The 71,030-nt window shown below is 50.7% G+C and overlaps 1 protein-coding gene across 2 annotated transcripts; it reads left to right on the top strand.

Moving 5' to 3' along the window:
• Nucleotides 1–38,984: 38,984 nt before the first annotated feature.
• CRHR1 (corticotropin releasing hormone receptor 1) lies at nucleotides 38,985–65,550 on the top strand (the record flags this gene model as incomplete). Of its 2 annotated transcripts, none has more annotated exons than XM_082297173.1 (13): nucleotides 38,985–39,026; nucleotides 47,166–47,250; nucleotides 56,185–56,304; nucleotides 57,465–57,550; nucleotides 58,533–58,639; nucleotides 58,987–59,107; nucleotides 59,582–59,735; nucleotides 59,973–60,033; nucleotides 61,399–61,471; nucleotides 62,539–62,624; nucleotides 64,389–64,524; nucleotides 64,715–64,756; nucleotides 65,410–65,550. In XM_082297173.1, the coding sequence occupies 13 exons, from the start codon at nucleotides 38,985–38,987 to the stop codon at nucleotides 65,548–65,550; spliced, it is 1,254 nt and encodes a 417-aa protein (XP_082153299.1). The 2 variants fall into 2 exon arrangements, with proteins under 2 accessions (XP_082153299.1, XP_082153298.1); XM_082297172.1 differs by having other exon boundaries at nucleotides 57,465–57,598.
• Between the last annotated feature and the right edge of the window lie 5,480 nt (nucleotides 65,551–71,030).

Below are 71,030 nucleotides of genomic sequence, written 5' to 3'. Positions count from 1 at the left end.
GCACCTTCCACTTCCTATACTGATCCAGCACTGGGGCTCTGGGAGCAGGAGTCAGTGCTGGCTCAGGAGCAGAGGGCTCCTGCTCACCAGGCCAGTGCTGCACCCCTTTGGAGGATGTGAAAAATGAAGAGACAAATGAGCCAGACTGGGAAGCATGGAGAGTTTGAAGGTAAACAGGCAGGGAAGCATCAGAGGAAAAGGATGTCGGTGTGAAGGCTCTGCTCAGTGCACCTCTCTCCAGCTCCCCTGGGAAACGTCCCCAGCCTTGACTCACTTGGTGTGAGGTTCACATACAAACCTCCCAGGAGGGGAGGGTTTTCCCTTTCCCTTGCTCTTGCTTATGGCTACCCATGGTTTAGAGTAGATAAAAGGAAGAAATTCTTCCCAGTGAGGGTGGTGAGACACTGGAACACATTTCTCAGAGAAATTGTGCCTGTCCCATCCCTGGAAGTGTCCAAAGCCAGGTTGGATGAGGAGCAGCCTGGGACAGTGGGAGGTGTCCCTGCCCATGGCAGGGGTGGCACTGGGTGGGCTTTAAGGTCCCTTCACACTCAAACCAGCCCGGGATTCTGTGATTTTATCCTGCCTGCCTAGACAGGGATTGAATCAACTTCAAAATTCCAAAAAAAGTCTCTCCTTTAAGAGCAGCCAGAGCAGTCGCTTTGCAAATTCCCTTTTGGAGACAATGAACCCACTGCCTGGCTGTGGAAATCGTGCCCCCTTTGAGAACTGTTTGCAGTGGTTAAGAAAAACAAACACCTCAGAGCAGTGGCTAATTTATTAAGCACCATTATTCCACCAGCTTCACCAATCGATTGCAATTGTGGGATAAAATCTAAGGGGAAAACATGAAGTTCCAGTGCACTGCACTAGGTGGTGGTGCCTGCAAAGGAAAAAGCCCGGAGTGGTTCTCTCCAGGATCCTGGGCACGGGGCACCCCAAAGTTAGGGGGAGATTTGGAAGAGAGGCAAGTTCTCCCACGGGGACAGGATTTGCCCCGTTCTAGTCCTGTATCACTCCAGACAAATCTATCAGCAGCATTCAGAAACCAACTCTGTATGTAAGGAGAAGGCAAAAGGGACCTTGTAAGAAAATAATCCTCACCCAAAGCAATGAACAACCAAAAAAGAATCATCCCTGAGTGAAAGTGTGCACCTTCCAGAAGTAAAATACTCAGGGCTCCAGGGAACATCCCAGCAGCCCGAGCTCCATTGTGTAAACGAGGAAGATGCAGTGGGGGTTAAAAGGGACTTTTTCCCCAAATTGCCTCCTTGGCAATGAAATGAGCAACTCCCATGTCCCATGAGTTGTAGACGATGACAAAGCTGCAGGCAGAAATACTCATTTGGCTTTAGTTGGTGGCATTCTCTGGGCAGTGCTGGTTTTCTCCAAAGCCAATTACAGAGGCTTGGGCACATCCATCCATCCATCCATCCCCTGGTGCAGCCGTGGGGTGTCGGTGCTGCCACAGCCCAGCGTGACCCCTCTGAACTCCTCATGACTCACAAAGGCACAGCGTGGCTGGACTGCAGCAGCAAAGCCAGAGCTTTTGGAGTTGGGAGTTAATGAAAGGAGAAATTCTCTTGTAACCTTTGAGCTTGTCTGCCCTGGAGTGCCAAAGATTGCTGCCCTTGGCCTAAACCCCTGTCTGAGAGCTGTGGGGAGGGGGAAGAAACAGGAGTTATTTCAGTAATAACCAATTCCCAAGGAATATCCCTTCCTATGTCAACATCAATAATTCACCTGGAAAACAGTATGTCAGCTCTGCCACGTGTTTCCCTACAAAGGGATGTCACCCCGACCCCACCACTCCCCAAAGTTACCATCTTTTTTCCTCATAAAGGCCAAAACCCAGTCTGTGTCATCAGCTGTAGACCTGGAACCTCTGGTGAGGGCAGAAATTAAGGAAAAACAGGCAAACATAGAGATTTTCTTTGCAAGCTGCTCATTTAACTCTGTTTCATTTGCCCAGCTGTGCTTCCCCATAGGGATAGGGCAGAGATGGGAGTGGGGTTCACACCCCATCAGGATTTGGATGCACATCCTCACCCTCGAGGCCAGGCTGGACAAGCTGGGATAGTGGCAGGTGTCCCTGCCCATGGCAAGGGGTGGGACTGATGCCATTTGATGTCCCGTCCAACTCAGACCATTCTGTGATGCTGGGATTTAACCAGCTGGTTTCTCTCCTCTTTACACAAAGGACCCACAACCAATTGCTGGGATGCAGCAATTTGGAAGAAATGGAGGAAAGGGCTCGTGTTTGCTTTTGGGCAGAGCAGCAAATGGATCTACCGGGAATGCCCTTACAGGAAACCATGGGCAATTTCCATTGTCACATCAGAGCAGAAGGGTCTGATGGTGTGGAAGTCTCAAATCCCTGCTCCAGCTTTTCAGCATCAACTGAAAATACATTTATGGAATTTTGAAATTCCTGGCATTTGCCTCAGAAATATCACACCGGTTTCTTTAATAATGTCTAAAGATCTGGGTAAATAATAAAAAAAAAAAAGTGATACATTCAGTGCTCTTCAACATCTGAGTATATTAAAAATCCTTTCAGTACATCCTACAAATTGTATCAAAAATACCAGCATCAATGTAACAGTGTAAGATGTAAATGGAACAAGGACACCAAGGATTTTCGTTCTGTGGGAGTGAGTCTACACCATTTTTTTAAACATTTTCCCCGTGCTGTGGTAGCCAAGCCTGTGTGTTACTATAAACCATTTCTAACAGATTTGCACTTGCAATTGGGGGCAACTCCGGGTAATTTTGCATCTACTGAGGACATGAAACAGGATTTGGTATTTGCAAAAAATCAAGTGGGAAAAGTATAGGGAGCAAAGTCATATCTTTTATTACTCCAGCTAGCATAGTTGGAATAAAAAATAACATTTGGGAACAGCAACACAACTGTCACTTGAGAAAAGACATTGCTTTCCTGTTCAGTTTTATATGATTGAGACTGTAAGTTCATTAAGTTCCCATCTTTCCTCCCTCTGCAAGAGTCTGTTTTTCATATTCAACTCCTACTCAAGGCTACGTCGTTGTGACTCCTCATCTGCTGGAAATTAAACAAGAGAATTGCTCAAAAAAGGAATTATTTTTCATGCCAAAAAAAGTTCTGCTGTGTCAAAATCAACCTGCTCAAGTTTCTTCCCATCGTGAGGGTTTCTAAACCAATCCACAGCATTTTCAGACTGGAGCTATGGAAAAAATAGAACTGTCCTCAAGGGAAATGCTTTGGTGTTCCATCCTGGGAACATGGGGGGAAGAAGCCTGTTAGTCTTGGTGTTTCCCACCATAGTCAAAGGAAGTGTGGTGTTAAAAACCTCCTTTCCCACCAATTTTGATAGAAATTTTCAAGATCCAGGTGGGAACCATTCATGTGCTGCTTGAAGAAACCAAGGCCCAGGAGTTCCAGAGTCTAGGATTAATCCTGCTTGGTCTCATTTCCACGGGGTTCGCAACAGGTCCAACCCTTCAATTCCACCAGTCTCAGGCAGCGTGAACTCGGTACTGGTGGGGCTGCACCTCAGATCCTGGGTCCAGTTTTGGGCACCTCACATCAAGAAAGACCTTGGGAGATGGAGCATGTCCAGGGAAGGGAACGGAGCTGGGAAGGGGCTGGAGCCCCAGGAGCGGCTGAGGGAACTGGAAAGGGGCTCAGCCTGGAGCAAAGGAGGCTCTGGGGGAACCTTGCTGCTCTGCACAACTCCCTGACAGGAGGGGGCAGTGGGGTGGGTCAGGCTCTGCTCCCAGAGAACAACAGAACAAGAGGAAAAAGCCTCAAGCTTTTTGCCAGGGAGGTTCAGATGGGGTATTATGGAAAACTCCTTCGTGGGGAGGGTTCAAGCCCTGGAAAAGGAGTGGAGTCCCCACCCTGGAGTGCTCAAAAAGCAAGCAGACAGGGCACGTTGAGATGTCGTTTATTCAATCAGAGATTGGAGCTGATGATCCTGAAGGTCTTTTCCAACCTTAACAATTCCATTCTATTCTATACTTGTGTCCCACTGCTGGAGCCATGCTGGGAGGAGTGAAAGGCTGTGCCCCAGGTGGGAGCCGTGCTGGTGAGGTCTTGAGTCTTTAAAATGTGGGGAGTCCACTGCAGTTCCTTCCCAGGCGATCAAAGCCTCATTCCCTGCTCCGGTGGATGGGGTGGCTTGGCATTCATTTTTCTCCTTTAATTCCTGTAGGGAGGATCCTTTATGGCCGCACAGCCAGAGCTGTTTGTTTGTGCAGCTGTAAAGAGCCAGTAACATTTATAGCCCTGAAGAAAGAGGGAAGGGTGTGGGGGCTGTGTCATTTTCCAGCTCTGTTGGTGCATTATCCCTCTGACTGCACTTCACCTGTGCCACAACGTTTATGGTCTCTCCATGCCCAGCTGCATCTTCTGTGGCACCAGGCACGAGCTCTGCTCCAATGACAGCTCCACAGGGATGTGATCCCCAGTGATACCAAGCCAATCTCACCGAGCTCCTGCGGGGCAGCACACGGAGCTCTGCCCCTCTTCAGTGCTCCCGAGCCTGGCAAGCAGTATAAAGTTAGCTTGTTGTCAACAGCAATCAGGGCTGCCCGTTAAAGAACCCCCTGGCCAGGAAATCAGCTCTGGGATTAGGGATTTGTTGAGACACAGGAAATGAATCCCAGCACTGTGTGAGCAGAGGAACCAGGGAACTGGGAGGGATGATGGGGAAGTCCGAATTGTCACCAAGACACAGCTTTTCTCACCATCAGAAGATCTGCTTTTCTTCTCTGCAGCAAAGCCCTCAAGCCATTTTTCTCCGAATTTCCTTTTTTTCCACCGTTTCAGGTGCAGGCCAAAAGTCCAGAATTTTTCAAAATGAAGAACCTGCATAGAAGTGCAGAAATTCAAGTGCTGCCAAGTGCTGTGTTCTCTCATTACTTTTCAATGGTTTTAACTTCTGCTTTATACAAATCCCCAGATTGGAAGCAATTGTGAACCAAAATGGTAATTATTATTTTGCTCACATCAAAGCAACTAGTAGATATTCTCAGATTTTCTTTTTTCTAAGTTTTATTATAAACATTATCTTTACCACAAGTAGCTGTAAATCCGCAGAGGTGGCATTTAGGGAAAAGACCTTCATTAACAAATTTCCAGCTCGCTGTTACTCCAGATTTGGAAGCAACATCACATCATGTCTCCAACTGCCCATTCCACCCTGCTCAAAGAAAACACAGAGCCCTGTCTGCCCCATTTCCTGCATTAATCCAGCAGCTTTTCCAATCTGCTGTGGTTCAGCCTGAGTTCCCCTGGCATTACCTTTAACACCAGTTGATCACACAAGGGCTCAGACCTCAATAAGGAGAAGAACTGGCCAGCCCAAGACATGAATCCCTTATTTTATTTCTGCACACAGCCATCTCCAGCATTCCCCCCGCTCCTTTTCCAGTAGCGGAGCTGCAGTTTGAACGGCGAAGGGCACAGGGATTTATTACAGGCAGAACAAAAACTGAGTAGCAAAGGGAAGATTAACAGCAGCCGAGTCCTGCTGCCAGGGACCTTCTAATTCACTGGCTTCTCTCACCTTTGTGCCTTCAGTGGGATGCACTGGAGCAGCCCCACAGAAAGCAGCCCTAGAATGAGTGAACAGACAGGTCTGCTGCAGACAAGGATTGCAAAATTCATGTAGTGGCGGTGGGAAGGTGCCAAAACTGCCTCCGTGCACCCTTTGGGGCACTGCTGGCCGGGCACAGGACAGAGATGCCGAACAGGTTCATTTACTGGTGGTCCCTGATTTGTCCATGAGATTTTCCTTGAAGATCAGGCAGACTGCAGAGCAAATCCCACATCCTTCCTGCAGATCCCTTGGGAACACATCCTTGGCATGGATTCTGATAAGGGCCAAGGACCCCAAGGAGGTGCTTTGGCCATCAGACCACTCCAGAATGGGTCTGCAGCACTGGGATAGGGAATTAGGAGTGGGATGGATCAGTGGGGCTGCCCCAGTTGGGGAAGGCTTCCAGCCAAGTTGGAAAGACACTTGCCATATAGAGTCTCCTGGGATTTTCCTAGAGTGAAACCAACATAAATTGGCTTGAGCAACCATGCTGCTCCCACTCCTGGCTTTATCCTTATCCTTATTTTTCATTCAGCAGTTAAACACTTTTGCCAGTGGCATGTCCTTGTTGCAGCATTTGTTTGGCCGTCTGTACCTCCTCAGCCTTTCTGAGAAAAACAAGCCAAAGCAAAGCAGCCTTTCCCCCATCTCCAGGCAATTTTCTATTCTGATTCAGCAGTTTGTTTGGGTTTAATCACAATTATGTTTCTTGGGTCTTTAATTAACCCAGTGCTTTTGTCTCTCTGCCAGGCCAATTGCAGCACAAGGACCCTGCAGAACCAAGAGTTTTCCTGAGGAAAAGCCCTGGCAGGTAGGAAAGGGGAGGTCTGGGCTGTGCCAGCCACACTGAGCTGCTAGCAGAGGAATTTCTGCCCTGGCCTCTTCCCCTCACAATTCCAGCCTCCCATGGCTGTTCCGGGAGTTCCAGGTGTCCTGTGCTGGACCTCCACAGCCATGGACAAGTTACACCTCCCTCCCACCTTTCTCCAGAACAGCAGAAGGATCAACGGGATGGAGGAGGTAGAGGAGCAAAGGCCTCAAAACAACAATACAGACCTTGGGCCCATTCACACTCGGGATGGTTTCACAGAGCTGTGCTCAGCAAGTTCCCAACAGATCCATGGATGGGGTTTTCATCCTTTTCTGGATACAGAAAGGGATAGCAGAGAAAGCACTATGGATGCAGAAGAAAACAGGGACAAGGAAAGTGCTGGCAGCACCTTCTTGGGAGGGACATTCAGATGTGGGCATGAGGGTCCCCGTGGCCCCCAGCAGCAGCCAAAGCTCTGCTCACCCAAACTGCTGCATTTCCTGCTACTCCTGGCTCACACATCCCGGAACACACCTTGGGGTCCTCTGGCACAGGGAACAAGTTGAAATCACTCACTGAATAAAGCCTTGGGAGAGTGTGACAAGTGCTGACAAACCTTGAAATGCTTCAGCCTGGTGTGGCCTGCAGGGCCCCTTCCAGCTACAGCTGTTCAGTTCTCCACCTGAATTCAATAAAAGCAGAAGGAAAAAGCTTCAATTTCCACTTCAATCTTCCTCTTGACAAAATCAGTCCCTTCAGGGGCACATTCTGTTTCTTTAAATCCTTATTTGGAGCTGAAAAGCTGAACCTGTGAGGCACTTCTAGCCAGTGGTGAAAATTAGAAGAAACACCCTTAGAAAGCAGGGGGAAGCTGCCCTCTGTGTACCTGGCAAGTTCAGAAATGTCACACACCACAAAAATGGCCAGGTTTCACAGCTTCCTGCCTGCTTCACAGCAATGCTCATGTCTAACATTTATGTATTTTGCCTCACTTTCTTTCACAAGGACAATGATTTTCAATTGTCCCTAACCCAGATTTTGGACTGGCCAAGGGAGTGAAAAATTGCATATTCTTTCTTTTTGTTTTTATTTCTCTTTACCTTTTTTTTTTTTTTTTTTGGTCTTTAATACCTTTATTTCCAGTACTCAATGCATGTGTTGAGCTTCTAGAGACAACTTTCCCAAGGAATTCCCTAAGGTGCAACACTTCATGGAGCGTGTGGTGGATCCATCCTTTTGTGCATCTCTAAAAGACGCAGTTGCCAAGAAATGGACTTTATCAAATCAAAGAAATAAATAACTAAAGGCATTAGCCTGGTAAAGATGCAGAGAGTCCATGGAAATTTATCACAGCAAGCAGGAGTTCTCCGAGCTGGAGAGCCTTGATGGGCAGGGATGTGGGTGTTTTCAAAAGCCTTGGTCAAGCACGAGAATGTGAGAATCTGGCAGTGCCCAAACTCAGATGAACCTTTTCTCTTCAACATTAGGAAGCATCAAGTTTCCAATTCCTTGTCTCTCTAGCCATTAAAAAAAAAAAAGCTTCATATTAATGACACTTGGAGTGTGATTAATTTCTCCAATTTTCTTCTGGCTAGTAGTTTAGTAAATTAAAGACTTTTTAAATATATCTCTGCCTGTTTCTGCTTCTAGATAACATTTCTTGGTTTAAAGAGTGTATTCAAGAGCAGAAATTATCAGCTAGCCAGAAGGGATTGGATTTTTAATTGAAGCTGAAGCAAAATTGTAGCAGGAACTTTTTTGCCTGGTTGTATGGGCATGACCTGCTGGGCTTGATTCCCCATTGCTCAAAAAAGGCAGTGGGAGGAAAAAGCTATTTCCTACCTCTGCGACAAATCGTGACCATTAATACACTGACATTTATGGGCAGGCAGATAAGAGAACAATTCACAATGTAGAAAAGTCTTTTAATTAGGTTTAATATTCAAATTAGGACTTAACATAGCTTTTTCTAGCTGTACTTAGAATAAATGCTGTGAAAATAGTGGATCTTTCTTTTTCAGGGATCTAATAAAAAATGATGAGGGAAGAATAAACAACCTTTGGACAGGCCCAGTGCTAAATCCTTGCACAGTCCACAACAAAACTAAACTAAGAAAAAATAAAAACCAAAAAACAAAAAACCCCAACCTGTTTACTTTGGGCTGATTAAAGACTTTTTCTCAAGCTGATATGAAACGTTTTCTCCTCATTTTCAGGCTCACCTTTTGTTTTAATTTAGGCAGAGAAAGGATAAATTGATTTCTGAGTCAATATTCCGTTCCAAAAATAACAAAATACAACTGCTCCAACTGCTTCCACGCAAGCCCAGGGAGAGGCTGCCGATCCTGTGCACTCCCACCTCCTTTTCCTGCCTCCTGGTCAGCAAAACTCATTTCACTTCCAGGGCCACAGCTTCGACTGCAGGTGAATTTTCTCGTTCCTGGGGGCCGTGTTTGCCAACAGCACCTTCCCGGCGAGCCGGACGTCACTGCCTGTGGCTGACAGCGGCCTTTGTGCGAGCTCCGAGCAGGCACAGAAGGAGGAAACGCATCTCGCACCCGTCCCGCCCTCCCTGCCTTTCCCATACCTTTATTGCCGCATTTTTCTCTCTCCTCCTGAACGCTCTTTGGCGACATTAGTAGCACTCAAATAGCTGTAAACGCCTTTTACTTGGTTTCTTTTATCTCCTCTCAGTATTCCAATGAACTTGTTATGTTCACAGGTTGTGTGGCAAGGAAGGCTCAGCCTCCTCTGCCTCCTACTTTTTCACAAAACCCATGTTTGGGTCAAACAATGGCTTTCAAGAAGACACAATAACTTCAGCAACCTGTTTTCTGTCAGGAAAAAAGTGGAAACCTTTAGAAGATGCCGGGGAAAAAATCTTTCTTCCTCACCCCCAACAAAAACCCCCATTTTCCAAGTGAAAATGACATTTTCTTTGGAACAGTCTCCTTTTATCAGAAACCACTGAGGAAAAGATGAAGAAGTGCCAGGAGAATTGTCTGAGCTGAGGTCCAAAAAACACTTGTTCAAGCCAAAGTAAAGTCTCATTAAACTCTGGATCAACAGGGAAGTTTGAAGACATCATTTGAGGCAAAATACAAACAAAAATAAAGATTACAACAGCAATGTCACAGATGTCACTCAAGTGATGTCACTGGTTCTGCCCCAGCCCTGCTCCTGCCCCAGCACCTGACTCCTTGTGCTGCGTTTTCATCCATCCATGTGATTTTCCTGCTCTGGAGCTCTTGCTGGTCCTGTTTCCACCCCTGGCTCTTCCTTGCTTTGAAAAAAAGATCTGTCTGCTCTGGGTTCCCAAGAAAACCCACTGGGATGAGGCCATCCCTCCCTGCAGGAAGCTGTGTGCCCTAATCCACATTTCCAGCTCCACCATGTCCTTCGGTAAGAGTGATGCCCTCGTCCCGCTGTCTCAGCTGGACCCGACACCTGACATTTTGATGACTAAATTTCATTGAGTTTAATTCCGTTTCACTGCCAGGGAGTCATGTACTTTTTAATGCATGAATAATTCCATACAAAATACTTCAAAATTAGACACTTTGCAAATCCCAGGCCCTCCATGATTAGGGATAGCAGGCTTCACTGTTCATTAAATATTAATCTGCCCAGCTCATGCATATCCATTCTGATACTGCTTCTCATTATAGCAACACACTCTACTTTTTCCAGAGTCCCTGTCTGGAATTGCTATTCCCAAAGAACAGCCCTGAAAGACATTAAGTCTGCCAAGAAACTGCTTATGATCTTTCGTTGTCATACAAAATGCATTCTAATGTCCCTTCCTAACCCAACCCTCTCGATCTGCCTTGACTATAACATAGCTTGTTTTACAGAAAACAAATCACACTGTGCTCTTAGTTGAGGGACTGTGCGCTAGCTGAAGAGGAGCCCGGAGGTCTGGCCGCACCCTCTGGTCCAAGGTGGCTCACGCACAAAAAGGAACACAGAGGGGGTGAGCTTCTCACCTGAGGGAGCTGTCCCTGAGCTGGATGTAAAGGCACACAGGCAGAGGCAAAGAAGAAGGGCGGGGACTCCTCTTATAGGTCCACACAGAGCTTCACTCACATGAAGGGATAGGGATGAACCGTCAAAAATGTGAGGTGTCCAGGGATTTTATAGGGGGGATAGGAAAGGCGGGGATAAGGGGTACAGCCAATGGGCTAGGACAAAGGAGGCGGGGTTGGGACTGAAGGAGCCAATGGGATTAACACAGAGGCGGGACTTAGGGAAGGGACCAATGGGGTGTCGAGTACCATAGACGGTTCTAGAACTTATACATACTAACTGAGGGAAATTAATATTTACAACTTTATCCATAAAATAGGGAGGGAAAAACATTAACCAATGATGAAAGAACATGTAGATCACAGAACCGGGGGCTTATGGGCTCTCACCCTAACTGCCGAGTGAATTATTAAACTTTGGTGCCTGACCACCGTAAATTGGTCTCGGTCTTATCCTCAGGGGTCAGGGTGGCTGCAGCCACTTGCAGTGTCACACTTAGTAATAATGACAATAAAGAAAATAATGACCCTGGGGGAGAGGAGAAAGAAGTGCAGCAGCAGTTTTGTCAGCTAATATGAGTATATGGGAAATGGTTGGGACTAAAAGACATGAGGGTGGCAGTCAGCTGCTCCACAAAAAGCTTTTCTAAGAGCATCTCCAGGATGGAGGGAGCAGCCCCACATGTGTCTCCTGCTGGTCTCTGGTTTGATGACAGCAATCGGGAAAACTCCAGGTAAAAAGGAGCCCTGGAGACCCTCAGGTTCCTTGGCAATATGCGCAGCACCAGCCCGTGTCTCACAGCAGGGCACTGCAGAAATGCTGGGGGGCTTCATCCATTTGCAGCTTGAAAACCAAAAAAAGAGTAAAAAAAGATATAATTTAGCTTTAACTTCAAACACCAAAGTTCTCTGAAAGTTTCTTGGACACTGAGAATTGTTTGTTTTCCCCAGGCTTCCCAAACAATCCCATGGCTGTGGTTCATAAGCTCTCTCCTAATTTTAGAATTATAGAGTCCCAGAATGGTTTGGGTGGGAAGGGACCTTAAATTCCAAGCACTCTCCAGCCTGGCCTTGGACACTTCCAGTGATTCAGGGGCAGCCCCAGCTGCTCTGGGCACCCTGTGCCAGGGCCTCCCCACCCTCCCAGTGAACAATTCCTTCCCAATATCTCATCTATTTCCCACAACTGTGCAAGGCAGGAAAGTGTCAGGAATTGTGCTTCTGGCTTTTCTGAGCCCCCTGAGTGTTTGCAGAGCAAAGCAAAGGGCTCATAAAGGACCTAAGGGTGACCATGTGCTGAGATTTCCTGGGTGGGATCCTTGCAGCTGTCACAGTACTGGGAATGCTGGAAGGAAAGCAAGATGCCATCCCAGCTTCCATGGCTGTCTCTGCGAGAGACTTTGCACTGGAACAACCAACAAATTGCAATGCATTGTCTTGGACAGTGTGGATGTGATGTCCTGGCTTCACCCCCACGCTCAGTCCTGGTCTAGCCCAAGTGAGAGGTTTAGAGAGAGGAACCAGGAAAAATGGTGCTGCCAGCAGAAGATGCCTATTCCTTGCAAATAAAACCAGGCAGATGGCCTGCTGAATTTCAATCCTTAATTAAAAGTGCTTTACTCTGTAAGCTAATTATAGACTAATTCCTGCTGTGGGAGGGGCTCCTTTGGCACGGAGAGGGTGGTAATGAACATCTCAGTTCGCCTCCGCATCAGCAGGCTCAGCCCTTCCCTCTGCTGCCTGAGGGATAAAGAGGGATAAAGATACCCCTGGCTGTTAGCTCCAAGTGGACCTTGTGAAGGGAAATGAAAGAAAGGAGCAGGAGGTCTCAGACAGCCCTGCTGTGACTGAATAGGATCAGCGTCTGTCACCGCATGGATAACCCAGGGAGCTCCCGCGGGAAGCTGGACCCCAAACTGGGTTGTGACTAAAAAATAGTGAGAGCTCTGCCAAAGCAGGTGCATTTCTTCCAAGCGACAAAAACCTGGTTTGGAGTAATGTCTGATATGGCTGGAAGAGGTTTCTGTTAACACTGGGATTCCTTTCTTCAGGATTTGCATTTTACGTAATCCAGCCTCCCTGTGTTGCATGAGCCTGGAAGTGCCACCTCCCTGCATGTTCCCGTGCTTTTTCCATGAGACTTCTGTGTCCACTGCATGGGGGAGGAAAGTTCAAAACACAGATGGTAAATTGTAGGGTAAAGGACCATTTGTGCAAGACTTAAAAGTGTAACACCATGTCCTTGCAGCCACTGGGATCCTGGGATGGCCTTGCTGTCTCAGCAGCTCTCACCCCACACCCTCATCTGCTTCAAGGGGTCTTTTGTCTCCCAAACTCATGACCTGACTAGGACAAACATGAAATGGCCTCGAGCCACAAGAGGGCAAGTTTAGATTCAGCATTAGGAAAAATGTCTTCACTGAAAGGGTTGTCAAGCCCTGGAACGGGCTGCCCAAGGCAATGGTGGAGTCACTGTCTCACCCTCCCTGGAGGGATTTAAAAGCCATATGGATGTGGTACCTGGGGACATGGGTCAGTGGTGGCCTTGGCAATGCCTGGGGAAGTGGTTGGACTCAATGATCTTAGAGGTTTTTTCCAACCTAAACAGTTCTCTCAGTCTTTGATTCATCATCCATCACCTTGATGTTTTTGCTAAGTGGCAAAAGACACTGCAAGATTTTGTCCTTTTTTCTCTGTGGTGGTGCGTGTGGCTGCAGCCACCCTGACCCCCAAAGGTACAACAGAAACCACCATGTGGTGTCAGGCACCGAGGTTTAACAACACACTGCGCGGTTGGGGTGAGACCCCATCATCCCCCCATTTAGTGATTTGTGTATTTCAAGATGCTTGGTTAATGTTTTCTCCTTCCTGTTTTATGTATGAAGTTGTAAATATTCATTTCGCTTCGTTAACTATGCATTAGTTCTAGAAAGTTCTGTACTCCTCAACATCTCATTGGGCACTTCCCTTGTTCCCTCTGATGTATTGTTCCCATTGGTTCCCTCAGCTTCAACCCCTCCTCCTTTGCCCCATCCTGTTGGCTGTGACCCTCATCCCCACCTCTCTTACCCTCAGTATAAAATCCCTGGACCCTCAGATATTTTTGGCTCTTCGTCCCTTGTCCCTTCACATCAATAAACGTTCACATGGACTCTATACGAGGAGTCCCCTCTCTTCTTCTTCGCCTCTGCCTGCGCCCCTGACAGAGAGCCCCGGAGCAGCTCCCTTGGGCGAGGAGCTCACTCTAACCCTTTTGGGTGGAAGCCAGCAGACACCAGAGGGTGCAGCCAGACCTCCGGGCTTCTTTTAGTTCCCTGGCCAATGCGCCCTCATTCCTCATCTGTCTCCTGTGGCTCTTCCTAAACGGAAAGGCAGTGAGGTTCTCCTGTCCCACTGCCATCCTTTGCTGAACACTAATTCTCTCAGTCTCTCTGATTTCCCAGCTCCTCACATTTATTGTCCCACCTCCAGCCCTGCCTTGCAATTAGAGGAGAAAAATCTGAGGTTTCTGCTGCTCAACCCCTTGTGTGACTTGGGCTGGCCTGGCCTTACTAGGCCAGAAGTCAGCCTTATCCGCAGACGTTGGCAGGGCCACGTCTTTCCAAAGAGCACAGGGAGTGGAATGTTGCTGATCTCTATCTGCCTGGCATTTCTTTCTCTTTCTCCATCAAAATCAATGTGAAGGATCTTTTTCAGCCCCTCTCTGGGTTAAGGGACGTGGGGTTGGGGGGGGAAGGGATGGAAAAATACTCAGCAGATGAGAAACTTTTCACACAATTTTTCCTGCCTGCAGTTTCTATATATAGGTTTAATTAGAGCATTAAAGGCACCTCAGGATTATGCTGTGAGATTTGTTTCCTTAGCCCTGTAACTAAATGCCCTGCGGTTTCTCTGCTGTGACTTCGTTAAATCTCCCAGCAAAAATCTACCTATGGAAATTGCAGAATTGCCATCCTGGGTGGGAGCACCACGTGAGATCGGGGAAGTCGGAAGCTCTGCTTTACATGCTCTCTAATTAGCTCCAGCCAAGGTTACAGAGGAAGTGGTTTGGCACCTGTGAATTGAGTTCTTGGGAGAGAGCCCTGGAAATGAGCTTCTTTGCCTGATACTGGAAAGTTTTGTCTTTTACTTCCCACAACCCTTGGTGGTGGAGGGAGATCAGCTCTTTCTCTCCCACCTGGAAAAGGACTGAGCCATTTCTAATGGGGATGTTGTATTAACCAAACTCCTTCTGGCTGCCAGGGGAGCTTGGTTTGTTCCTTTGAATCACTAAATCACTGAATTATAGAATGAGCTGTTTTGGAAGGGACCTTAAAGACCACCCAGTCCCACCCCCTGCCATGGGCAGGGACACCTTCACTACCTCAGGGGGCTCCAAGCCCTGTCCAGCCTGGACACTGCCAGGAATCCAGGGGCAGCCACAGCTTCTCTGGGAACCTGTGCCAGGGCCTCCCCACCGTCCCAGGGAACAATTCCTGCCCAATACCCCGTTTAAACCTCTCTTCTGGCAGTCGAAGCCTTTTCCCTCCGTCCTGTCCCTCCATCCCCTGTCCCCAGTCTCTCTCCATGTTTCCTGCAGCTCCCTCAGGCCCTGCGAGGCCACAGTGAGCTCACCCCTGGTCTCCTCCCCAGGCTGAACAGTCCCAGCTCTCCCAGCCTCTCCTCCCAGCAGAGCTGCTCCATCCCTTGGATCATCCTGGAGCCTCCTCTGGGCTCTCTCCAGCAGCTCCAGGTCCTGAGCTTGGATCTCCAAGCTGGAGGCAGCAGAGCAGGGGGGTCTCAGCAGAGCAGGGATGCAGTGGAGATGCAGGACCCAGAAGGGCTCCTATACAGTTACACCACACATTCAGCCCCACACTGCGTTTCCCCACACACTCCATGGGATTCCAAATCACATGGAGTAAGCCATTTCTTTCTCTCAGTTCCCTTCTGTACCTGCCATCTTGTACTTTTTACTCACTTGAGCAGAGGTGAAATGGTATTTCATGGTTTTGCAATGAACACAAAAGAATAATTTCCATTTTGACAACGCAGAGAACTCTGAGTCAATCAAAACCTGTTAAAATACTCTGACATTTCCAAAGTTACTATTTTTTTCAGTCCCTCAGAATTTCCCCTTATTGTGCTTGTAGAAATAAGGCATATTGAGCTTGCTGTGAAGGAAAGAGAAATGCTAAAGTAAATCCTCAGTTAGAGGTTTGGATCCCACAGGAATGTCCATGAGCACCTTATGGACAGGAAAGACCCCACTAAGAGATGATCTCCTGGTCCTGCCACATCCACCTTGACACACCTTCAGTCCCCACAACACAGCAGCCAACACTGCAATATTTTGGGGTAGTAAAAATTAAATTTCAGGCTCCGTCTTCTCCCCACACTATCACTTTCTTTTGTAGCAGACATTGGATCAAGCCCACACACAAGCTCTTAACCAGGGCATGCAAAACACCTCTGATATTCATTCATCCTGCTCATGAATTTATCCAGGTCCTGCCCAAGGAGAAATCCCTTGACAAGAAATCTGTCTCATGTTGTGCTGCCAAGCCCCAGCACCCTGCTCATCCCTCCTCCTTGCCTTGCTCCTTGTGTCACATCCCACCCCTGTCATTCTGGTGGAGATCTCTCCTGGGATGAAGAGAAGCATCCAAGATCTGAACCATCTCCAAAACTCTTTGTAGTATCTGTCAACCAGACTTAGAGGCATCAAGCAGCTTTTCTGTGCCCAAAGATTAGAAAAAAACAATCAGTCTGTGAATGAAGCCTGAACTGAAACTCAGGCATCTGAAATAGTTTTATAAAGATATTCAACCCATTTCAGATGGTTAATTAAAGTACAGGAAATACACTCTGCTCGTTGTGAGAATGACCTCTGGAGCAGATCCATCTGAGGAATTACCTCCACAGAGCACTTCAGTGGCTCACAGAAACAGCTCTCTCACCAAGCAGCTTTCAGACAGACACTGGTATTTTTTGTTTTAGTAGCACAGCTGTTAATCTTTATTCATTTATTTATTTTCCTTACAAAGCAAAACAATTAATTTTTAACCAGCCCATTATTAGCTTACAGCACCTAATTCTCAGATCGAAAACTTGCTTCCAGAGTTATATGAGGGAGTTATTATGAAACACACAATAATGAGAAAATCAGATAGTCTGTGAGTTAGTCAGGCTGGAAACAAATGACCCCCCTCCTGAACTGAAGAATTGGTAGAGAAAATACAGTGAAGGTATGAGAATACAAATTAAACAAAAAGTTAAAAGGCAGCTGAAAGCTTTCCCTGTTGAGGGGGAGGGGGGGTTTGCAGAGCAGTTTCCACTGTCTGTCATAGTGACAGCTGCAAGAATCAACAGGAGAAAAGAGAAAATAACATGTCAAGGTATTTTTGGAGAGTGGTGAAGCTTACAGGGAAATTCCTTTGATGGCAAAGAACAAATACTTGTTGCCCTTGCTTTATTTCTTCTGCCCACTCCAAGACACAAAGGGCTCTTGCTCAGATCTCAGTGAACTAGAGCTCACATGAACCCTGTGATCTTTCACCCGGGTTTAGATCAGTGCTGGAAGCTACAATGAGCATAAAAATAATTAGTTGTTCTTGTTGTTGTTAATTTGGGGGAAGTTAATGGAAAATACCAGTTTTAGAACTGAAGGGAAAAGGTAGTCATGATTGGGCTTTGTCACAAAGCTTGCTGAGATTCCCAGCCTGGGATATTGAATGCCAAAAATCCAGGTGCTGGTCCATCCTGAACTAAATGTCCAGCCTGAGACTCTGCTCCAAACCAAGACATGGAGGGGAGCTGGGCCAACCTGGTCCGACCTGAGCTTGCTGTTCTGACAACCCAAAATTAATTCTTCCCTTACAGTGGAATAATGCAAAATTCAGTGGCCAAATTGGACTTTATGTGCATTTGAGTCCACAGGAAGAGTGTGAAACTGGAGCCCCACATGAGCTGGAAGGAAAGGGAGATCTCTGTTTTGTTCATGTGACCCTTGGAGGGGGTAAGTTGAGTTGGTCTCACACTGGAAGACCATGGAGATCCCTCTGTTCATAACCCACCACTGCCCAGCTGCTCCCATGGGATTCACAGCCAGACCCAACAGCAGACCCATCAATGTACTGCAATAAAACCAGTAAGTGCTCTCAGGAGTAGGACCTGCATCCCAGTGTGTTTTGCTGCATTTGCTCATGTCACAAATTCAGGCACCTGGGAGCCGGGAGGGCTGAGTCATCCTCGTCTCGGCTGCCACGGATAGCCGGGGGACTTTGTCCCCTCATTTCTCCTATGAACTCCTGGTGATGTTTTTCCTCTGGAATCCCACTTGAGAGGGTGTGATCATGGCAGGTTCAGCATCTGTGGATGGCACGAGGTGTGTCAGTTCATGGAATCATCTAATGGTTTGGGTTGGATGGGGTCCTAGAAACCATCCTGTTCCAACCCCTGCCATGGGGCTGGTGTCTGAGCCTCAGCTGCAGGAAGGCAGCGAATGGAACAGGAGGAGTGGGACAGCTCACCAGCCATGGGGCTTCTCGTGGTTGCCTAGTTGGAGGTGTCTCTCTCCATATTGGATGCAACAGGAGCTCCTCAGCCTTTGGCTGTCTCTTTAGAAGGGTGTGGTATTCCCACTGGTCCTATATCCTGTTTTGCAGCCCCAGGGATCTCGTGGACAGCTTGTAGCACCTCCAACAGCAACAGCCACGTGTGTTCAGGCAACTGAACTCAATGTGTCAATTTTAGACAGCCTCTATGAACCCATGAGGTACCAAGGAAGAATTCCTGACCCAAAACTATCAGAGGATTTGCTGAAATACTTCCATTTTCTGCCAGTGAATTCTCCATCAGCACCCTCCCAAGGCCAGGCTGGATGGGGCTTGGAGCAGCCTGGTCCAGTGGAAGGTGTCCCTGCCCATGGCAGGCTGTGGCACTGGATGATCTTTAGGGCCCCTTCCAACCCAAACCATTGTGTGAGTTTATGATTCAGTCCCAGAACACGCTGTGGGGAATCACCCTGCTGCCCTGGCTCCAGACTTGTGCCCTCACTTTCCAGTGATCCCCTGGCCCCAGGTGAAGCCATGGGAAGGAGGTGATGGCACTGTTCCCTTTTTGGTTTGTGCTCCGTGACTCCAGAGCTGCCAAACTGTGTGGCTGTCATGCGAGGAACATCAGTGGCTGGTGGGTGGCTGTCTGGAAGCAGAGTGGAAGCTGTTTGTGGAATATGTAATGAGGATTATGTATGTGTGCAGCTCACCCGGAGATTGGCTGAGTTTGGCACCTCACGAAGATGCAACCTCCTCGTCTTATTTTCGTTTTCTTAAACCCCTTCCCCCACCACACTGGGAAATCAGGATTCATCCTTCCCCCTCTCCACCCTCTCCATCAAATTGAGGTGACTGATTCAAGTCACAATATTTTAGAAATTCTAATCGGCTCCAGGTGTCTTTTCAAGTTGCTTCTTGATTTTCTAAGATGGGATTAGTAAAGATTTCAAACTAAATTTCAAGTGCAAATTATAGCCCACCCACCCAGCTTCAATCCATACTGGATTTCCAGCACCATCCCCAGCTGGGTTTAGATGGGACCATGGAGAGCCATGGAAAGAAACCACCCGGATTTGGGTTTAGTGCCTGTTCCCAGTGCTGCCATGTGATCCCTCCGAGCAGCTGCACGAACACAGCCACGGCACGGAGGCCTTGGAGGCTCAGGGCTCCCAGCGTGTCGCACCGACCGCCCGCTCCTCTGCTCGGCTAGCCCCTGCGGTGTGCGGCACGAGTGGGGAGCAGCCGGAGGCTCTCGCCTTTAAAGCTGCTCCTCAGGAGCTCAGCTCTGCCCAGGGGAACAAAAGCCCCAGACACAGTAGCTGTCAGCAGTCCGGATAAGGGAGAGGATAAAAAGTAGCGAGGAGGCTTGCCACGAGCGGTAACCCAGCTTTATCGGAGGCTATCCACAGAGAACAAGCCCAGAGCAGCTTTGGCAGCACCTTATAAGGGGAGGCATTACAATGGCGATGGCTTAACAGAGGACCAATAGGGCTCTTTAGGGGAGGGATATGGACAGGGATAGACACTCACATAAACCAATAGCCTCGAGGGGTGGAGGGGAAAGGGGTCACATGCCCCAATGGGGCATCGAGGTTTAGGGGATTTCCAGAGGGGCAGGATCAGAAGGGGCAGGATCTCAGGGGATTGACGGGGACCATATTAGGATAAACAGGGAGGGCTTAGGTGATAGACACTGAACTTTCGGGAATAACGGGAGGGGTTTGGGTGATTGATGGAGACTGGAACAAGGGGAGGAGAACAACCATGTAGGGAACACCGGGGGAGCGGCTTGGATCCGGGACAAACCAACTGGGAATGGAAGTAGGGAAGGTAGGGATGAACCATTGGGGTACAAAGAATATACGAAGACCATATAAAAACACAATAAAAACACCGCATCACCACACCAGGGTTTCTAAGGAGCATTTTGCTTCCCATGGCATTGGCTGCAGGGAGCTGAAAGGATGGAGAAAGGCATTTTCCATCAAAGCTGGAAATCAGTCTAAACTTGCAGAGGTGGATTGGGACAGCTGTGTCATCCTGCTCCTGAACTTCACAGTGCAGGTTTTTCTGGGGCAAAATTCCATTTTATTTTGGAGCTGGTTTATTGCTGGGTCTGTGTGTGTGTTTGTTGGGAAAGGACAAGGTACCTGCCCTGCTCCTCTCCTCAGAGCCTGGGGAATGCTCAGCACCCACTCCATGGACCTTAACCCATGCTCAGTGCAAGTGCTCCCGCAGCTCCCATCCCACTCCACAAATCCTTCATCCCTCCTTCTGAGCACTGGGATTCTGTGTAAAGGCTTGCAACAGAGGAGTTGGCTCAGATGGAGCGGTGGGGAGGGTGAGGAGGGGAGAACACAGGGAAGAGACATTAGAAGGGGGAGGAGGGGAGAGACCACAGTGCAAGACCTGTGTTTATACTGTCTCCTAGAAGATTCTGTTTTGATGACCATGAAGACCCTCTCCATAGAAGGAAAAGAGAATGGTTTTTTCCAAGTAAATCAGCTGAATATCCACTACAGCACAGGAGCCCCAGCTCCCACTGGCACAGCTCTGCTGGCCCTCACCAAAGCACTTCCACTGGGGGACACTGAGACGTCCAGGAGCATCAGAAGTGTGGCTGTACTCACAACCTCAACCCTTGAATGTGCCTGCAGTCAGCAGTGGGGGCAGCAGGAAACCTCCGACGTATCTGCAGAAACTCAGACTCTGATTTCAAAGACCTTTTCTGATTAAATGTGTTTCAGGGATGAGGCATCTCACTATCCGGGGCACAGGAATTTCTTTGGCAACCTTAGGTATGAGGAAGGCTCGGTCCTTCCAACACTCCTTTCCTTGCTGGGGAGGGACAGAGATCGGCTAGTGGGTGTCTGAAATGTGCAATGTCCCCCAACAGAAATGAGGGAATAGTGGGATAGTTAGTCCATGACTTCTGTTTTCCTTCTTCCTTTTCATTTAGCTTTTCCTGGAGGCTTCAGTTTCTCGCACTGTGTGCTATAAATGATTGTTTGGGGCTTTAATGTGCTTTGTGTAACTGTATCATTTCCAGAACAAGAGTCAGAGGTTGCCTTTGCTTTTTCTTTCAAAGTATTTTAAGAAATAGCTTCCTGTCTCACAAAACACCGGTCATTTTTCTTCCCTGAGAACACTAACTGGGTTATTTCCAGACTCGTCCTTTCATAAGGTTTCATTCTGCTGTACATCTCCGAGAAACAGATGCTGGCAGTCTTGAAAAGATCTCCAATAATATTTATATTTTATATTAGTGAAGGAGCAGAAAAATAGGCTTGTATGGCATGAGAGAAATAAACTACTTTTTGGTCCATTAGTAACTAAGGAGGTTGTTAGGCAACTCCAGATGGGAACAAAACTGTATGTATATCATTTCAAATTGATAACTTTACATAATTTTTATTCCTGAGTCTTCAAAAAGATGGTCAGAGAGTTGTCCAGCACACTGAGATTAAATACTGATGAGTGGGAAGTCCTTCCTTTGGGGAACTGCAGAAGTTGACGGAGCTTTGTGCAGAGAAGACAAGCAGCATGTCCCAGACCACATTCACTAAACAGTTGCCAGTCAAGGGCAACACAATGGGAAAGTTGATCTTGGGATTTAGCAAACTGGGAACTGAAGGCTGGGAATGTTGTGCCATTCCTTGACTGAGGCTGTCTCTGGTCAAGACGATTTTCAGACTCAATTTATAGTTGGTAGATTTTGATTTCTGAAAGACCTTTGGCTTAGCACCAGTTTAAAGATCAGCACTGAGCCAAAAATGGCCTTATCTGCCCAGCTGGACTGAGAAAAGATATCACCTGTCCTGGCAAAACCAGGCTTGCCAGTGCTGATGAAGCAGATGAATAAGAACTGCCAGAGGAGCCATCTTTGGGAAGGATGTTTCTGGTGGAGAGCTGCAAAACCACAACCAGATCATGGAATCATGGAATCCCAGAATGGGTTGGGAGGGGCCTAAAAGACCATCTTATTCCAACCCCCTGCCGTGGACACCTTCCACTAGAAAATGCCTCTCTGCTGATTCATCACCACTGTTGAAGCAGATGGAAAATCACATGCAACCAAGTCATGTGCAAAGCTCAGTAATTTAGGGAATAGCACAGAAGAGAAGACAGGCCAGTGATTACAAGTCTCCCATACAACAGGCCTGTTCTAATCTATCTCTTTATGCCTCCTTCTTGCCGTCATCTCTCCTAAACCAGTTAAGGATAAGCCAGGCTTGCCTGTGGGGGGAATTTGACAGCTCAGAAAATGAACCTACATGAGCACCGAACACCAGCCTTGCCGAAAGGGCTGGAGGCAACAGAACCGGAAATGCCCAGCTAATGAATATGTGCTGCCCCGGCCCTGCCCACATGGACATCTCAGGTGCTGTCCACATTCGTGGTCTTGAAAAGAAGCTGAAAATTCAGAGGGGACTGAAAGCAGAGACCAGGTGTGATTGGAGAGCTACAGAAAATGCCACACTGTGGGAGACTTACAGAGCTCAATCTGGTTTGCTGCTCAAAAAGGGAAAAAAATTAAAAATATAAAGAAGGTAGCTTGAGAGGTGATTTGATCACAGGCAATAAGTGTGTCCCTGCAGAGAAAATACAAGGTACTCGAGTGCTCTTGAGCACAGAGACAGAAGCAGTGGTGAAGATCTGAACCAGGGCAGCTTTGCTTTAGAAATGAGCCACAAGGTTTTTCTGCAATGAGCATGACTAATCCATGCAACACGGACTCGCCATCCTTCTGCTGTTTCCAGAGCAAAGCTGAGGGCTGTTCCAGCAAACAGCCTGTGTCCAGCAGCAGTGATCAGGCTCAAGAACTCAGTGGTGTGGAAACTGAGTAGTGACTCTGCAGTCCTACCTACGGGTTCCAGTGGGACTGCATCCTCCAGGTGAGCAGCACTCACATGAACCTGCGCACAACAGTCCAGGAACGGGGAACTAGATCTAGATGTTGCACCTACTCCAAAAACTCGAACCAAAGCCCAGCTCCTGCCTTTAGCTCCCTCCTCCCAGAAACAGGGGGTGATTCCCGGATTTACACTCCCGTAACACAGACTCCAGGTTAACTCCTGCTGCTGGTGCCATCCCGGGGGGACCCCAGCAGCCGGGAGTGACTCAGCCTGAGTGGGAGAAGGCACGGAGCAAGTGGCACTGGGGATGACTCACAGGGGGAGTGTCTGCAGGGCCGAAGGCAGCAAAGGAATTCACCTTCCCTAGCACTGGGTGATGTAACTCAGGCAAAACGTTACCTTTTCCATCCTTAATGAAAAGTAAAAGCAGCCGGGTCTGAAGTGCCTGGACGTTGAAGCCCTCCCCGGACAGAGCATTCTGAAATGCTGATCTAGCTCATTCCAGCGACTGCAGCTGTGGGTTTGGCTGCTCCCCAGGGTGTTTCCCATCACCTTTCTGAAGTAGCATCTCCAATGAGGGAGAAATTCCTGCAGTCTCTGCCCAGGCAGGCTGCCAGACAGCAGCAGGTTCCTGCTGTTCCGAGGAAAACCTCACTCTCCTCCAGCATCCCTTCCCCAGCACTGCCTGCTGCACACCCGGGACCTCCCAGCAGTGTCTCCCGATCCTGAGGACTCTTATCACGGTTAAAAAAAGCTGCATTCTGCTTCTGATGAAAGCCAGTTTGTCAGATACATGCTGAAAACAGCATAAAACTCCACAAAGGAGCTGATACCTCCCTTCCGGAGTTCCGTGCATTTAAATGAAGTCTTGCCGACTAATTAAAAACCCTTCATCCATCTCATAAACATCCTGGAATCACTTTTCTCACTGACTGAATTATTTAAGAGTCATTCTCTCAGAATTCAAAATTATTGTTTTGTTGTTGTGTTACTGCAAGTTCAGTGTGGTGAAAACCCTTTGGCCTCTGAGGAACCTCCTTTGAATGATAAACAAACACAGAAATGTTGTTGCTCTGCATTCAGACAACTTCCTTCAGTGGAACCTGCACCTGGTCCTGGAAAACAGTGAGGCAGAGCCTTTAGGGACACCTTTCCTGTGTTTGTGCTGGTAGAAGTGCATGAAATAAAATGAGAGAACAGAGAAACTCAAAGGTTCAGTTGGATCCTAGAATGGTTTGATTTGGAAGGTACCTTAAAGATCATCCAGTTCCAGCCCCCTTCCAAGGGCAAGGACACCTTCCACTAGCCCAGGGTGCTCAGAACCCCATCCAGCCTGGCCAGCTTGACTAAGCAGACCCAGAAATCATACAGCACACCCAAGAGCCTCATAAGGGACTGAGGGTGATGAACAGGGTGAGGAGGAGGCAGGAGATGCTTAATTAGGCATTGCCACCATGCAAGATAACTGTGGCATCACAAGTGTCTGGGCCACCAGAGACAGATTTGAGCACTTGCAGGGTGTATCTGCACAACTGAACATGGAAACCCTCTGCTAAACTGCTCCATCAGGTTGGTCTCCAAGTTGGTCTCCTCTGCTTCTTCAGCTATCCTTCAGCAATTAGAAGGTAGCAGTTGGACACAGTAGGGTATTGACAGCAGTCAGGGCTGGCTGAAGCCCCCAGAAAGATGAGTTTGGAGGTCTGGAGTCCAGCCACAGCTGCTGCTGTGTGATGGTGTCGTTGGTGCCATGCAAGTGACGCGGGGGATGTCCCCCTGAGAGCTCTTCAGCAGATTCACCCATGGGGAAAGAAACTTCTGTAGCTATGGCTTCAGCTGCATCTGTACTTATAGGTAAACTTCTTGCTAGCCCAGTCTTTCAAAATCTGTTTCAAATTCCTCCCCTTTTCTTTTTTGTGATGATTTTGGTAGGGATTGGCCCACCAGCACACAGAGTGAGGCTTTCAGTTCAGGAAAAGATCCACACCCACAGCAAGAAATGGGCTTAAACTTAGAATCATGGACTATCCTGGGTGGAAAGGGCTCCTCAAGGATCAGCCAGTCCGAGCTTGGCCCTGCCCAGACACCCAACAACCCCACCCTGGGCATCCCTGGCAGCGCTGTCCCAGCGCTCCTGCAGCTCTGGCAGCCTCGGGGCCGGGACCATTCCCTGGGGAGCCTGGGCAGTGCCCAGCACCCTCTGGGGGAGGAACCTTTCCTGATCTCCATCCCAAACCCCCCTGGAACAGCTCCAGCCATTCCCTGGGTGCTGTCCCTGTCCCAGGGAGCAGAGATCGGAGCTGCCCCTGAGCTCTGCCCTCAGCCTCCTCTGCTCCAGCTGGACAGGCCAAGTGCCCTCAGCTGCTCCTTGTGTGTCCCCTCCAGACTCTTCACCCCTTCATGTCCCTCTTTTGGATATTCTCTAATAACTTTTTATCTTTTTTGTATTGTGGTGCCTAGAACTGCCTCCAGCGCTCAAGGTGGGGCCAGCGCAGCCCAGAGCAGAGCAGGACAATTGCCTGGCCTGGCCTGGCCTGATGCCTCCCAGGACACGGATTTCCCTCCTGGCTCCAGGGCACTGCTGACTCAATGACCTTGCCATTGACCAGGAGGGCCAGGTCCCTTTCCCACAGCTGCTCTCCAGCCTGTCTTTCCCCAGGCTGGACAGGGCAACCCTGGATGTACCACACACTTCAGAAAGCAAAGAACTTCCCACCCTTTCAGCTTTTTGGGCCATGAATGACATACCTAGAGTTCACATTTCCTGGATTAGGCAAATCAGTGCCAATGGCAAGGAATGATGCTTCCAAATGGCTTTAATAATGTGGAGAAGTGATTGAACAAGGCATTTCACATGAGCACTATCACTTCGCCTGTCTCACATTCACTCTGGAATTGCTAAGCATGGTACAACAAATGCAATTTAATTTCAATTACAATCTCTCTGATAAAGCTTATGGCTTCTTCCCCCACCCCCTTGGAACACCCTCATGCAGTGCTACTCTCGCACACACAGCACAGGGCACAGAAAACAAAAAATCCAATATAGTTCTATATTTCTGGGGCACTAACCTAGGAATTGTGCTGGATCATCCCCCTCCATGCACTTGTAGCATATTGAGTAGGAACATTTTTAAATGAACATTGCTCATAATATTAGGACTTAATAGCTTACCATGGGAAGGAGTCACAGTTCTGACTTTGTTGTGACACTTTGGAGGAATCAGAAGGCAGAACATTCCTTTATTTGACTGGTTTCAGCTTGGAAACATGCATAAAATTGTGCTGATTGTACTGAGGCTGTAGAATCGTTGCCAAGTCTCTGTCTAGAACACATAAAATAGGTATTTACCCACTCTACAAGAGGCATCTGCAAGGCTTTGGATGTCCAACGTCATCTGGGAGAGTCAAGGAAAGAAAGAAGTGTTGGCATCTGCCCACACCCATGGCAGATGACCAGGGAGCTGAGAGCAGGAGGAGGGTACAGCATGAGCAAGGGCAGGTAGAGGGGAGAACTGAGGGGGACAACAATTTGTTTATCTCTGTCTCCCAAACGACCCTCGCATCCTTTCAGAGGGACAGCACTGGAAAGGAAGCATGTGGGAGCTGCCTGGACACGCAGGTTTGGGCATCAGGAGTTGCTTGGCTGAAAATTGCTGTCAGCGGGCAGGGCAAGAGCGATGGCACTTGTGAGCCTCCTCCTGGGACCGCCTCCTGCCCTCCGGCAGCGAGTGCTCTTGGCCGCTCAGTTAGGGCCAGAAATGCCCTTTGTGATGCAGCAAAGGTCCCGCAGGCAGCTCCCGTGGAGCAGAGCGGTTGTCACAGCTGGTCCCAGCTTCAGGGCTCTGCTCTGTGGTGGACCTGGCGCTCCGCTCTGCCTGTTCCTCCAGCACCGCTCAGTATCTCATCTGATCCTTTGGATTCGCTCTTTGCCTCTGGCAATTCCCTCTACAGTGGGGCTGTGCCGGCAGCCCGGCTGAGGCAAACGGGTCTCCACTCTCTCTGCCAGGGAAAAGTCCCTCCATCCCAGCCCACCCTGGGGAACAGCCCTGTGAGTGGGAGCTCGGCCCCATCACCATCAGGGCAGTGTTTGGCATCCAGTGGTGTGGCTGGTTTGCAGTGAGACACCCAAAGCTGCTGTGTGCAGTCTCTGGAAAAGTCAGCTGTGGATTTTGGTGGAGCATTAGGCACCTGTCCCATCCTCACCTGCTCTGCAATGCAGGGGTGCAGGAGGGGACACACTCAGCTGTGTCCTGCTCTGCTTTGAGGAGGTGGCTCAGACTCTGCATTTCAGATACTCCCTGTCCTGAGCAGAACTGCCTTGAGCCACTGAACTAAAGTCATTGACCCTGAACTTGAGGAAGAACTTTGCTGTGCGGGTGACCAGAGGCTGGAACAAGTCACCCAGGGAGGGTGTGGAGTCTCCCTCACCAGAGACATTCTAGAACCCTCTGTGCCAATCCTGTACCACATGCTCTGGGATGAATTTGCTTGAGCTGGACCAGATGACGCACTGTGGTCTCTTCCAACCTGATCCATTCTGGGATTCTGTTATTCCTTGGGCCCCCTGGTGCGTTGCCCATGTCTTCATTTCATCCAAATCCAGCCAGTCTGGGTGGGTGAAGGATGCCCCCTCCTTGGTCTGTTGGTCCAAATGACCTGCTGGTTGCATCTTCCCTGTGAACACCCTTTGGTTGTGCAGACCCCCACAATCAGAAAACCTCCGCAAATCACCGTGGAACAAAAGCTGCTGGTTCCCAGTTCACATGGGAGAGCCTCTTTTCTCCTGCTGGTACCTACTCCAGAATCCCCCAGGGAAAAGTTGCTATTGACACAGCAGAAATGGGGAAATAAGTTCCTACACACTGAGTGAGATGCACAGAGAGAGAATTACTTCTTTAGGACCACCTTTTTTGCTGGTAGGATCTGACTGAGATTTATTGGCCTCCAGGTAATACTGGAGAGTCCAGTGATGTGCTGTAGCTCCCCAGCATCCCCCAGACCAGGGTTTGATCCCTGCCTGGTTTTCTTCATCTCCAATGCTCATGAAGCATCAAAGCTGGAAACCCAACACTTCCACCCACCCCCAAATTCAGAGCCAATGATAATCCAAAGTATTTGTTGACACAGCCAGGCTATCTCCTGCTATGGACCAGTGCCAGTGCCACTGGCTGGCTTTTTGCCCCCTCTCTGAGGTGTCCTGGTTCACAGCTGAGCACAGGAACCTCCCTCCAGCTTTCACTCATTCACGCTCTCTCTGTGCCGCTGCTTTTAAGTGGGGACTTAACACATTGCAGCGGGAACCTTGTCACAACATATTAGCAGAGTATCTCTGGATAATTCTCTTCCGTCAGCTCAACTAGATCTCCTTTTCCAGGAAGGTTTTAGGAAATTTTTATATGTGTTATCCAGCAAATAACTCTGACTTTCACTGCAGAGTTTTTTCACAGCCCAGCCAGTCCTTCACTCTCTGGTTTTGGTCCATTCCTTGAGCTGATTTTTTTCCCTGTATCTGATAACTTTCTTCCCTCCTCTATCTTCAACTCACTGAGGGTTTGATTTATCTGATCTAACACACATGTCTTGTTTGGGGTGGGAAGAAGAAGCTTAAGGTGACCAGTCCCAGTGTCGAGACCTCCATAGTGAAAAATTACAACCTTTTCCCACCAAGCAATATAAAAGTTAAAACAAAATCAACTGAAAGGAAAAGGTGAAATACGTAGTTTCACTTTACAAAATATATCAGTGCCTTTAGAAACCTCTCCTACACTCAGTATCAAGATGCCTTTAGGCCTTTTCCACCGTGAACCCATTCCATTTCCCACCGAATGGTGTTTTCCAGCCTCCAAATCATTTTGTGTTAAATATTCCCAGTTCCAGGCTGGTTAAACAGCAGCAGATATCCATAAATCAGTCTGTCTCATCCCTACAGCCTGGTGATTACATGGAAGATGGATGGGCTGGGTAATACCCACAGAGCAGCCATTAGGCTGGCTGGGGCTGCTCCAGGTCCTTTGGCTGGAATAACGAGGTTAATCACACAAACTCCTTTCCCCATGATTACTTTGGTGGCTTAGGCTCCCCCCTCACCTTCATCACAGCAGCACAAGCACAGCAGAGACTCCCCTGGGCCAGAGATCTCCCCTGGGGGAGAGCCAGGCTCTGGACTTGTCCTGCTGTTGGGAAACGGGATGATTTCAGCTTTCAGACATGGATTTAGGGATGGAAACTAGTTGAGCCACTGCTCAGAATCCCACAAGCAAACCCTGGTCTGCATCAGAAGAGTTTCCCTTCCCGATCCCTGATGGGAGCTGCAGCCCTAGAAAGCTCATGGCAAAGTAAAACTAAGGCACGGTCGAGTGCTTAAGGAGATTGCCATGAAATAAAAGCAACTTGAAGGGACCAGAGCAGCACCCAGATCTGATGGGACCACAGGGAAGAAGGGCTGATCATAACCAAGATGCTCAGGACCCCTTCTCCCACCACTGAAGCCAAGTGCTCCTGGTCCCTGGCTAACAGAGTGTCACGGTTTAACCTCTGAGCATGGGGGCTGGACAAGATGACCTTTGAAGGTCTCTTCCAACCCAAAACCATTCTGTGATTGTGTGATTAGATTGCAGAGCCCTGGAAATAACTCTGGAATTTGTCCTCTTCCCCATGCGAGGAGGGATGGAGGTGCTTCAGAGAAGCAGCTCCCTGACCTACATCCCTTCACTGGAGAGCAGCATGTTCTCTGGACCTGCAGCGCCTGGAGCACACAGGGGGCTTGGCTGGGCAGGCGGTTCAGTGCCCTGCGAAGGGCAGGAGGCAGCAGGACCCAGCGCTGGCTCAGCATGTTGGTGGCATGACATAAATCATCGCTTCTCCTGCCGTGCTGCTCCGCGTGCAGGGAGTGCGGGACACACATTCCCTGAGCTTGTACCACCGGATAATAAATGTCCGGTCCGTACCTGGAGGCAGTGACAGATTGGAGACTCATTTTGTCCTGACCTCCTTGCACGTGGAGGAGCTGAGGATTCAGCCCTGGTGGAAGCCATTCTGACATAATTCATCCAAGGACAAGGACACAGCCCTCCTCTTTCAAGAAATTTTACTTTGCTAAGGCATATTTCAGATCCTTTACCTGGCACCTAAGGACACCAGGACCTTAGAGCATTGCTCTAAAGCTGGACCAAGCTCCCATTTAAACCCCAGCTGCCCAGAGTGGCTTTTATGCTCATCCTTGCATCCTCCAGGTCCAGAGGAGCAAAATGCACTTGTGGAGGACACCCTGACCTGACCTTGTCCATGGGAGGAAAAGAGACCTCTGGGCAAAGCCACAATTCACTCAAACCTGAACCTGCACAAGGTGATGAGCAGGTGGTGCTATCAGAGCTGGCACTATCTGGGCTTGGATTAGCTGCCAGAAAGATAAACCAGCACTAGTAACCCCAGGAACAGAGGAGAAACATAGAAGGTGTTCCTGGAGACCACAGCGAGTGTCCCGAGAGCCACTGCACTCCCAGTCTGAGCTGCCTCCCCAGCCACTCCCCTGCCTGGGCCACACAGCTAATTTTAGGTTAAAGGCCTGTTATCGGCTGACAAGCCTCTGGAATGCTCCAGGCACTCTGTAAGAACTGAGTTGCTCCCAGTGGTTTCCTGGAGGGAAATATTTGGGAGGTTTTGAGAACGGCAGAAGTGACAGCTTCCCGCGAAGCAGCCACAGCTCCTGCAGTCTGCCCTGGGAAATGCCAAGGAAAATATCTCCTGGACCAGAACTTCTCAAAGGGCATTTCTGTGCCTCACTCAACCTGTTTTGGCACCTTCAGCTTCAGGGGAGCCTCTCGCCTGATGCTGGATGAGTCACCCCCACTGGCTAGAAGGCCCCAGTTTTTAAAAAGCCTAAATTTCCATGTGATTTATTAAAAAATAATAATTTTTAAAAATCCACCTTGGGGTCTTTACACTCCTAAATTGGGTGTCTTTGGGTCACTTTGGGCTTTTATTTCCTGCCTTTCCTGTGAGAATGGACAGTGGCCATTCCTGCAGGGTCAGGAGCTGGAGTGTGAACACAGACTAGTATTTTGGGAGTCAGGGTAAACCCGAGCAGCACAAACACCTCCATGCCTAGAAAGCAAATAAAGCCAGTTCCTTCCCATGTGAGGTGAATTCACGGACACAGTGACACCTCTCGTAGCAGCAGCAAAGCTTCCAAAGGCAGCAGCTCACTCAGCCTTAGATGGACAAATTCTGCTCGATGCCTTTGCTGAGCACACCCTCCAGCCAGAGGCAGCCCTGGGCAGACCAGAGCACTAATGTGCCAAGCTGGAGCCAAACCTTGTCAAATTAGTTAATTTAGATGCTTATTCTCGAGTTAATGGGAATGTGGAGATTTTAGCTGTGTTGAGTCATCCTGTGCAGCAACAAAATCCAAGCAGGAAAAGACCCATGAGGCCATGGAGTCTTGTAGATGTGGATGTAGTTGTGTCTGTAAAGCTCCTGAGCTGGGCTGACAGACTGAGCCTGGAAGAGCTGAGTGTGGCTTTCATCTGCTCTCAGGTAAAAGTGCTGCCAATGCCCCTTCCTCTGGCACAGGAACAGAGGTGACTCCAGCTGCTTCCCATTCCCTTCATGTACAGAAGATGTACCCCTGCCATTGTCCATGTGGCTGCTCTCGGAGCTGTTTCTCTGCATAACTGGCAAAACACAAGCAGCAAGATTGCTTGTGGGACTGAATTAGATGCTGAGGCTGAAGCTGCATATCCCAGCCCTGCTCCAGGGGTCCAAAATCCTGGAGCCTGTCAGCTGTGCAGCAGGCAGGAAAAATCAGGGGAGAAGGATGGGAGGGAAGAATGAGCTGCAGCAGACATCTGTCAGTGCAGCCGTGAGGGCTCTGCTGTCACATGGAATTGCAGTGCTGGGAGGTTCAGGGATGGTGCTCCATCTCCAGTTCAGCACAGCAGATGCCAAGTGGGATATGGTGAGGACTGTCCTTGCCCAGTGCATATCCCAAGCATGGCAGGGACTGGTGACCTCACACAGTCTGGAGCTGGCCCTGGATAACTGAGAAATCAGACCTTCCTGCAGCCCTGCATCAGCATGCATGGAGTCTGAGCAGGCTGCATTTTCCCTGGTGAAAATCATTCCTGCCAGCAGGAATTCCCTGGTAGCCTGAGGTCAAACAGAAGCCTGGATTAGGAAGATGCCTCTGGCTTCCCATCCCAGAGAACTTGGGACCTGCACAGGGGAATTGGAGGAGTCAGGCAGCAAGGAGGAGAGATTGGCAAGAGGGAGGTGCTGCTGTTCAGGGAGATGGGATAGGAAGAAAAGCAGGATTTTTTCTCCTCTCCTCTCCTCTCCTCTCCTCTCCTCTCCTCTCCTCTCCTCTCCTCTCCTCTCCTCTCCTCTCCTCTCCTCTCCTCTCCTCTCCTCTCCTCTCCTCTCCTCTCCTCTCCTCTCCTCTCCTCTCCTCTCCTCTCCTCTCCTCTCCTCTCCTCTCCTCTCCTCTCCTCTCCTCTCCTCTCCTCTCCTCTCCTCTCCCCTCTCCCTTCTTCCTCTTATTTTCTCATTTTTTCTTCTTCATCCCAAAAGGCACCTGCCCTGCTCTGAGGGCAGCTGTGCCCTGTTCTTGGCTGCTCCACAGCAGCCACCTGTGCAGTGCCACAGCAATGCTCCCTGTGCCTGCAGGGACCAGGGGCTGCCACACACAACTTTCCCATTCACACACGGTGCTACCACAACACATACAAGGACACATGAGGAAAGGGAAAATAGACCCCTGTGCAAACCGGATCCCTTTTGGCAGAACAGCTTTGTAATTTCCTCTTTCTCCTGTAATAAACTGCATCCCTTTGGCTGACCCTTACTCAGGGGTTAATTATTCCTAAAGAAGGAAAAATCCTGACTGAGCAATGATGGAGTAAAATATGCATGAGGAATACAGTTAGCACACTGCCAAGACATCACTCTCCAGGATGAAGCATTATGTATATATAAATAATCTCTGGGTTTCTGATAGACTGAGGGACTTTATAGAACAAGAGGGCAAACCCAAAGACATCCCAAATAAATGACTGGCCTTTGTCCCCAGCTGAAGCACTGAGGACCTACAGGATCGTAGTAAACATGTGCCTGGAGAAAAACATTGGAAAGAGGATTTTTACCTATGTGGTCAAATTATTTTATGACTGCAACTAGTAAACAAGATACTCACACCACTTCCCACGTCACCTGCACACTGGTAACAGCCAGAGAAACAGATGCTGGAAAGTTTTTGGCCTCATCAAATATCAGGAGATTATCTGTGAGATTATTGTACAGAAACACTGTGACCCAAACACATGAAGAAAATGGGCTGAGAGGTCACAAACTGAACAAGACTTTGCCAGACTCTTTTTGGCTGCGTGTGCAAACCCTTTTGTACCAGCACCATCCAGAGCAGCAGTCAGTGTTTTCCAAGGGCCATCTCAGGAAGGCAGAGCAGTGTCTCTCCTCAGACAGTGGCTGAGTGCAGTTTGAGGCTGCATCACCCTGAAAGCAGACAGAGCCAGGGCCTTGCAGGAGCTCTGCGGGGAGACTTCCCTTCTGGACTTCTGTCCCCACCAGGCTGCCAGTCTCCGTCATGCCGAGCTCCCGGTGCCAGCCGCCACCACCTCCAACACACCCACTGTCTGCCCTCCCTCCATTCCCAGCACAATGGCTCAAGCTGGCTGCTGCCTTGGCACCAGCCCACCCTCTAATTAAGGCAAGGAAGAAGAAGAGAAGGAAGGGGAAACCTTCAAAGAAACCCCACCAACAGCTCTCACAGAAAAGCTTCAGACCCACCCGAGCAACTGCCTGATCCAAGTCCTCTTCATCCCCTCCCCTGCATGGTCCTGCTTGGACTCCCAAACCCTGAGGACACCAGGTCACTTCGTCTCTGCCCTTTGTGCCAGCACAGAGATGTCTTTTATAGAATTCTATATTACCTTTGGAATTTTATTTCAATTTTATTTTTCTGCTTTTTGTTGTCTATGTCAAGGCCCTGTGCGTCATCTCTTGTCAGTTTTATTTGATTGCCTTTTGGAGATGAGGAGATTAATATTTCATCAAATGTACAGGGAATAAATAACCAGGTTTGAAAGGCATCCAGAACCTTTCCTGCCTTGATGGGCATTTGCAGACCTGAAGAGTGGGGAGGTATTTTTACCACAAGCCATTTCTGATGACATCACAATCCCTGCCACAATCTTTGTAGGACATTTCCACCGCCCATGACATTTCCATGTCCATGATGCTGTGTGGTCATACCCAAAGGTGTGAGTGCAACACTCTGGATATGCCCATTCCTCTGGCAGATCCCCAGGGACAGAGGGAGAACCCAGCCTGGAGCAAAGGAGGCTCAGGGGGGACCTTGTGGCTCTGCACAACTCCCTGACAGGAGGGGGCAGCCGGGGGGGTCGGGCTCTGCTGGCAGGGAACAGGGACAGGAGGAGAGGGAACGGCCTCAGGCTGGGCCAGGGGAGGCTCAGGGTGGGCATCAGGAGGAATTTCTTCATGGAAAGAGCTATTAAGCACTGCAAGGGGCTGCCCAGGGAGGTTTGGAGTCCCCATCCCTGGAGGTGCCCAAGGAACACCAGGACATGCCACTCAGTGCTCTGGGCTTGGTGACAAGGTGGGGATTGGGCACAGGCGGGACTCGATGGTCTGGGAAGTCTTTTCCAATCTCACGATTCCATGATCCATGCAAGAGGCTCTGTACATCCACGTACATCCATGGAACTCATGCACATCCGTGCAACAACACCACGTCCAATGCAGCAGAGTCGTGATGGCTCCCTGTGCTGCCAAACAGCCACAGAGAGGCTCAAAGCTGACAGGGTTGTGCATCTCCCTGTCACAGAGTGTGTGAAGACAGAGCCACTTTCGGCTGATGGATTGATGGGCTCAGTTTCCAGAATAAAACCATGGAGTTTTTCCCAGCCACAAACCACTGTGATCTTGATGGGAAATGCCAACTGCTGATTGGGAAATTTCAGTCGACTTAGCTTTGAATGAGAAAAATAATAATTATGACTTTTATTATGATCAGTTTAGCATTCTGCCTTGAGGTTTAATTAGCTGTAAAACAAAAGCTTTTGTGTTTCTGTTCTATTCAAAATTGACACATCCTCCCAAAAGCAATTTGAAAAACATGGCAAGCACTTTTGAGAAACTTGGGAAGCAAATGAGAAATTCAGTTAGATCCCAGATCTTTGTGGGTTTCCTTGAGTTTGCTTGTTTTAGTTTGCAGCTGCCATGTTTTTGTTAACGTGGGATCTCCTATCCATGCACACAGTGATTATTCATGTAAAAGAAGGAATCAATCCCTTGCTGCATGGAGCAATGAGTCAGGGTAAACCCAGCCCCATGTGTGAGTTTTCCTTCTCTCTGGTTTGTCCTTCTTGCTGGTTTGTCTTCCTGCATGGACAATTTCTGCATCTCCAGCAGAATTTGATGGGATGAACAGGGGTCTGAAGTGTCCAGAGGCCACCCAAGCATTTCTCAAGGCCTTCAAGACCAAGAAAATCTTCTGCCAGCCCAGTTCTAAGGTAATACTCACTAAAGGAGGTTGGTAACAATCTTTGTTTTCCTTCCCTGCAATGTTTCCAGCAGGGCTGTGGCTTCAGCTTTCCTGCTCTTCCTCTCAGAGCAGATGTGAGACTTGCAGGGGTGAAGCAGGTGATACAAAGTGGTCAAATACAACAGGGATACCCACATTTGAGGCATGGTTATATTGTGTGGTGACCGGGAACGAGGGAAACCTGGTGCCAGCAGCCCCTTTCTTCAGGCAGAGTTTGAGAGCGTGCTCCCTTCACTGCAGGTCTAGGAGGAGGGAAAAGGACACAGGACAGAAAACCTGGGAACTAATTTTAAAAGCAGAGCAAAAAACAAGTCTCCTGGGAGAAACTTAATGTGTTGGGTTGGATTTTTTTTCAGTCTGCAGTTGCTAACACAGCCCCAGGTGCTGACAGCCTGTCCTCCCCTGAGCAGTGCCCTGAGCATTCCCAGCTTCACTTGACCTCCTGGGAAAGAAACAGTCCCAACACACAGGTGGGGAAACCGAGGCACACTGCTGATCTCAGCTGGGATTTCAGCTGAGAAGCCAAACTCCACCCTTCCACCAACCTGACCTATATGTCCAGGACACCAAGGATTCTTTTTTCCTACAGATGACCCAGCTGGAAGCAGAGCCCTGCTACTGATGTGCCATGTGGGAAGCAGGGACACATTCCCCTGCACCCTTTCAGTGCACAGACCAGTCCCAGTCTCATCCCTACAGTACAGGAGGGACACATGGAGTTTTCCCAGACCAGGGGAGGGTTGGCTGCAGGGACAGGGGAGGAGCAGGGCAGTGGTGTAGGTCCCACAAACAGCCCCATAGTGCAGCTGTCGTGGAGCTGCTCAGACACAGGAGTGTCAAACCACGTGCAGTTACATAAAATAATTATAATATACCAAAGGCAGATAAGTCAGACTAAACCTCTCCTCTCCCTCCTTCCCGGAGATCCGATATTTCTCTTCATTCTCCCCATCCCTAATACCCATCTCCCACATTTGTGTCTGCGCTGCACCGAGGAGTTTGAGATTAACCATGACGAATGGACTGATTTCCCTGTCTCAGGGACTGTTTTATTTTTCCTTTGCCACATCTGACAAGTTGCATTTTACTATAAATCCCCTCAATTAGGTCTTTCAAACAGCCTTTTCCCTGATATATGGGGAAGAAATTATCTTCATGTCCCTGGCAACCAATTCCTTAACTAAAAATAGTGTTCGCTTCTGCCTTCCCTGCATCACCTCACACTTTGGGCACCTGAGCAGAGCATGGCCATCCCACATGTCCCACTTGGTGGCCATGAGCAGGCTGTGATGGTGAAAGACAATCCTTGGTCTTGGTGTGGGAATGGGATCTCCAGCACTTCCCGTTGCAAGGTCCCTTCTGTCCCCGGGGTGCACAAAGCCCTGAGCAGCCCCCAAAACCGGAGTGTGTTTTGTGACCAGGAGCCCTAGACCTGCAATGGTGGAAGGTGTCCCTGCCCATGGCAGGGGGTTGGAACTACACGATCTTCCAACTCAAACCATTCCATGATCCTACGATGCACTCAGCTGAATCCAGGCTGCTCAAAGTGATTGGAAGCTTCCTCAAGCCATTCTTAAAAAATTTTGCATTTTCCATGGGCTTATTGAAGTGCAAGGTAACACAGGGGTGGCTCAGGAGTCTGTCTCATCCCATCCTTGTCAAGGGTGGAATGTCAGGAGACCTAAGAAACAAAAGGTTTCCTGAATTTACCAGAGCTTTATCTATTTTCAGACTTCTTTGTCAAAGCAATGACACAATTGATTAAACCCAGGTAATTCCACAAGATTTATGTCTGTGTTTATTCCCCTTAATTACTGGGCCAGCAGCATTTACCCTTTGGGGGCTGGGATGGGTCACTGGGTACCCCCACATGCTGGGACACGGCTCTGGCCAGTCCTTGTGCCTTGGTCCCACAGATCAGGGAGGACCTTGATTCCCTCCTGCCCTGTCCGGTACTCCAGAGACAAAGAGCAGCTCAGTGAAGATGGATGGAGGCTGTGGCCGGGAATTCATCAAGGGACACTGCCCTCCTATTGATCTGTCTGCAACCCACTGTGGTCTGAGCCATTCCCAGAGGCAGAGGCTGCAGTAGGGAGCGTGATCCAGCGCCCCGTGAGACACACAGACACACCAGCATCAGACAAGGGAAATATCGCACCCCTGGGTAGTGGCCCCATGGCAATGTTTTCCAGCATCCCCCTCCCAGCAGCACACCTCATTGATCCTTATCTCCTCGAGGAAAGGAGGAAGCACAGCGTGCTGCCCGGCTGTCTGCTCCAGCTCACCTCGGGCTGATGGAGCCTGGCTCACTCCCAGGATAGGCGCAGCACCCACAGCTCAGTGGGTACAGAAGGCATGCCCTGAAACTGCCCTGGCTTGGGGGAGCAGGTTTAACCCAGCCAGAAATTCATCCAACTCAGGGATGGACCCAGTCCTGACCATGGCATCCCCAAGAGGCAGGGGTGTGGGGATCCCTCCCCAGGAGACCAGGGGACGGCAGGAGCTGAGACACAGAGGTATGACAGGAGACCCTTTACAGCCTGAGGGTTATGCTGGGGGAGAAGGGAAATGTCGTTATCCAAGACCTCAGGAGCATCGTCCCGGCTCTTCCACACCACTGTCCCCCACCCTCCCCAGGACACTTGTCCTCCCCCTTCTCTATCAGCTCAAGCACCCCCCTGCTCCTGCCCCATCACCTCTGCCCCTCCCACCACCCATCAAGCACGGTCCCAGCAGCTCCTCCACCTCCTCCGGGACCGCCCTTTTGATCGAAGCCGCGCTGCACAGCTCCGCTGTGTGAGAGACCTGCATCCACCTGCCCCACATCCCCCTCCTTCTCTCAGGAGCATCTCCCTCACAAGGCAGGGCTGAAACGCCTTCCCCCCATCCCTGTGGACGAGAAAAGGGGCTCTGCCCTCCCTTCGTGTTCACTATCCATTTTGCACAGTGGCTGCAAAGGCTGGTGGGGGAAGCCTCGCCTTGTCCCAGTTCCTCTGCCAGAGCCCTGAAGTGAAATGCCCAAATGCGTAACACCCACTCACCCCCTCATCCCCGGCAAACTGCAGCCCCAAACCCTCTGCAGACACAAGGCAAACCCCCAGGCTCCGCGGGAGAGACCCCGCAGCGGCTGCACCATGGGAGTGCGAGGGGTGGAGAGGAGAAACCCCACTCCAAGGAGAGCCGGGAGGGCGGTCCCTGGGCCGGTGGGAAGTTTCTGCTGGTGATGCTGAGGGAGGGAAGGAGAAAGGGGAAAAAAAATCAGATAGAGTTGGAAGGCTCCAGGGAGGTGGAGGAAGGAAAAGGGGAGGAGGAAGAGGAGGAGGGAGAGAAGGGGGAGTGGGAGGCTGGTGAGGAAGGATGTAGCCCGTCGCCAGGCCAGCTGGAAGGTGGGCAGCCGGAGGACCGGCTCCAGGGAGGTTATAAAAGGCAGGACCGGGACGCAGAAGGACGCGCATTCTCCGCGCAGCCCCGCGGGGACCCGCCACGCTCCTCCGCTGGAAGCCGAGGATTTTCTCCCCGACGGCAGAAGCAGCCCAGCAGGAGCGGGGACGCTGCCAGCCATGCCCCGGGGAGCTGGGCGCAGGGGCAGCTGAGGATGGTGCCCAGCCTACGTCCTGCCCTCCTCCTCCTCCTGCAGGTAAGATGCTTTAAGTCCTCTTCTCCCACAAGGGCCCTTCTGCCTCCTCCCCATCACCCCTGCGCCCTGCGCCGCCCGCCTTCTCCGCAGTGACTTTTCAATTTCTTTGAAGGGAAAAGTAAAAAGAGAAACCGCAATACAAAGGGCCCTCGGGAGAATTCCTCCAGTCAAGGCACTGGGCTTGGCAAGAGCTCGTCATGCTCAAAAACTGTCGGGGAGGGGGGCTGAAGTGAGTGAAAGGATCATTAAAGTGGGGGAGAATTGCAGCCAGGTCCTCCTGAGCTCAGCCCAGGATTCCCAGCCTTGTACCGCCCAGTGAAACCAGCTGCCACCAGTTTCCCAGGCTGCTGGGAGAGGGTGGCCACTCCGGGGGTGTGATGGATGTGGACAACACAAATGCAGAGCCCAACTGTACCCCCATAATTAATTTTCTAAGGGATCTTCTCCTTTTCCCCTCTGCACCTGCAAAGCACAAGACTTTTCCTCTCTAATTTGCTCGCTGTGGAACTGTAGCCACTGCTAATTTTGCAGCTCTGCAAAACATGCAAATGCTTTGTCAGAAGCAATATTCCTCCTCCTTGAGGGCTCATCAAGGAGGGAACAGTTCACAGCCCAAAGCGCGTTTAAATCCCAAGCCCTGGACAAACGAGACGAAGAGGTTTCCAGTGAAATCTTGAATTTTATTTGAACAAGTCTGTAATGGCAGCTAAACAAAATGATCAGGTTTTTGATAAAACCTCTGTGTCAGGAGTGGTAAAAGAGCAAATCTGCCTGGCTGGCTGCAGAATGGTGTCTCAGTGGCCCAGCTGGGACAGCAGAGTTATAACAGCCCTCCCCACTAGCACCACTGTGGCTCGTACCCCGCGGGCTGTGCTCCCCACTGTTCACCCCACTGTGCACCTCACTTGTGCCCATCAGCTGCACCTCTGTGCCAGGAAAGTTCTCACCTAAGTGATGAGAAGAGCTGATGTGCAGCAGGAGACCTCCCTGCCAAGTTGATGTTGCCTCTAAAAGCTCCTCTTCTGAGCAGCTGCTCTCTCCTATGGCTGCAGCCCACGAAGCCTGATTGATAGGATTTATAGGAGCTCTTTTGTTGTTATATTCCCTGGTTCAGATTTTGTTTGGGTCTGATGTAAGAAACAAAGCTGAGACAGGGCAGGATCTTTTCCCCCAGCCCAGGTTCTTCTTGGCCAGTGTGTGGGGACAGCACAGACCCAGTGCAGTAAGGTCAGGTTCTGGTGGGGACAGCCATGTGAGTGTGACAGCTCCTGAGCACTGTGAGCAAAAAGTGGTCCAAAAGAAGCCCAAAGGTGCTGACTGAGACACAGCTCCCATCCTCTGTCAAAGCTCCTTAGGCTCAGGGATTCCCTCGCCATCCCCAGATGTTCCCCAAGGATGTTCTCCTCGTGAAGCTGGAGCAACAAGTCCTCAAAAATCTTCCAGAGTTTGAGACAAAACCACCCCTGTGCTGGGGCTGGGACTGGGAGGGGGTCACAAAAACCAGTCCAGGCAAAGAGAAGCCTCTCCCAGATGGCTCCAAAAGGAAACAGCCAATCTACAACACTCCCCCCTTTGCAGTCAAGCTGTCTATTTTTCCATATAAATACATGTATTCAAAACTCAGACCCTTTTCCAGAACAATCCCAACCCTCTCCTGGGGACAGCATGGGCTAAAGGGCCATGAAACCCAGCTGTAAGTAAGTGCATCCCTGCATCCAGGTGGACCTGCAGCAGCATCCAGCCTGTGAGTGCAGAGACCTGCAGCAGCCCAGCTCTAGCACAGAGCTCAGCAGGGACAAACCTCCCCTGCAAATACTGGGCTGGCACAGTTTAGGTGTTCCCCGTGCACCTGGCCAGCACCTCCACTTTAGCATCGGTTTGCCCGTGTTGCTTTACTGGATAGACATCCCTCAGGGGGTCAGATAGACAGACTAGGAGACAGGCAGCCAAACTTGCTGCCAAGTGCTCCCTGGCATGCTGCAAGTCATTTAAACAAACTAAAAAACTGATTAAAATAAACCAGCTTACCTGCAGCTCTGTCAGGAACCAGTGATATTTCTGGGGCTGATAAAACTGCAAAAGCATTTTATGAAAAATCAGAGATTGATGCCAGGTGTGGGATAATTTCCCCTCTCACTTGACCACCTCCAGCAGCAATAAGCCCAAAACCCATCCCTTGCCCCTTCCATGCTCCAATCCTTGCATAAGATGCAGAGCTGCGGTCGCAGGACATGCTGACCCTGGGGATCTCTTCCAGTCCTCACTTTCCTTAAAAGCTGGAGTTGATTCAGTGGGTGTGAAATCATCCCTGTGGTTTTGCATCTTCAGCGAAGAAGTGAATGGAAAAGGCACAGCCTGTTCCCAGAATAGCTGCTCCATCACCATAGGATGAATATGTAGGAATACAATGAGAGTATCCTGCACTACCCTGCCCTGAAATCCATCTCTGCTCACCCAAAATCCTGCACAAGGCTGGCCCAGAAGTTCGTTGCAAGTGACAAGCTCAAGCTGCGATTGAGTCTGCAGTTTGGAGAGGCATCCATGGCTTTGTCTGTGAGAACAATTTTTGAACCCAAAGAAAGCACAAATCAACCCCCAAATCATGGGGTTCCCTCACCAAGCAGAGCCCAGGAGCCACTGTCCAACACCCCAGAGCTGTCATTCAGGAGAGGGTGGCTCTTTCTGAAGATGGAATAAGGCACCCGGGGCCAATCTGTTGTTTTTCCTTTTTTCCCTAACTGTGTTCGGAGCTGGTCAAAAAGACCCTCCTTCTCTGCAGGGTGTCCTGCTTTATCCACAGCCACCCACCCAGGAGCAGTCACCTCCATTCCGATGGCCAAGGGCAAAGGGGGTTGGCATTTTGCATGTCACAGTCCCTCTTCCACCCTGAAATCTGCACTATCCACCCTGGAAAGGCGGTGGCAGATGCGGCTTTGGTGTGGCCAAGCTTTCCTGAGTTGTGAATGCAAATAAACTGGAAAAAAATGATGGGGCAGTTAAACTGTGGATGTTCATCCCAGGGCGCAACCCTAAAAAGTTGATGGGTGAAGGAGGGGGTTTGGAGCAGTCAAGATGTGGGTTTTGGGACAGAGCTGGAGGGAAAAAAGTCCAATCCCAAAATGAAAATACCTGTCAATGCACAGGAGTTCCACATGTACAATCTGCAGGAGAGTTTAATACAATTGCCTTAGAAAAACAGCCCTCCCCCAGGCTTGCATCCATCACTCCAATCTTCCTCAGCAGCCTTTGCCTGTCACAGATCCCATAGGAGCTGCCTGGATTGTGTCCCCTTCCCCAGCTTGTTTGTGCCTTTAGCTTCCAATACCCAAATGCCACTAGTAATTCACTAGCCCCCAAAAATCCATGTCTCTCTTCACAGATAAATGAAGTCTGAATTATTTATGGCAAGGGAGGGAGACCAGAGCTTAATCCAGGAAAACCTTTAACTGCTCATAAATCAGGTTTTACAGGGCATTCATTTAGCCCTGATTGATATTCTTTTGTTAGGATCTGCATCCAGCACACTCAGAGAGATACTCCAAACAGAATAAACACTCTCACCAAAGCTCCTGTCTACACACCACAGGGACTGGCCCTCTAATATGGATAAATTAATAAACTTGCAGATTTTAATGCCAGATGGAGATGTTCTCACTGCCTGCTCTCCCCCTGAGTAACATCAGCCACAGAAAATGCCCCCGTGGCTCTTTCTTTGAGCCTTGTTCCGTTGCCTGAGCTTTGCCTTGATGCCTTGATGCTGACAGGGCTTGGGATGGGGCTTCGGAAAAGCAATGAAGGAGCAACGGGGGCTTGGTAGGGCAGCAGAGGGGCTTGGAGGAACCCTGAGATCATGGGCGGCAAAGCAGGTTCCTGCCACGTCTGAGACAGGGGCATAAAGAGGGTCCTTCATGGACCAGATACTGCCTGGAGATTTCATTTGTGGGTTGAACTGAGGATGAAACTGTTCCAAGTGAAAGCCCTCAAGGTGAAGCAGGTAAGAAGCTGCCCAGCTGCAGAAAACAGTGCCTGGAAGTCAGAGGAGACAAAGGCAAAGAGATGCCCTGCAGGGAAGGCAGGGGACACGGTGGGTTGGAGGCACCTCCGAGCACATTTGAGGGGCAGCCCTTTCAGTCAGGCTGTTGCAGGCCGCCTCCAGCCACCAGCTGCGGTCCTGGCAGGACATGCTGCTCCCTTCCCGCTCCACTGTTGCTGCTCTGCCATCGGAGGTTGGCATCCAGCTCTTTTAACACTCATTGTATTTAACACCCAAAGTCTGGCACCTTTTGCTGCAGGCTCAGAGCCAAGAACAGGCTCCATCCCAGCCTAATGCCCCAGGGAACCTCAGCAAAGGTCCAGGGCAGCAGCTGCTCAGCCCTTCCCTGCCCGTGTGTTCCAGGAGGTCTTTCCTCTTCCACGCCAAGTGTTGTAGTGGGCAGCAAGCCCAGCCAAGCCAGGGAGCAGCACTGGTGGGTCAGAGAGGTCCCTACAGCAAGGACAACTCCAGGGCGGCTGGTGTTGTCCCCCCTCCCGGGAAGGTCACCATGGCCATCACTGTCCACTGCTCCCACTGCCTTCCCCAGCTCTGTGCAAAGCCCCTGTCTCCCACGGCTTCGTCCCAAGCTTCAATCCCACTAATCACTCCGCTCTCCAATTACAGCCCCTCGGCACTGGACCACCGAGATTGCTAATTAGGCTACGAGCCATCTATCTCCTGCTCAGAGCTGTCAGCCCTTCCTGCCGTGCAGATCCCCTCTTGTTTGAGGCAATACGATAGCAGGGCGGGGGGGACAGGCCTGTCTCTGGGTAGCACAGTGCAGGGGGTGATGTTGCAGCTGGATGTGAATGTATTAATTAGTATCCACGGATCACTTTGTAGAGCGAAAGCACCGCAAGGGGACATTAATTCCTAATTGTTATTAATTGAATTTTTCTGCCAGGTCAGTGGCGGGTCACAAAGACTGATGCCATGTGTGTGTGACTGTGCTGCTCACCCCCACAGCAGCAGCCAGACCCCAGTGCTGATGAGCTGGCGCTGTTGCAGTCACTGTGCTGCATCTCCTGGCCGAGGGCACCTACCACCCTGTCCCCTCACAGGCACAGGTACAGCTCCGAAAACCTCCGTGTTTTTCTTGGAGCCCTGGTGGCACCAGGATGTGGTTGGTGTGTCCAGATCACAGAGATCTGCCCCACACGGTGCCCCACAACCTGAGTGACCTGAGGCAGGTGGTCCTCAATGCCTCAGTTTCCCTTCTGGGACAGCCCTGGCATGGTGGGTGGTGGGACACTGACCACAGCAGATGTTTGCTGTGTGTGGGATGCAGGAAACATGGGAGCAGTGTCAGGTTTTGGTGTCTGAGCTGTGCAGTGAGGACTGGGGCTGGGGTGGGGGGCTGGTCCTGCTACAGAAAATGTGGGGATGAAAGAAAGGAGCCAGTGCTCTGTGAGGTCCAAGGTTAAACCAGAACCATCCCTGTGTATAAAACAGGGCCTGGAAGGGAGCTGGGCAGATGCTGAGGCAGCAGCAGGGGAGACACTGGTGGCTCCTGATGGAGAAGAAGCTGCTGCGAGTGCAGGCCCTCGTGAGGCCTGTGCAGCTCCCAGCAGAACCATCCTCCATCCCTGTGGGAGCAGCTCCCCGGGCTGACTGGGAGCACTGTGTGAAGTGGCTGCTTCCAGAGGAGCAGATTGCCTTCCTTCCCGGGCAGCTGCGTGCTCAGCTGAGGCTCTCCAGGATTTTGGCAGGCTGAGGGAGGTCATAGAGGTGTTCTTGCCTGCAGAGCAGGATCTGCCATGGCCTGTGTGAAGGCAGGGCCGGGAGGGCAGAGGGACACGGCCCCTCTCTGGCCTGAGCACGACCTACTGCTGTGTCAGGGCTCTTGAGGTGAGCTTGGCTCCAGCCCAGCCAGGCCAGGCCCTGCTGGGCACCATGTGGCATCTTACGGCAGCGATGCTCTGGCACACAAAGCTCTTCAAGGACAGAGCTTTGACCTGTTCTCTCTGCAAAGCATGGGGAGGGGTTGCAGTAACCCACAAAGAGCAAAGCAGATGAGACAGTGACCAGCAAGTGCCAGATCAGAATGTTTTTGACTCGGACAAATCCCCCTGCAGCTGCCCCCTCCCCCTGTTTATTCCCCTCAAAAGGCTGACAGGAGCAGGACAAAACCTCTGCCTCTGTCAAGAGCTTTGGCCACACTGCAGTGTGAGACAAGAGTCAGAGCCTGGTAAAGAAGCTCTTAGTATTAGTTCTGTTCTGGGGATCCTTTTTTTCCTTTCTTTCTTCCTCCGGTAGCTGTTTCAGCTCATTTACAAAGCCTGCAAAGAGCCAGTGACTGCTCCATCCACACCCCTCTCTGGCCGTGGCTTGGTCCATGTGCTGCTCAGCGCCAAGACCTCTCCCTGTGTCTGGAAGGAGAATGGGCACTGCCAGGCTGGAGCAGGCTGGGATTAGGAGAAACACATCCAATTAACACTTGAAAGCCTGTTCAAGTGGATGAACCATCCCAGCCCCTTTTGGGCAGAACCCTTCTGTCCCAGCTGCCCATGCCAAGAGCCACCAGGTCCGGTGGGCACCAGCTGCAGGCATAAACACAGAGGGGAGCAGACCCCCTACACCTTGATTCCTCCCTGTCTGGAGGCTGGGGGATCTCAGCTTTCTGAAAGGAGACTCAGGAGGTGCTGGGCTCCTGCAGGACCAGCACCCAGGAGCTCCAAGCAGTGCCCGCGCCGGGGCAGGGTTGAGCTGCCGGATCCCCTGTGCCATCTGGAGCAGTCACAACAAGGGAGCTATTCTCAGCTCCATTTATATGTCTGCCTGACATCTCTCTTGCTGTCAAAACCAGCTTCCCAAGGCAGTAAACAGTTGTTTGGAAAAGAGCAAGTGGGTGCTGAGCTTGTCTCTGTGTGTGAATAAATTCTGCTCATGCCTTGGTAAGGCATGGGGATGGCTGGGTGTGCCAGCAAAGCAGACAGTGTTTCTGCGGCTCAAGGGCAAGAGGAGGAACATCTTCTGCCTGCTCAGAGCAGTTTGGGAGGTAAATGGCACTCAGGAAGGGGGTTCAGGCACTAGGAATCAGCCTGGCTGATGGGGAAGGCAGAGTTTGTTTCCCCAAGGAGCTGGGAGCTTGCCTGCAAGCAGGGGAGGTGCAGCCATTCCTGCCTTCAGGCTCAGGGCCTCTTCCCAAGGGGTCTGTATGTGATGTATTTTGGGGCGCAGCTCTGCCATTTAATCAGTGACTTGTCTCCAGAGAGTTTGCTCAGTCGTTGAAGGTGAAAGAAGTGGAGTTGGGCCTTATACACCATTAGTGCTGGTGCCTGGAGCAGAGGGGATAAGCCTGTGTCACCCTTCTCTGAGCTGGAGGAGAGAGTGGGCAGCTGCTTGTGCAGAAATCTGTGTTCTGCAAAATATCAGGTCCCCTCCTTCCCTCACCTGGCACCCTGGTGTGCCCTGGGACCAACAGCACTATCCCTCTGCCATCCTTGCAATGCCTTCATCCTGGCAATTGCCTTTCTCACTTTTAGTTTCCCCAAACTCCTGCAAAGGCACAATAATTCAATAATCATTTTTCCAAAATAGCTCCTCGTGCAGAGTTTTAGCAGAGCTGGGTAGATCCTGATCAGTGCTTTCTGACTCAGTGGGAATGTTGCTGTTTGGTGACAATTCTCCTGAAAAAAAGGCTTGAGCCAGATCTGGTTGTCTGTGGATCAGATCTCCTTAAGGACATGTATGAACATCTTCCCACTGACAGCTTACAAGGCTGTGATTTCAATAAGGGATTGAAAATCAGTGCGTGGTGTCAGGCTCATCATTTCCCCTGTCTGCTCTCAGGATTCAAAGATGCAAAACCCAAAAGTGTTGATTAAAATGCTAAATAGCAGAGGTTCCACAATTCAGCAAGGGCTGCAGGAGGGTTTGCTGAGGGGGATGTTTGAGGCAGGAGAGGATCGGCAGGTGAGCAGTTCCTCAGCACAGTTTCCCTGGGAAACCATCCTGAAAATGGGTACGTGTCCATTGTGCAGCTTTGGGGGTAGTACCCACCAAGACATGGGCAAGCTCAGCTCTGACCCAAGGAGGCATCTGGGATGGGGGAAGCAGCATATCGCACATATAACCCTGCCCCTGCCTGCTCTCTCCCCATCCAGGCGTTTCTCCTCTGGGATAGCCCGGTGGCAGCCTCCATCCAGGAGCAGTACTGCGAGAGCCTGCCGCCTGTCACCAACCACACTGGTGAGTGTCCCCCATCCCCAGCCCACTCGAGCCACCCCCTGGGGTGGAAGAGGGTGTCAGAGGTGTCTCTGGGCTCATCTGCTGCTGCATGGATCCTTTCTGGGGAGGTGGGATGTGCAGAGGCTGCATCACAGGCCTCTGCTGGTGCTGCTGCAGCCTCTTTGCAGGGTGACAGTGGAGGCAGGTAGAAAGTGCAGATCTCAGAAGAGATGAAAACACAGAAAATAAATGTCTGTTGGGTAGAAGGGAGATGGACAAAGAGACATCAGGGCTGGCTGCCTATTCTCTGCCATGCCCAGGGGCACCAGGACCTTGGCCCCTGTGTCCACCCCTCTACCATCCCCCTGCCCAGGGATGATGACTGGGGATTTTGACTTTTTGTGGAGACCACATCACCAGTGCAGTGTGGCCACCATGGCTCAGGGCTTAGCCAGCCTCTGTCCCCCAGCACTCCTACACAGGTGCCATTGAGCACTTTGGGAGGCCACCAGTCACAAAGAGCTTCTGGGGACATGGCTGTGGCCAGGGCTGGCTCAGCCCTGCTGGGTGGGAGCAGCAGGGTCACGGACAGCCCACGCCTACTCAACATTGTACATGGGTTCGATCCAATCAGGTCAGGGCTTGTGCCAAAAATGGCTTTTAGCCTGTATTCAGAATGTGACTTGGATGTCACCTCAGCAGTGACAGGTCTGGTTCAGTGACAAGTTTTGGGGGAGGAGAAGTGTGAGAGGGAGTGGAGCTCACAGGGACAAGGAGAAAAGTTCTCCCCAGCTCTGGGATGCTGCAGTGTTGATTTTCCATGACTGAATGAGAATCAGAGAGGGCACCAAGGAACTCTCTGTCAGGGTGATGGATGGCCACGGGACTGGGCACTGAGGAATGGCCGCAGGACCGGGCACTAAGGGATGGCCATGAGCACCCAGAGCTGAGGGATGGCTGCCCACCACCCATTAACAGCAGCATTAACAGCTCTTTCTTAACAAATCCCGTCTTGGCACCAGCTGATCCAGTGTCTGGCCAAACCCAGGCTACCATTGCCCTGCAAGAAGCATCCCAAGCCCAAGAGGTGGAGGCAGAAAGCTGGGGGACAGCAAAGCTGCCTGTGGAATAGCAATGCCTCGATGTCTGGTCGGACAAGAAACTTGGTCCTCGCTCATGTGCTTTGCTCGCTGAAGGTTTCATCACTCTGCTCAGTGAGGGCCTGTCCTTGGCCGTGTTAAATTGTGATAAATCCTGACCCAGGGCAGCATGCAGGTCCCAGACAATCCTCCTGCCCAGCTCATGGCCTTTTCCACCCACTGCTGGAACCTCCCAAGCCCCCGGGAGAGGTCAGAAAGGGGGGAGAATTTGTGCTGTGGTTTGCTGATGGATTGCCCTGGAATCACCACCATCCTCAAGCACCGAGCACTGCTTTCTGCAAGGATTGGGCTCTGCTCGGTGGGGATTTATCAGCCTGAATCCAAGCAGGATTTAGTGCACCTCACTGTCGATCTCCGGCAGAGAGGAGAACATGAGGCTTCAGATTTGCAAATTGTCCATTGTCTCTAGACATCCAACCTGCAATTCCTGAGCAACTCATTAATTTGAGTGGGGCTGGCACACGTGAGAGCCACTTCCAGCTGGAGGAGGGGGCTTAGAACAAAAGGTAGAGGTGAAACTAATTGTCTTATGTCTGCTTGGGAAGCAGAACTCAGCGCCAGCCCTGGTCCTTGGAGTCCATTTAGGCCCTGCCTGATGGAGTCAGTGATTCCTGCGGAGGGATATTTACTAAACTGGAAACTTTGATTTGAGGCTATTTAACATGAAGAGCTGTTAGGATGATGCTAATTAGAATTGCAGCAGGGCCCTGAGACTTAATTTGTTAATGCCTTCACAACCCTTGGGAAATGACACATGCTGATAGCACATGCTGATAACACGAGCCCAGCAGTCCCCCAGCGCGTGGCTCGGCAGGGGATCTGCTGGATGCATGGACAGGCACTGCCTTGTGCCTGTGTGCAGCCTCCCTCCTCCGAAGCACAGCCCAGCATGGGCTCTCCTGCTCTCCCTGGTCAGCAGTCCCTTAATCTCTCCGTTTTAAGGAGGATGTGTGGCTGGACAGTGATGTCACCAGCGTGCCAGCGCTCTCTGGGCATGTGCACTGAGCTGGAAAGGTCTCTGCCATGGCAGTGGGGTGGAGGCACACTGGGGTGATGCTTTCCAGGCTCAGGGGTGCAGGTGGTGCAAACTCTCATCCCAGGACATGGAGCAGCTGAGCCTCACAGAGCTCTCCTGTCTTGCCCTCTTATCACCGTGGATTTACCCATCTTCCTTCAAGTCCGCAGTGCAGGGTGATATCCCCAGGAATTCAGGCTCTTTGCACAGGTGTGATGCTCCAGCTTGATAGTTTAGGTATCCATCAAAACTTCCTCTCAGTGAGCCCCTGATTTTGGGCGGGACTGGGACACAGGGGCACAGCTGGATGCTCCATTAGAAAGCTCCTCCCACAGTAGCAGTGAAGAGGGAATATCAGGCTGGACTTGAGGTCAACATGGTGCCTTCAGGAAGCCGGGTCAGCTGCACCCCCAAGCATCTGCAAGCCAAGCAAGTCTCAGATCAGGCTTGAAATGGAATGCAATGAGGATCAGCATCCCTTGTCTGGGGTGGATAGGTGCTGTCCCAAGGGCTCCCAGCCCATGGATTGACTCAGACCATGGATTTCTCTGGCTGATGATTTCAACTCCCCAGGATCTGTGTGCAGCTGCTTCTCGCCCTGCCACAAAGTCCATCAGGGAGGGACAAGGTCGTTTCATCCACCAGGGCAAAGCATTCCCTGCAGCTGCAGGACTACTTCCCTGGGGAAGGAAGGGGAAATCTGAGCATATGGGAAAGGCTCTTCCTAATTAATAACGAGGCTTTTCCAAAGCAGCTCAGCAGAAAGCACTCTAACGGAGCAAGCTTGGAGCACTCTCAAGGGGTTGTTCTGCCATTTGTAGCTCTCAAGCCTGGATCAGCCCAAGGAGTTGCCAACCAATTGCTCACATCCCCCTCTGGTCCTGGCTGCATGATCCACTCCTTTAAGCTTGTTATCACAATGAATTCTTATTCTCAATCTCATGTGTGTGCTCAGGAGAGAGGAGAGCACAGAAAATTCTTTGTCAGGAAAGAAATGTTTCATGCCAATGCCAGTTCACCTAAAGCAAAGAAAAGTGGCACCAAAGCGAAGCAGAAAAAAAGAAATGTCTGGGGGTTTTTAACTGAAGGTTTTTTCAAGTGGGAAAGGGGGCTTAGCTTTGCATCAAATAAGGCAAATCTAATTGTTCCAGATACAGCAAAATCCTGTGGCTGAGGAGCGGTGAGTGATGAGAACATATCCTTCACAGGCACTATCAGACAAGTTTGGTAACACCTTTCACAGTGGGTGACAATTTGACCAAGAGCCTTTCCACCCACTCCAGCTCAGCTCCCAAAGCGCTGACGCTGCTCCAGCAGCCCCCGTGCCACTGCTCTTTCATTCACTCATTGACTCCCCTGGGGTGAGCCTGGAATTTAAATTCATAAAGGTCAAATTAACATCAGCCACTCTTTTCAGTCTCATTGGCATCTCTCCCACCGAGGCAGAAATATTAATAAAGGAGCTGAGCAGGGGTTAGAGATGCAGCAATGAGTCTTGGCAGGGACTTGAGGGAGATACACGGTGTTGGGAAGGTTTGGGAAACAAAACTCTCATCTATATGGAAAATCCTAATGGTTAAAATATATACTGGTGTCGATAAAGCCATTCTGCTCCATCATCTGGGAAACAGGGATGTCAGTAGCACCTCACTGATATTCATAGATTTTATTGTAGTGGAGGAGGGAAGATGATGAGGGTTTCCAGTAGGAAACTACGTCCTGGCACACCCCAGTGTGAGCAGCAGCTACAGCAGTTAAACTGTACTTTGGACTGGATGCAGTGAAGTCGCTGCCAGAGGCTCTGTTCAACTGTGGCCAAACTAGAAGGCTCTGCTGGGAAAACTCTGCCAGGGAGGGGTTGTGATGCTTCACTCACCCACCACCAAATCCCAGCCAACCCCAGGGAATAAACCACTTCCTGCCACCCTTGGTTATAACACAACTCCAAACACTCCGTGGTTCATGTCAGGAGAAAAAGGTAAGTCCCAAACACAACCCTCTACATTATATATACATATACATATATACATATACATATATACATATACACTGTAAAGCTGCACCTGGACCATCTTAAGTGATAACATTGAGCAGATGCATCAGATACCAACAGCACAAGCCAGGTTTGGTGCCTTTTATTTACAGCAACAAGCCAAAAATTCATTACAAAGACTCATAGCTATCATAATGCTTAATTAGCCTGGGTAATTATTTTACACCAAGGATTGTGGAGTTTGAATGCTTGGGAAGATTTCTGGGGATTTTTTAAGGACTGGTCTTACAAAGGTAAATAGAAGCCCCCAATGCCGCCAAAAGCAGTGCTGGAGGTAGGGTGTGAGCAAGGATCTACTTTGAGGTAGCCGCATCTGCTCCCAGCCATCCTGAGCACCCACCCCTGCCCAGAGGGAAGGCAAACAGCTCCACCACCCCAATTTCTACCCCACTTTAATATAAATTGTCCCCCAGTGCCATTTCCCTCAATGCTTCAAGGTGCTACTCAAGCATTTAACATCCAAGTGACTCCACAGCTGGACCCAGCCACCCCTCCCTGGCACATCAGCACCTGGAAGTACAAGCATCCCCCAAAGGCCCTTGTTTTGGGGCAGTAAGGTGTGAAATGGCTGCTTGTGCTTCACCACTGTGGTGGAGCTGCCTGGGAGGGACAAAGAGCTTTTTGTGGTTTGGCTGCAGTTGATGCATCAGGCATCACAGTGAGTTGTATTTTGATTAGATGTGGAGATGAAGCTCTGATTGCCAAATGCAAATGTTGCAGCAGAGACACCAGGGACGCTCTCAGGGAGCCAGAGGCTCGAGGCAGCAGCAGTAATGCGGTCACAGAGGACATCAGGGCTGGATAGAGATAACTGTGGTTGAATGAGAGCTCAGGACAGGTAGTTATGTTATGAGTTAGTGAGTTAGATATGAGTTAACAACTTTCAGCTGTTAGCCTCTTGAGACACCTTAGATAAATAACCCCATCACTCCCAGCCACGGGAATGAGCCTGTAATTCAGATTTCCATCATCTCTCCTGGCCCCTTTGCATTGCAGAAGGGGAGACAGGCTTCACCCTTCCCCCAGTCAGAGTTATGTCTGTGCACAGCAGCAAACTGGGACATTGTGCTGGTGCACAGTTCTGCTCAGTGTACTGCAAGATGTGCTTATCAGCACAGCCTTTGCTTTACTCCTCTTCAGAGCATCCCAGCAATGGCTTGATGGTATGATAATACTTCAGACCTCCTGGCACCAACTCAAGAGCACAGTGGCCACACATCTGGTACTGCTGGACCAGAAGAAACATGCTCCATCCTCTTTAAATTTGCTCAAAATCTTTTGGCAGATTAGCTGGGAGTGGAGAGCTCTACCCTGCTGGGTTTCGTACAGTTCTATGGCTTTAGCACAGAGCCATCTGGGAGGCCTCTGCGAGTGGTGAAAGCAGGCTGGAGAAGGATGTTTTATAGAAGCAGATGGGAGATTGCTACAGTTACCCTGAGACAGTTATTGTGATAGAGTTGTCTCAGTGTAAGTCCCTGGACAGACAGTTTTTTCTTCAGAGGAAAGTAAATGCTTTATATTGCTTCAGAGCAGCACAACCCAAAGGCAATAGGGTGAGAAGGGATTGGACTGACTTCCCCTGTGCCACATTCGTTGTCTCAAAGTAGGGCCTGCTCCTTCCTCCTCCAAACACCATGTTTCTGTGTAGGAAGAAGCCACATTAGGGGGATTGAGTGCAGGTAGGAAGTTCATTGACCTTTCTTGCTATAAGTCTGTAAAGACCAAACCTGTGCAGCAGTGGAGCTGAGAAGCTGGAGCACACGTGTGCAGAACCTGGAGAATAATCCCCCTGCAAACACGGATGGGCCACCGAGCAGGGAAGCATTTAATACTGATACATATCATTTCCATGCCAAACACTGCTCTAAATGCCAGCTGCCACTGGGGAGGAGCTGCAGCAGAGGGTTGTGCTGGGCAAAGGGGATGTTGCAGCCCTCATGACACTCTTTGTCTTTACTGCTTTACTTATCCCTTCCCCATCAGGAGGGGTTTTTTTCTGTTTTCTGTGTGCTGGAGAGAGTAGAAAGAGCAGCATCTGCTTTCTGCAGCTTTTCTTCATCAAGCCTTTCTCAGTGTGAGCCTAGGAAAAATATTACAGCCCCCCACTAGATTAAAACCTGGTGGGACAGAGCTCCAAATGCTGCCAGTGGCGGCACAGGGGTGAAGCACAGGCAGAGGTCCAGGAGCATCCGACAGCCTGGCTGAGCCTCTCCTCATCTGACTGCAGCCCCAGACCCAAATGTCACTCCACAGCACCACCCTGACCCATGGGACGAGGAGGGCTGAGCTCCTGCTGATGCTGCTGCATCCCACCTTCCCTGTGGTGGGACTGGTGGGACCCACTGGGTTTGGTGTCTGGTGGGATCCTGTCGTACTCTGTTGGGAGTGCCAAGCAGCATCACACCAAGTGCCTTGGAGAAAGGTGGAGATACTAAATCCAGCCTTGAACAGACATATCACAGAATGATGCACCTCTGTCTGGCCACGTTATTTCCACAAGTCTCTTTTGGGCTTGGTTATTAATGGCATTGCTGTGGGTTTGCTTTACTGGTGGAGAGTCATCATCCTCACTCTTCATGTTTGTCCTCCCTGAGCAATCTCTGTCTGTCCCCCAGAACAGCCCCTGGAATGCAGGAGGGAAACTGAAGCACAAGAGGATGTGGAGAAAATGGAGTTTGTGCTCAGCCCCACAGGTGCCCAGGAGGGGTGGCAGGAGCTGCCGTGGGCATTAGCACTGTGCAAGCCCATTTTCCTGTGCTGCGTTGTGCCAAGTGAAGCCTTTCCTGTTCCAGACATTCACGCAGCTTCTCACCTGGCTGGCTAACAGAGAGAGCACTTGAAATTTAACTTTGTCCTTAGTTCAAGTAATTACTGGTTGTTTTTTCTTTACATGGATGAATGTTATCATAAGATTTTTAACTGTGACCCTCTATTTCTCTGTCAAACTTCGGTCAAAACAACGAAGGAGCTCTATAAATTCAAATGGATGCAGAAAGACACAGACACACGTGATTAAAGGCACCTCGTTTCCTACAAAGTACAGGCTTAAAACGGTTAACTTAAAGGGAAGGTTGCCACAGCAACCCTACACATTAGCAAAGCTAAAAGCAAAGGTCACTGTTAAAATTAATTTCTCCCTACAAGCTACAGGAGGCAGAAGGTAACACTCACCATGCTCTGATGCTTTCCCAGCTCACACGCTTGGAAGTTGTTTTCCCTTGCTAAGATATTTGAAGAAGACACAGAAAGCCCTGAAAATTTTCTCTGAGAACATTGCAAAATAACAAGGAGCCAAATTTTCAGATAATCAGTGAAAAAATATTCCTCCATAAGAACATTCATCATCATCATCATCAATAGTATTTTGCTTTTTTTCTTTGGCCACTCTTTAGTCAGCTCCATCCACAGGAATTTTTGGGAAAGGCATTCAAATATCAACCACAAACCCAGGGGCAGAGGAAACGCTGTGTTCTCACACCCAGGAGCTGTGAATTGGGATGTTTTGTCTTAGGAAATGGAAATTTCTGTCTCTGTGCCAGCTGCACAAACCTCTCTGGTACCCAGGAGTGGTTTGGACTGAGCTCTGCCCCTTCCAGCATCTCCTGCTCACCCATCTGCTGCTTGTCTTGGATTGTAGGATATGGATGTTGCAGCCATTGTGCTTCCGACCTCACTGTGAGATGGAGCAGGGACATATTTAGCTACGGTACATGTTGTTCTAAATATACACAAATTATACATAAAAAAGCCTGCAATCTGGCCTACCTAATGCCTACATTAGCACACTTGTGTAGCTGGGAAAAGCACACAAATCCTTGAAATCTGAAATAGAAGCAGCAGCTTCGGAGTTTTCTACCCGGGAAAGACTGGAAGAGACCAACGGGAATGGCTGGGAAGGAGATTTTGCAGCCAGGAGGTGTGAGATGTTTGGAGAGGCTTAGAACCAGACTGGACACACCACTGAGGAAGAGCAAGTCTGGCTTATTGCCTGCTCTTGGGCTGGACACCAAAGTGATGGCTGAAGGAAGGAGCAGGGCTGGGAGACCAGATCCAGGGAACCCCAAGTGGACTTGGAAGCCAGGTCTAAAACCAGGTTTGTGCCAGAACTGGGCTTAGCCCTGTAGTTTAGACAGGACCAGCAGGATGGCTCAACCAGCCCTTGCGAGTCTTGCACAGCCCCCGTGTGGTGTCTGCCATGAGGGTTTTCTGGGGGCTGAGCTTGTGGTGACCCCTCAGCTCATCCAGCAGCCCCAGCTCTCCAGGCAAATCCTGACCTTTCAACAGCCTGGAAGTGGCCCATGGTGGCCCACAGACCTCTATTACCGCAGGCCTAGGCCCTAGGGTATTTCACCCTGTCCTGCAGCCGTAGGGAGGAGGAGGAGGAGAGAAGATCCAGCAGGCAGGAACTGTGCAGAAAGATTGATTTATTTAATTATTTTACAAACCCTTTTATAGACTTTTTTCTTCATAGTCTAATTGGACAAGGATCAGCCCCCCCTTGGGGTGATTGCCTAAAATCCTAAAACATCCATTGTCAAAATATTTTTCTACTATAACATAAACAAGACTTCTCAAGGCTGCAGGTGTTTGGTTGTTTACATACTCTGCTACCTCTTCTGTGAGAGAGAAAAGTCTCTCACGGACTTAGAAAATAGCAAGAAAATCCTCACTAGCAGCATTTTTGTATCTACAGACCTCTGCTAACCCTGTCCCCTTCACCCCTGCAGGTCCCCAGTGCAACGCCTCAGTGGACCTGATCGGCACGTGCTGGCCCCGGAGCGCGGTGGGACAGCTGGTGGCTCGGCCCTGCCCCGAGTACTTCTATGGTGTCCGGTACAACACCACCAGTAAGAGGGGCAGCACTGCTGGGGACACGGCGGGCGAGGGTTCTGGGACACAAGTGACAATAGACCTCTGGGAACAAAGTTCATCAACCGAAGAGAAAACAGCGCCTCAGACTCCAGATTTCAGGGAGGGTCGGTTCAGAGAAGCAGCTTTATAAGCAGGTCCTCCTGGGAGGAGGAGGGGGCTGATGTCCCCATCTTGGGGACAAAGGCAAAGGAGTGATCTTGCCCTGCCCTTGGGGGTGGCACAGGGGTCTGAAGCCCCCAGCTGAGCAAGGACTGGGGGACTTTGAACCTCATCCCCTCCTAGCACAGGTGGCTGCACTGTCACTGCCAGTGACATGCTGGGAGCAGAGGATGAAGCAACAGCATATGAAAAGTGCCCACAGCCATTCATAGCATTAGGTTGAGTTTCTGACCACCCAAGTGCTGGTTTTGATGAAAGAAACACCTTGCTTCCCACAAAAAACATAAATGTTTTCATCCTGCACATTCTTGCAGCCGTGGAGGATGGCACGGACACAGCTCCTGCTTTGTGGTGCCTCCTGTGTGGCTGTAGGAGCCTCTCTGCATTAATTGCGACTTGAGCCTGTCTGTGAGCCCTTCCCACCCCATCACCCTGATGAGGTTCATGGTCTCCTGTTAATGGAAGCCCAGTCTCACCCCAGTGCTGGCATCATCCCGCTGCCGACACCAATCACAGAGTGTCTGGGGCACCGTGGCCATTCCTTCCCAATTAGCCTTGCCTGTCCTCGCTGGGAGGCAAGAAAGCTCCTAATTCAGGGAGAGAAGTGAAACTTCATGCTGCCATCTCAGCAGAGATCCTGGGATGGCACACGATCACCCAAGCAAACATCGGAGAGAAAGGGAAGAAGAGTCTAACTAGCGGTGCTGCTGCTGCTGCATCCCTGTGCATGGTGAGGAGGTGTTGGGGTCCCCCAGTGCCCAGGGCAGAACTGGTGCAGACCCAAAGCTCTTGAGCGGGTCTGAAATATTCCAAGGATTTGGGTTCTGCGATTGTGGCCAAGGCAGTAGCTGAGCTGCCTTCAAAGCAGAAAATGCCACTGGCCTGATGCCAGTGCCCTGCATTAGTGACAGTCAGGTCACATCCTGTGCCCATCCCCATGCTGTGTTAACCCTTGGATGGGCATCCTCTCTTTCAGATAATGGCTACAGAGAATGCCTCACTAATGGGAGCTGGGCAGCACGTGTCAACTACTCCGAGTGCCAGGAGATCCTCAGTGAAGAGGTAGGAGCTGGGGAGTCCCTGGGCTCTTGGCAGGAGGGTGAGGGACAGATGATGGAGTTTGGAAAGGCAACAGCATCCAGGCCAGGAATGGCCCATGGGAGCTGAGAGCTGAGCATGCAGCAGCATGCCAGTGATAAAGTTGCATGTGGCAATTATGACCCCCTTCTGGATTTGCATTTTTATTCCTCATCAGAAATAAAGCCACGCCTGTTTCCGTTTCCATTAAAAATCCAAAAGGGTTGGCAGTGGGAGCTCCCCAGGGCCTCTGGGTACAGATCAGCCCTGGCACTCTCCTGCAGCTCCCTCCTCACACAGCACTCAGTTAAAACCCCGTCCTTCCCTGGCAGCAGTGAAATAATGGAGATATTTAGGAAGCTGAAAGAGATTTTAAAATGGAGATTTTTACAAGAATTACAAGCTCCTGAGTAGGCAAAGCCACCCCTTGAACAGAGGAGAAGACATATGAGTTGTTCATTTGCAGTTAATATCAACTCTGGTATTTAAGATGCTGATATATATTGCCAGGAATGGTTTTGTCGCTCACCTAATTGCTAATTCACAGCCTGGCTGAGTGCCTAACAGCAGGAGTGATCAATTAATTCAATTATCACTCACACCTTCCCTCCGCCCAAATTCATCCCAGCCTCTCAGCCGACCCCCGGGCAATGGGGGATGAACTGAGATGTAAGACTCCAGTGAGCTCAGCTGAACTGTAGCAGGGCTTCCCCAGAGGATGGGTTGGGATGTCCCAGCACTGAGCTGCCCTGGTATGAGTGGGATGTGAAACCAGGCCGGTGCCTCTCCTTCCCACGTTAGTCCCATCTCCTTCCATTCCCACTGGCCTGTCCCCGGGCAGGCTCCAATTTCCTGAAAAAGGGCCCAAAATTTGAGGTGCAGCTGCCGGAGGTGATGTGGTAGAAGAGGTGGGTTTGTGCTGGTACTGGGGCCACTGCTGACCCTCTGCCTATGTCCCCCCTGCCAGAGGAGGAGCAAGCTGCACTACCACATCGCCATCATCATCAACTACCTGGGCCACTGTGTTTCGCTGGGGGCCCTCCTCATGGCCTTTGTCCTCTTCATGCGCCTGCGGTAAGTGACAAACCTGCTGCCCTGTTCCTTTGAGGTCACCTCAGGCAGGGGTGGACCCAGCCCCTGTGCTTTGCCATCTCCTCCCCTACAGCCACTGCTCTCCAGGCTGGAGGGATCCTGCCTATCTCAGGGTTGTTTTTCTTCTGTTGCTTTTTTAAAGCACCTGGTTATGGAGGCAGAAGGTCCTCCTTGGTGCCTTCCACCTCCTGGTCTTCTTCCTGCCTACCTCACCCAAGGCATAGTCCCAGCAGGTCACCCTTGGGGTCCCAACAGAGACACTCAGCTCCACAAACAGCACTGTCCCCAGTCCCCCTGCTCTGATGGTGCCTTGTTCCACCCCTCTCCAGGAGCATCCGGTGCCTGAGAAACATCATCCACTGGAACCTGATCACAGCCTTCATCCTACGCAATGCCACGTGGTTCGTGGTGCAGCTCACCATGAACCCAGAGGTGCACGAGAGCAACGTGGTAGGTGCAGCTCTGCCAGGCTGAGTCCACACCTGAGCAGGTGGGGGTGTGAGTACCCTGGAGATCACAGAACCACAAAGTGGTTTGGGTCTGAAAGGACCTTAAGGATTATTTAGTTCCAACCCCCCTGCCATGGGCAGGGACACTTTCACTATCCCAGGTGGCTCCCAGCCCCGTCCAGCCTGGCCTTGGACACTGCCAGGGATCCAGGGGCAGCCACAGGTTCTCTGGGCACCCTGTGCCAGGGCCTGCCCACCCTCACAGGGGAAAATTTCTTCCTTAAACCTACTCTCTTTCAGTTTGAAGTCACTAAGATTCAGCTACAAAAGCAACTTCAGGGGGCAAATAAGGCTGGCTGGTGGGCAACCCAGGTGTATGAGAAACACGGGTTTGATCGCTGTGCCAGGGTCTGTGCTGCTCTGTGCATCACTGCTCTGCGATACAAAGCTCGACAGGCTCCACATCTCCTGGCAGGTTTGGTGCCGCTTGGTTACTGCTGCCTACAATTACTTCCACGTCACCAACTTTTTCTGGATGTTTGGCGAGGGCTGCTACCTGCACACGGCCATCGTGCTCACCTACTCCACAGACAAGCTCCGCAAGTGGATGTTCATCTGCATCGGCTGGTGTGAGTGCCAGGCTTCCCCTCACCCTGCAGTACCCAGGGTTTAGTGATGCCCCCTCCATCCCCTGCTCCAGTTCTTCTTGCACACAAAGAGCTGCAAAAAGGGTGCCAGGAGCAGGAGGATGGGATATGCATGGACACATCATCTCACTGGGGGGATTATGTGTGAGAAAACCCCGTTGTGGTGTGGTTTTGTGGCAACCTTGCACCTCTGAGACTCACCTGTGTGTTCCCCTGCAGGTATCCCCTTTCCCATCATCATCGCCTGGGCCGTCGGGAAGCTCTACTATGACAACGAGAAGTGAGCCTGATTGTTCTTATCCCCCATTCCTTTTTCTATCCCAAATCCTCAGGGATCAGCTGTGTCTGGGACTCTGTCAGGGAGGAAGAAAAGCACAATATTCTTCCATTCTTTCTTTTATCCCACCTTTCAGCTCTCTGCAGCATGAGCCGTGCCTACAGCCCTGCCCCTGCTTGCTTCTTCTCAAAAGGCAAATGCGATTTTTAAGGGGAAAAAGAGATTAAACCAGATCTCCTACAATATGTTTGCTAAAGGGAGCTGGGATTTAACCAGCAGAGGTCTAAATTACCCCCACCTGAGCCATTTTCACAGACACCTGCTAATGAAGGTCTTAACACGTACCTGAGAGTTCATCCCAGAGTGGGAAGTTGAAAGGAGCCCATTGAGATGAAGGGCAGCTCGTTCTGTTTGCCAGAGATAGTTTTCCCTGCTGACTTCAGAAGCACTGATGGAACAGCCCTGACACGGTGCTCCCAGGACAGGGATGTACCTGAGTGAGCTCCCGCAGGGTTTGCTGGGGACAGAGCTGACCTGGGCCGGTGTGTGTGAGATTGGAGGATTCCAGAACATCCTGAGCTCGAAGGAACCCACAAGGATGATCGAGTCTGACTCCTGGCCCTGCCCAGACACCCCAACAACCCCACCCTGGGCATCCCTGGAAGCGCTGTCCCAGCGCTCTGGCAGCCTCGGGGGCCGGGACCATTCCCTGGGGAGCCTGGGCAGTGCCCAGCAGCCTCTGGGGGAAGAGCCTTTTCCTGATAGCCAATCTAAACCTCCTTGGCACAACTTCAGGCCATTTCCTTGGGTCCTGTCCCTGTCCCAGGGAGCAGAGATTGGAGCTGCCCATGGGGAGGAGCTGCAGACCCTGGTGAGGTCTGACCTCAGTGTCCTCTGCTCCAGCTGAACAAGCCAAATGACCTCAGCTGCTCCTTGTATGGCCCCTCCAGACCCTTCCCCATCTTCATGTCCCTCCTTTGGATAGTCTCTAATGGCTTTAGATCTTTCTTATATTCTTGTGCCCAGAACTGCCCCCAGGATGAGGCTGCCCCCATGCAGAGCAGAGCGGGACAGTCACCTCCTTTGCAAGGAGGGTGTCCCTGCTTGTCCTGCAATAACTGCTTCCCACATCCATATGGGGCCCAAAAACACTCCCACATGCACCCCCTTTTCCTGAGTTCCCAGGGAAGATATTCCACAATGGCTGCTGCAGTTTGAGTTTTAGTGCTTTCACCTCACGGACAGGGACTTTACAGAGACTGTGCAAGGACAGGAATCAATCCAGGTCACTCCCATGGCAGGCTTGTCCCTGACCCCCCTTGTCCCTGACCCCCCTTGTCCCTGACCTCCCTTGTCCTTGCCTTGCAGGTGCTGGTTTGGGAAGCGAGCAGGAGTTTACACTGACTACATTTACCAAGGCCCCATGATCCTGGTGCTTCTGGTAAGAGCAAAGTGACCTTGTGTGCTAAGTACAGAGTCCTTCTGTGTGCAGGTGGGACACAGCTGCTCCTGTACAGGGTCTTGCCCCCTCCTTTACCTTCACTCTGCTGGGGCTGGTTCTGCTGCCCCACAGCAACACTGCCCCTCACCCAGACTGCCCCTTGAGCAATTTTGGGCTTGGGATGGGCTGCAGAAGGAGCCCGGAGACCTCACTCTTGACAGGGATGTCCCATCAGCAGACTCCCACATGCATCAGTAGGTCCCTCCATCCCTGCCCTGGCACTGTTTGGGTGTGGGTGGATGCTTTGCCAAGCATTTGCAGAAGCCTGGGATCCTTGACTCCATTCCCCGATCCCAATTCCACCTCTCTGTTCCTGGCCCCCAGCTGAGCAGCAATGCTTGAACCAAGGGTCACATGGAGCACAGTTTGATGGGGCTTTGTCCTTTGGGGAGGGACAAAGAAGAGCAGAGGTGGTGGGTCACAAGCTGGGGCTCCAGCCCCTGTTTGCAGGGGAAAGCCATGCACAAAGCCCCAGAACTGTTCCTTCCTCCTCCCTCCCTCCTGAGAAAACTCAAGGGAGTAAAAATCACCAGCATGACAGAATAATTGATCCTGCTTCCCATTTCCCAGCCCATCAGGCAGCCTGGCCACTGATAATTCCTCTCAATTGTGCTCTGCTCTAGGGATGCCTTTCCATTCCCTCACTAGCAATTAGGCAGCTGGGAGAGCAGCCAGGCAGATCCTGGCTGTGATGACAGCCACTCTGCACCTTACATTCTTCCTTTCCCTCCAACTTTTTCACCTTCAGCCCTTTCTCTAGTGCTTGTCCTTCCTTGGCAATCTCCTGGCGTGCCCTGCTGCCCTGATCCCTTGACTAAACTCCTAAACCTTATTGTTCAAGTGTTCTAAAAACAACCAAGGCAGACGTGCTCTCACAGTGCATGGAGGGCAGTAAAACAGGTTCAAGAGGAAACATTCCCATTTCCCCATTTCCTCCCCCCGTTGCTGAGGAAATGGGAGGAAATGCTGGGGGAGCAGACACTAACCAGGGACCCTGTTCCTCCCAGATCAACTTCATTTTTCTATTCAACATTGTCCGAATCCTCATGACAAAGCTTCGAGCTTCAACCACGTCAGAGACAATCCAGTACAGGTAAGAGCATGAGCGACCCTGCAGGAAGCCTAGGAACTGGGTTCCCCCATGATTAGTGGGCATGGGAACAGCCCCGTTAGCCAGGCAGCAAGGGGATGGAAACATGGAGATACCTAAGAGCACCTCAAATGCTCTTTGGAGGCACACGGTCATTAAATCTGGGATTGCTCTCCTGGCCAGGGAGAGCCTTGTGATGTAGAATGTGGATGGCTGTTTCTGCCTTTGAAGTGAACCCTTGGGATTTGAGTCTCTTTGCAAAAGCCTGTTGTGGTGGGACCTGATGAGCTCTCCGGGCTGGGAGCTGCAAATCCTGGCATGGAGGTGAGAATTAAATCACTGCTTGACAGAAAAGCAAAGGCTGAGGAAGGAGTGATGAATCCATGCCAACTCAACAGCTCCTTGTAAAGAGGAAGACAGTACTCCCACAGCACAAGGCAGGAAGATTTAACCCTTCCTTGCCTGCTGGGGAATATTTTGCAGACAACGTAGAGGTGCACGGTCAGAGCAGCTCCCCGAAGTACCGGGAACAGAAGACACTTTGGGCTTCATCATCATTGCCTCTGTCTGGATCATTTTGTGGGCAGGAACTGGGGAATCTCTCTGTGTGCTGGGTCAAGTGAAGCTGTTTTGAGGTGGAGGGTGGCTTTTTCAGCTGAAAATGGAAAAATTCTGGTTCTATGATTGGGAAATGCCAGCTTTCCTCATCACAGAGTATTGAACGGGGATGAGGGGTTCAGCTTGAGGTAAGCAAAGATAAAGGTTCTGGGAAAAGGCTGGTTGGCCCCAGTCAGCAATTTTGAGAGACCTTTGGTTCCAGCATTTGCCTCATTTTGGGGGGGGGTTATCCCCTTTGGCCAGGAGAACATTTTCATTTCCCAGAAGTATTCTGTGGGACAGGAAGACATGGAGAACTTGGTACTTATAAACTGTGCATTCCTGCTTAAACCAGGCAAGAGAGAGCCCTGGAGGGCTCCTGCTCACCTTAGATGGTAAAAGGCTGATGTGTCCCCTGCTGCCATGACTCTCCCCTGCAGAAGCCACACCAGGGAATGTGCTATACTGTAGCTTTCCAGCTCCTGTCCTCAGTTCCCTCCAGCTCCTTCATGTCATCAGCCCATTTGTGTCAGGGACTGTTCTCTCCTCCAGGTCAGAGATGCAAAACAGGTCCCAGACCCCCTCCCTGCCCAGCTCAGACCCTCCAGGAATGACCTTCCCTGTGTTCATTTACTGTTAGAATCTGTCTATTAACAGGATCTTTAAGCAAAAAACGATGACTTGGCATTGTTCTTGTCCCCTGATCCAAAGGAATGAGGTGCCAGGCCCCAATCCTTCCCACACTCTCTTTTTCAGCACTATGATTTTTCCCAAACTGCACTTGTAATCTCATCAAGATATCAAATTAATTACCTGAGAAAAGGTTTTCATAAACCCATGTTGAAGGGTGTGAATTATTATACCCTCCTTAATTCCTTTTTAATTGAGCTGTAGATCAGCCAAGCAATCATTCCATGCCCGCTCAAGGTCAGGCCTCTGCTCATCACTGCCCTTTTCTGGGTGGAGAAGCAGAGCAGGGGCCCAGTGCTCAAACCAGCCCAGTCCCTGGGGGAATTGCACTGGAAAACAGCCCAACTTGGCTCTGTCCTCCCCCAGTCACTGGCTTTCAAGTCCCAGCAGACCAGTCCAAGCCATGCTGGTGCTGGGATGGGCAGAGTCCTTGTGCCCAGGGCTGCACTGTAGCAGCTCAGGTCCCTGTTTTCTCCCTAGGAAAGCAGTCAAGGCCACACTGGTGCTGCTGCCCTTGCTGGGAATCACCTACATGCTGTTCTTTGTCAATCCAGGGGAGGATGAGATCTCCAGGATAGTCTTCATCTACTTCAACTCCTTTCTGGAGTCCTTCCAGGTAATGGTCCTCCACACTGGCTTCTACCCCAGTCCTCTCACCAAGGCATGTGGAGGAGCCCATCCTGGCTGATGCCTCATCCCCTTCTGTGTCCTCCCAAAACCAGACATCCCCAAACCCCAGGGCTGTTCCAAAGCTCCTGGCCTGGGGGTACCTGTTGGCCATGACTCTGCTGCTTGTCTCCTTCCAGGGCTTCTTCGTCTCTGTCTTCTACTGCTTCCTGAACAGCGAGGTGAGCACAGGGGCTGGGGTGTTTTGTGGGGGTCTACACCTTTCCTTGCAAGCAGACAAGTTCAGCCTGAGGCTCTAGTGCTGCACAGGGCTTGGAGGGTGCTTGTCCCTAATTCCCCATCTGAAGGTCTTTGATGATCAGAGTTGCTGCTTCACCTCCAGCCCCAGGTACATCTGCAGCCCCAGATTTTGCCCAGACAGGAATGGCTGCTTCCATCCCCTCCTCTGGAGGGGGAAGATCCACCCCGGAGAACAGATGCTCTCAAGGTGCGCCTGTGTGATTTGGTGCAGCAGAGACCAGGGTCCTCCCCATCCTGGGGAAATCCTTCCCCAGGGTGAGCCCCATGCACATGTGGATTGCACATGGCTGAGAACATCTCCCAGGCTCTTACCCATAACACAAACAACAGAAAGTAAAGGAGCTGAGAGTAGAAGCGAATCCTGGGGCCAAATATTTGGGCAGCTTTTTCCTCTGCCTCCTCCAAATGCTCCCACACCTTTGATGGCTCAGGAAAGTTTACCCCACATTAACCTGTTTTGTTACCAAATGACATTATTAGTGCTTTTTTGGCTGGAGGACCGAGGAGAAGGATGGCTGGTGCCTCTGAACAGCCTGTGCGTGATGACTCAGTGTCCCTCATTCATCCCGCGCAGGTGCGATCGGCCGTACGGAAGCGGTGGCACCGCTGGCAGGACAAGCACTCCATCCGCGCCCGCGTGGCGAGGGCCATGTCCATCCCCACCTCCCCGACCCGCGTCAGCTTCCACAGCATCAAGCAATCCACAGCTGTCTGAGCCGGGAGCGAGCGGCCGCACCGGGAGCCGACATCCCCGCTGTGGGGAACCCCTGGGAAGGGGGCACGGACAGAGCCAGGTCCTGCCTGTGGCCCCCGCCCCGCAAGGAGAGCACAAACTCACTCGGTCATGGGACACCTGCACAGCTCCTGCCGCACGTGCTGGGCAGGCCTGGAGGACAGGACAGCTGCGACGCTGCTTTGTCATCTCCCTGGCAGCTGTATGACCTTCTGGCGTGGCAGAAGGAGCCAGAGGAGCCTGGAGAGGTTGCAGCAGCCTTCTGCCGGCTCCATCCTGGGCATGATGTCCCATGTCACTGCTGTTTTCAAGTTTGTCTGCTTTGAGGTGACAGGACATTGCTGGGGCAGCTTATGGGGCTAATTCCCTGGGAAGCTGGGTCAGCCTTCCAGTGAGCACATGCTGGAATGCTGCTGGCAGGGGGGAACCCTCTAGAGAAGCCAAAGACCTCTGTGTTGGAATAGGATGGATGGAGAGCCCTGGGGTGATTGTAGACGTTGCTTCATGTGGCTGTGTTTTTTTACCACTGGGGCTGAGTCCTTCCTGTGTCTCTTGCTGGGTCTTCAGATGTCCTGTAACTGCTGCTTGGTCTGACCAGGTCATTTCTCATCTTGACACCAAGGATGGGGTAAAGCAATGGGGTGGGAGAGGGGAGGGAACCCCCCTCCCATGGGGATGGGTCCTAGGGGCTCTGAGCAGCCACAGAGAAGGGGCTTGATCTGGAGGGAAGCACAGGAATTAGTCCAATCCTCTGGTCCAGCTCAGATGGACCCCCAGGTCTCTGCAAAGCCCTGGACGTCAGGCTGACTCCATGTCCCTGCTCAGAGGTTGGAAAGGTGAGGGAGCCCTGCAGTGGAGCGGTGGCTGAGGTCCCCAAAGGCAGCTACCATAGGGACAGGCCCTGGCTCTGCCCCCTCCTCCCTGCCCTGCTTTTACCTGGGCAGGTGGGCCCAGCCCAAAGCTGCTCCTTACTCTTGTGCAGGGGATGGGACCAAACCATCCCCACACTGGGGTTAAGTGCCTTGGAGGAGCAGCAGCCTCCTTCCCTCCCTTCCCATCTCTGTCCCCAAGCTGGGGACACCAGATTGTCCCCAGTTCTCCCTCTCCCACTGCCCTCTTCCATGTGGCCACTGAAAGCAGCTGAGCAGAGAGGTCCATGCAAGCAGAGGGGTTTGCCTTGACCTCTTTGGAGCCACCTTTACCTTGCCGCATTCAAGGTCTGGGGATGCCCAGGCAGGGATTGGATCACAGCAGGTTTATGGGCTGTCTGCCCTCTGCATCCCAGGGATTTTGCCACTGGGGCTGTGGAGGGTCTAGTGTGAGCCCCTTCACACTTCTGTGCCTCAGTTTCCCCACTATAAAGAATAGGCATAAGTGTTTCCTGCCCTGGGGAGATTTAAGCATCTTTGACATTGCAGTACTCTGTGATTTCTTCAGATATACCACAGAAAGAATAAAATCTTGCATTTTTTTAATTTAAAAGGAGGCATAGGGAAAAACCTCTCTGTTCTTTCTTCAAACATTTGTGAAATTCAGTAGTTTGGAGTAAATTCCCCCCACTTCCTTCCCATTTTGGTTTTCTACCTGCATGGCTACAGTGCAGCCAAATTGAAAATATCCCATTGACTCCAATAGCCTGCTGGGAATAGCAACAGCTCCCGGTATGATGCAGTGACCACAACACAGACCATACCCTGCACTGACTGTTTCAGTCTTTGTTCAAGTTCAGCCACTGCCAACAGTCCCAGAAACTGCCCCTTCTCCAAAATACGGGAGTGAAAAAGAGCCCTGGAGTTATGCAATGGGAAAAGTGGCAGCTCCCAGCTCTATGAATACCTTCTGCTGCTGCCCTACTAGGAGTAGACTTGTGTCTTCTCCTGTGTCTTGGTTTCTCTGTTGGGTACTTTGGCAGGAGTTAATAAAGATCTGTTGGCAATGGAGAAGGGGAAATGCCCCAAAGAGCTTTTTTCGTCATCCCTGCTCGTGACATTGCCAAAAAATTATTTGCTATGTGTTCAATTTGGATTTTTCTAAAGCAGGGTCTTTTGGTGGAAAGAAGCTGAAAATTGAAAACCAAAGAAAGAAACCCAAACAAGCATCTCTGTTCACATCACTGTTTTTCTCTTCTCCTCTTGGTGGTCTGCCCCACCTGATGTGACTCTGTGTTCCGTAGCTGGAGAAGTGTGTGTATTCTCCGTCCTGTTTGATTAAAATTACTTCAATTCTTCTCACAAGGACTTGCAGGGCCTGTTTATCTTTTGGAAAAGACAACACTGGCATGGCCCCTCCCCAGTTTCCATGGGAGCATCCTCACACTGCACTGGGCTCAGCATCCCACTGGTCCAACAGCTTTTTGGTCTCCTTTCTACCTCAAATCCACGTGCCCAGAGCATGGAGGTGGCTCTCCATGAAGGTATCTACACCATTTCATCCAAGAGAATCCCACATGGGTTTTCCAGACAAGCCATCAGAGCTGGAGAAAGTCCTCCACGTTTTCCCCCTTGCCAGCTGAGCTAACACAGAATAAAAATGTAATGTGTTTCATAGCAGGAGGGAGGGCCAATTAAACTTGAATTTCATTTCATACATCAATGTTTACAAGTGAAATTCAGACACAAACAGAGTTCTGGTCAAGCTCTTTTGATACAGAATTAATTTGTTCATCACACAGAGCCTTGGAGAGCACTGCAATTTAGTAAGCACCATGCACATAAATAATAATTACAGGTTCCTGCTGATTACATGATTGTATTTAAAGTTATCAGGTAATTCTGAGATTAATGTCCTGCCAATCCAGTCCTCTTGACAAGGCTGAAGCCTCTTGAGATCATCCTGTGTAAACCCTTTATCTTATCCTGGTACCTTCTGGGGTTGGGAAAAGCAAAGCGGGACCCCAAGGATGGGATCTTGTGGTGCTATGGGACATCCCAGTGCAATGAGGCACAGGAGCTTCTCCACCACACAGAGATGGATTTTGATTTAGCTTCTTTATTTGGTTGACACATTAAACCCACCATGGAGGTTGTCTCCAGCCCCAGAGTCACTCCCCACCCTCAGCCCCACCACCTAGGATCAAAGTATGGGTGCCCTGAGATACATCCCCAGCAAACCAAGGGCCAGCAATGGAGAAAACCTGCCAGCCAGAGCCTGAATGGAGGCAGAGGGGAGCTCGTGATCCTGATTCCCTGTGGAGCATCTGCACCTTCATTCCACCTTCCAACGAGGCTGCCATGTGCAAGCATCCCCAGTGCCAGAGCCAGGACCTCCCAGTTCCATGGCACATCAATCGGAGGGTTTATGGCTGGTATTTAAAGCAAAGCAGGACTGTCATTCCCCTTCCTCAGAAAACAAATATCTGTCTGGTGGTCCACAGCTTTGGGCCATTCCTGGATGTTGAGCCCTGCTGTACCTTCCCAGGCAGGGAAGGACTCTGGAAAGAGTGGGAGGTGGGGAGGGAGAGGAAATCTTGTGGCAGTTTTACAGCCCAATGGATTCAGTTGTGGCTTTCAGCACTGTCCACCCCAAGAGTCCTCTCGTTTGTGATGTGTTGTCCTTCCAGCACTGTCAAACTCCCAAATAAATATTTCATCCTTTAATTCCAATGCCCCTTCCTTCACTGCTCTCTCCAGAGCAAGGCTTGCACTGACATTTGTCACCATAGTCACAGTTAAATGGCTCTCAGACACGTGGGGGTGGGAGACAGGCAGCTCTGCCACTCTCACTAAAATTTCAAAGGGACATATTTTTCCAGTTTGGAGGAAAACTAAAGATCAGAGACAAAGTGACTCCATGGGAGAGCTTGTGTGCTCAGCCATGGAGAAAAGGATCCTCAAGGAGCCCCCGGGCTGGGCTGAAGGCAGCAGAGGTGTGTGATCACACAGCCTGCTGGAATTGGCACTTGTACAGAGCAGGGATGGGTTAATCCCACAACCAGGAATTCATGTGCTCACCCACAACTGAGTCCACCCTCCCAGCTGGCGCCCTCATCCATGGGGATGTGCACCAAGGACTGTCCAGGTTTTCCAGGTTTGTTTAGAAACAGCTGCAGTCTCCAACCACCTGCTCCCATCACAACACCAGGAGAGCCCCTGCAAGCACCACGGCCGAGCTCCCTGGCCCTGCCCTCCTCCTGTTAGGCAAAATTTTCCATGGGAAACTTGCTTTTAGGCCGCTGAAATCTGTTGCTGAGCCTCCTGCTGGTGTGGAAACTGAGGCACAGATTTGCTATGGATTTTGGGAAATATTGGGCTCTGCCGGCTGAGCACCATCCTGACAGACACCTCTGCTGCAGAGCATCCTCCAGCCCCAGAGCATCCTCCATCCAGGTCTGAGACCTTTTTTCAGGAGACATCAGTGTGAAGGGGGCTTGGGACCCTCCTCAACAGCCCAGAGCCTCCTTCTGCCCCAAAGAAATGTCCCCCACACCCCAGCCTGACCCAGCCAACCCCACCAAACACGACTGCTGTCTGTTCTGAGCAGCTTCCACTTCCAGCCAGCTGGCTGATGTATCCAGCTGCCCTGCCAGACCCTAATTTTGGGTGCATCAGGAGAAGGGTCACAACTTCCCTCACTCAGCACTGTGCCCACAGGGCCAGTACCCAGTGGGTCCAATGCAGATGCTTGAGGTCCAGAAGCCCATGTCCTCTGCTGGTCCTTGGCTGCTTCATTTTCTGCCTCCCCATTTTTCATGGAGGCAAACCACCAAGGACCTGTCCCCACCTGCCCTTCCCAGCACATGGTGATGGTGACACAGCTGTCAAAGCCCAGCCAGCACAAAGTCTTCGGGGTTTGTGTGCTGAGTGTGGCTGACCTCCAAACACGAGGTGTCAGAGCCCCTGGCTCGGTCCCAAAGGATCTTCTCTGACTGCCAGGGACTATTAACATCTCCCTGCTTCCAGAAGGAAGCTTTGTTTGGGATGAAGCCAGCCTTTGGAAGAGCAGATGATCCAGTGATGTTGCAACCAGTAGGGTCTCCTGACCTGTGCTTGCAGCTCTGGGGCTGCCAGGTGAGGTCCTGGAGGCTGGATGAGGCTCCTCCTGAAGTGGTGGAGAGTCCCAAGGAGCTGGTGGCTCTGAAGAAGCCTGTGGGGATGTGAAATACGGGGCAAAAGGGGAAGCCCTGAGTTAAGCACTCCCAGCAATCCAAATAGCAGAGGAACAATTGTTGGCACAGCAGGAGCCAGAGACCTGGAGAAACACAAACAGGGGAAACTGCAACCTGAAAATGAAACACGCAAGCACAGAAGCAGGATCTTAGCACAAGTCAGGAAAAAGCAGTGTGGTTGTGCCAGCTAGCTCAAAAGGACAATAGGATGAGATATTCAGGAAAAGCCTTGGATTATAGGCAAGAATGATTGCATCCTGACTGGAGTTTGACTGACACTCCATCACTAACCAAAGCCAGAGTAATAGAAATGCTCATGTTTCTGATGAAAATTATTTGGGTGACTAAAGGGAGCTGT

This window comes from Coloeus monedula (genome assembly GCF_965178545.1).
Source record: "Coloeus monedula genome assembly, chromosome: 26".
In the NCBI taxonomy this organism is placed as follows: Eukaryota; Metazoa; Chordata; class Aves; order Passeriformes; family Corvidae; genus Coloeus; species Coloeus monedula.
Note: the sequence above shows the minus strand (reverse complement) of the source record. Positions and strands in the feature narration are given on the sequence as shown.